Consider the following 72,089-nt stretch of genomic DNA (forward strand, 5'->3'; position numbering starts at 1 on the left):
GTGATCATTTGGAATCTCGTATTTCACACGTTTCTTCTAGTCGTGTATATGTTGCTTGAGACCGAAACTCGTGATTGATATTTCTTCTAACATTTTCTCTATACACGTGATTTTAAGAAAATTTGTGTTTTCATATACACTTACGATTTCGTTAGGTTGTTGATCCAGCAGCTGATGGCTGATCGATGTTGTAGTGTAGTGATTTGTATATGTGAGCTCAAGTGTTGCTTGACCCGTTCAATGTTACAAGTTTTTTTTTGAGACACAAATGTTGTCTAAGGTGATAATATTGAATCTTGTATTTCTGACGTTTCTTCTAGTCATGTATATGTTTTTTAGGACCGAAACTCATGATTTTTATTTCTTGCAACATTTTTTTTAATGTGGTAAAAAATTGTGTTGTCATATTCACTCATCATTTTGTTAAGTTGTTGAGCCAGTAGCTGATGGCTGATCAGTGTTGTAGGGATGTGTTTTGTATATGGGAGCTCAAATGTTCGCTTGTTCCTTTCAATTTTATAAGATTTTGTTATTTGAGACACAAATGTTGCCTAAGAAAAAAATTTTTTGTCTTGTATTTCTCACGTTTCTTCTAGTCGTGTATATGTTGTCTAAGATAAAAACTCGAGATTTTTTTTCTTGTAACTTATTTTCTATTAACGTGATTTGAAGAAACTTTGTGTTTTCATTATACTTATGATTTTGCTAGGTTGTTGAGCTATCAGTTAATGACTGATCACTGTTGTAGGGTTGTGTTTTGTATAGGTGAGCTCAAGTGTTGCTTGTCCCGTTAAATGTAACAAGTTTTTGTTATATAAAACACAAATGTTGTTTAATGTGATAATTTTTAAGCTTGTATTCCTCACGTTTCTTCTAGTCTTGTCTATGTTGTCTAGGACAAAAACTCATGATTTTTATTTTTTGTAATATTTTTTTATAAATGTGGCTTTTAAAAAAAGTTGTGTATATTCACTTAAGATTTTGTTAGGTTGTTGAGCCAGCAGCTGATGGCTGATCATTGTTGTAGAGTTGTTTTTTGTATATGTTAGCTCAAGTGTTGCTTCTCCCGTTGAATGTTACAAGTTTTTGTTTTTTGAAAAACACATGTTGTCTAAGGTGATAATTTTGAATCTTTTATTTCTCACGTTTCTTCTAGTCGTGTATATGTTGTCTGAGACCGAAACTCGTGATTGTTATTTCTTCTAACATTTTTTCATTAAACGTGATTTTAAGAAAATTTGTGTGTTTATATACACTTATGATTTTGTTACGTTGCTGAGCCATCAGCTGATGACTGATCACTGTTGTAGGATTGTGTTTTGTATATGTGAGCTCAAGTGTTGCTTGTCCCTTTAAATGTAACAAGGTTTTGTTATTTGAAACACAAGTGTTGTTTAATGTGATAATTTTTAAGGGTGTATTTCTCACGTTTCTAATAGTCGTGCATATGTTGTCTAAGCCCGAAACTCGTGGTTTTTATTTCTTGCAACATTTTTTTAGAAATGTGGAATAAAAAAACTGGTGTTTTTGTATTCACTTATCATTTTTTAAGTTGTTGAGCCAGTAGCTGATGACTGATCACTGTTGTAGGGCTGTGTTTTGTATATGGGAGCTCAAGTGTTGCTTGTCCCGTTCAATGTTACAAGTTTTTGTTATTTGAAACACAAATTTTGTCTAATATGATAAATTTGAATGTTGTATTTCTCACGTTTTTCTAATCGTGTATATGTTGTTTAAGACAAAAACTTGTGATTTTTCTTTCTTGCAACATTTTTTTAAATATGGTTTTAAAAATTTGTGTTTTTATATTCACTTAAGATTATCTTAGGTTGTTGATCTAGCAGCTGATGGCTGATCACTGTTGTAGGGTTGTGTTTTGTACTTGTGAGCTCAAGTGTTGCTTGTCCTGTTCAAGGTTACAAGTTTTTGTTTTTTGAAAAACACATGTTGTCTAAGGTGATAATTTTGAATGTTTTATTTCTCACGTTTTTTCTAGTCGTGTTTATGTTGTCTGAGACCGAAACTCGTGATTGTTATTTCTTCTAACATTTTTTCATTAACCGTGATTTTAAGAAAATTTGTGTGTTCAATACACTTATGATTTTGTTACGTTGTTGAGTCAGTAGCTGATGGCTGATCACTGTTGTAGGGCTGTGTTTGTATATGGGAGCTCAAGTGTTGCTTGTCCCGTTCAATATTACAAGTTTTGGTTGTTTGAAACACAAATTTTGTCTAATGTGATAAATTTGAATGTTGCATTTGTCACATTTTTCTAATCGTGTATGTGTTGTCTAAGACAAAAACTCGTGATTTTTCTTTCTTGCAACAATTTTTTTAAATATGGTTTTAAAAATTTGTGTTTTTATATTCACTTAAGATTATCTTACGTTGTTGATCTAGCAGCTGATGGCTGATCACTGTTGTAGGGTTGTGTTTTCAATATGGGAGCTCAAATGTTGCTCGTCCCTTTCAATGTTACAAGTTTCTGTTATTTGAAACACAAATGTTGTTTAAGGTGATAATTTTGAATCTTGTATTTCTCACGTTTCTTCTAGTCATGTATATGCTGTCTAAAACAAAAACTCGTGCTTTTTATTTCTTGCAACAATTTTTATGAAGATGGTTTTAAAAATGTTTGTTTTTATATTCACTTATGATTTTGTAAGGTTGTTGAGCAAGCAGCTGATGGCTGATCACTTTTGTAGGGTTTTTTTGTATATGTGAGGTCAAGTGTTGCTTGACCCGTTCAATGTAACAAGTTTTTGTTATTTGAAACACAAATGTTTAATGTGATAATTTTGAGTCTTGTATTTCTCACGTTTCTTCTAGTCATGTATAAGTTGTCTAAGACAAATACTCGTTATTTTTATTTCTTGTAAAATATTTTCTATAAACGTGATTTGAAGAAAATTTGTGTTTTCATTAGGGGTGTGCGGATATCAATTTTTTAATTTCGAAGCGAATTCAAATAATAAAAACAAAGTTCGAATCGAATCGAATATTTTTCGAATATTTTTGGAATACGAATAGTTATTGTTTTTTGTAAAATTAATGTTTTCACCATCTAGAGACACAAAAACTGCAACTTTATTGCACAACAAATCACACAAAGTAAAATTAGAAAATACACAATATCATTGCACTGAACAGGTTAAGGTCTGCACTCACTTAAATGTTAACATGGAGAAAGGTTAACTGCTCGACATGTTCGGGGAGCAGTGACAACCTCCTGCTCGTCACCACTTTACCAGATACTGAAAACAGCCGCTCACTTGAGACACTAGTAGCTGGCATGCTCGAGCCCGTGCACATTGCCGCGCGCTGATACAGTAAAATCTTGATGATACTAATCTCGCGGGACTGCGAAAAATATTCATATCATCCGAAATTCGTATGAACCAACACAGATCAAAAAATTTAGCGCTGAAAAAAGTTTGCGTTTATTTCTTTTCCTACTTTCGCGTGAAGAAATTCGTGATTTTTTCTGCTTTTTTTAACCCACGTGTCGCAAAACATTCATTTCTGGAGCACGTAAAGCTTCGCGCTCGTCTCCTCGCTCGCTGTGCCCAAGCTCGCTACGCGCCGCAACAGCCAAGCGTGAACGGCATGGTGCGTTTTTGCACGTGATTCGCTTGCCTCGGCTCTGCGAGCGCTGTATTTTCACGCCCACATCGACGATTTCGCCCCCGCGGTAGCGCCTACCTCGGTCAGAAAATGACGCACGACGCGCGCGGCAGAATGGAGGAGCCCGACTACTTGCGATGAGATCGAGACAGCCGGCTTGGCTCCGCCGGAGATGGTTAGGCTTAGCACCCCGGCAAATATTTTATGGGCGCTTTCACTAGCGGCGCGGATGATGTTTTATAGTACCGTTTTTGCATGCATTATCAGCTCCTTTACCGCACAAGCAACTTCGTGTCTCCCTTGAGCCGCATTTTAAAGAGCGGTTAGAAGCAGTCGCACGAGCGCCCGCGCCACTGCGCGGCTGGAGCCGACGCCATGTTGACGCCGCCGGCCGCGCCGCGCCCAGCGTGGGGGTGGTTTCGCGTCGGTGTCAGCGCGTTGGGCGTGCGCAGAGCGTTTTCGCGAGCACAAAACAACAGCCCGGCCATTTCTGTAGAAAGAGTGACAAACAGGGGAGCAAGAGCCGTCACTTGCTCGCTCGGCAGTCGGGTGCCTCGCCGGCTCGTTCGTATCTTCCGCCGGGCCGCGCAGGTCCGTTCGTAACAGCCGAAATTTTTCCCATTGCAAACGATGCAATTTAGCCGGGAATTTTCGGAAATTCCTATCATCCCGAAATTCGCACCCACAGAATCGTATAATCGAGAGTCCACTGTAAATAAACACCGATACAGACACGCTCTGAATTTTTTTTTTAGTTTTGGGTGGTTTGAATATTTCGAACAATAAAAGTGTCGTTCGAATCGAATCGAATTCCAAAAAATTCGAATCGAATATTCGAATTTTCGAATATTCACACACCCCTAGTTTTTATATACACCTATGATTTTGTGAGGTTGTTGAGCCAGCAGCTGATGGCTGATCAGTGTTGTAGGGTTGTGTTTTGTATATGTGAGCTCAAGTGTTGCTTGTTCCATTCAATGTCACAAGTTTTTGTTATTTGAAACACAAATATTTAATGTGATAATTTTGAGTCTTGTATTTCTCACGTTTCTTCTAGTCGTGTATATGTTGTCTAAGACGAAAACTCATTATTTTTATTTCTTGTAAAATATTTTCCATAAACGTGATTTTAACAGCCAGCAGCTGAGCCAGCAGCTCATGGCTGATCACTGTTGTACGGTTGTGTTTTATATATGTGAGCTCAGGTGTTGCTTGTCCTGTTAAATGTAACAAGTTTTTGTTATATGAAACACAAATGTTGTTTAATGTAATAATTTTGAAGCTTGTAGTTCTCACGTTTCTTCTAGTCGTGTCTATGTTGTCTAAGACAAAAACTCGTGATTTTTATTTGTTGTAGCATTTTTTATAAATGTGGCTTTAAAAATAAATTGTGTATTTAGGTTGAGATTTTTTAGGTTGTTGAGCCAGCAGCTGATGGCTGATCATTGTTGTAGGGTTGTTTTTTGTATATGTTAGCTCAAGTGTTGCTTCTCCCATTCAATGTTACAAGTTTTTGTTATTTGAAACACAAATTTTGTCTAATGTGATAATTTTGAATCTTGTATTGCTCACGTTTCTTCTAGTCGTGTATATGTTGTCTGAGACCGAAACTCGTGATCGTTATTTCTTCTAAAATTTTTTCTATAAACGTGATTTTAAGAAAATTTGTGTTTTCATATACACCTATGATTTTGTAAGGTTGTTGTACCAGCAGCTGATGGCTGATCACTGTTGTAGGGTTGTGTTTAGTATATGTTATCTCAAGTGTTGCTTGTCCCATTCAATGTCACAAGTTTTTGTTTTTTGAAAAACACATGTTGTCTAAGGTGATAATTTTGAATGTTTTATTTCTCACGTTTTTTCTAGTCGTGTATATGTTGTCTGAGACCGAAACTCGTGATTGTTATTTCTTCTAACATTTTTTCATTAAACGTGATTTTAAGAAAATTTGTGTGTTCAATACACTTATGATTTTGTTACGTTGTTGAGTCAGTAGCTGATGGCTGGTCACTGTTGTAGGGCTGTGTTTTGTATATGGGAGCTCAAGTGTTGCTTGTCCCGTTCAATGTTACAAGTTTTTGTTATTTGAAACACAAATTTTGTTTGATGTGATAAATTTAAATGTTGTATTTCTCACGTTTTTCTAATCGTGTATATGTTGTCTAAGACAAAAACTCATGATTTTTCTTTCTTGCAACATTTTTTTATGGTTTTAAAAATTTGTGTTTTTATATTCACTTAAGGTTATCTTAGGTTGTCGATCTAGCAGCTGATGGCTGATCACTGTTGTAGGGTTGTGTTTTTATATGTGAGCTCAAGTGTTGCTGTTCCTGTTCAATGTTACAAGTTACACTAATGATTTTGGTAGGTTGTTGAGCGAGCAGCTGATGGCTGATCATTGTTGTAGGGTTGTGTATTGTATATGTTAGCTCAAGTGTTGCTTGTCCCGTTCAATGGTACAAGATTTTATATCTGAGACACAAATGTTGTCTAAGTTGATAATTTTGAGTCTTGTATTTCTCACGTTTCTTGTAGTTGTGTATATGTTGATTTTTTTTTCTTGTGAAATCTTTTTATAAATGTGGTTTTTAAAAAAATTGTGTTTTTATATTCCCTTATGATTTTCTTAGGTTGTTGAGCCAGCATCTGATGACTGATCACTGTTGTAGGGTTGTGTATTGTATAGGTGAGCTCAAGTGTTGGTTGTCCCGTTCAATGTTACAAGTATTTGCTATTTGAGACACAAATGTTGTCTAACGCGATAATTTTGAATCTTGTATTTCTCACGTTTCTTCTAGTCGTGTATATGTTAACTGAGACCGAAACTCATGATTTTTGTTTCTTGTAACATTTTTTCTATAAACATCGTTTTAAGAAAATGTGCGTTTTCATATACACTTATGATTTTGTGAGGTTGTTGAGCCAGCAGCTGATGTCTGATCATATTGTAGGGTTGTGTTTTGTATATGTTAGCTCAAGTGTTGCTTGTTCAATTCTATGTTACAAGTTTTTGTATCTGAGACACAAATGTTTTCTAAGGAAATAATTTGGAGTCTTGTATTTCTCAGGTTTATTCTAGTCGTGTATATGTCATCTAAGACAAGAACTCGTGATTGTTATTTCTTATAACATTTTTGCTATAAATGTGGTTTCAAAAAATTTTTTTTATATTCCCTTCTCATTGTGTTAAGTTGTTGAGCCATTAGCTAATGGCTGACCACAGTTGTATGGCTGTGTTTTGTATATGGGAGCTCAAATGTTGTTCGTCCCTTTCAATGTTATAAGATTTTGTTATTTGAGACACATATGTTGTCTAAAGAAATAATTTTGAGTCTTGCATTTCTCACGTTTCTTCTAAAGTCGTGTATATGTTGTCTAGGACAAAAACTCGTTATTTTTATTTCTTGTAAAATATTTTCTATAAACGTGATTTTAAGAAAATTCGTGTTTTCATATGCACTTATGATTTTGTTAGGTTGTTGAGCCAGCAGCTGACGGCTGATCACTGTTGTAGTCTTGTGATTTGTATATGTGAGCTCAAGTGTTGCTTGACCCATTCAATGTTACAAGTTTTTTTATTTGAGACACAAATGTTGTCTAAGGTGGTAATATTGAATCTTGTATTTCTGACGTTTCTTCTATTTATTTATTTATTTATTTATTTTATTTAAATACCTTAAGAGCCCAGAGGGCATTACATAAGGGGGGATACATACAGTCGTGTATATGTTGTTTAAGACCGAAACTCGTGATTTTTATTTCTTGTAACATTTTTTTATAAATGTGGTAAAAAAATTGTGTTGTTATATTCACTTATCATTTTGTTAAGTTGAGCCAGTAGCTGATGGCTGATCAGAGTTGTAGGGATGTGTTTTGTATATGGGAGCTCAAATGTTGCTTGTTCCTTTCAATTTTATAAGATTTTGTTATTTAAGACACAAATGTTGTCTAAGGAAAACATTTTTCGTCTTGTATTTCTCACGTTTCTTCTAGTCATGTATATGTTGTCTAAGACAAAGACTCGAGATTTGTTTTCTTGTAACCTATTTTCTATTAACGTGATTTTAAGAAAATTTCTGTTTTCTTTACACTTATGATTTTGCTATGTTGTTGAGCTAGCAGTTTATGACTGATCACTGTTGTAGGGTTGTGTTTTGTATAGGTGTGCTCAGGTGTTGCTTGTCCCGTTAAATGTAACAAGTTTTTGTTATATGAAACACCAAATGTTGTTTAATGGGATAATTTTTAAACTTGTATTCCTCACGTTTCTTCTAGTCGTGTCTATGTTGTCTAGGACAAAAACTCGTGATTTTTATTTTTTGTAATATTTTTTTATAAATGTGGCTTTTAAAAAAAGTTGTGTATATTCACTTAAGATTTTGTTAGGTTGTTGAGCCAGCAGCTGATGGCTGATCATTGTTGTAGAGTTGTTTTTTGTATATGTTAGCTCAAGTGTTGCTTCTCCCGTTGAATGTTACAAGTTTTTGTTTTTTGAAAAACACATGTTGTCTAAGGTGATAATTTTGAATCTTTTATTTCTCACGTTTCTTCTAGTCGTGTATATGTTGTCTGAGACCGAAACTCATGATTGTTATTTCTCCGAACATTTTTTCATTAAACGTGATTTTAAGAAAATTTGTGTGTTCATATATACTTATGATTTTGTTACGTTGCTGAGCCAGCAGCTGATGACTGATCACTGTTGTAGGGTTGTGTTTTGTATATGTGAGCTCAAGTGTTGCTTGTCCCTTTGAATGTAACAAGGTTTTGTTATTTGAAACACAAGTGTTGTTTAATGTGATAAATTTGAAGCGTGATTTCTCACGTTTCTTCTAGTCGTGCACATGTTGCCTAAGACCGAAACTCGTGGTTTTTAATTCTTGCAACATTTTTTATAAATGTGGATTAAACAAACTTGTGTTTTTGTATTCACTTACCATTTTTTAAGTTGTTGAGCCAGTAGCTGATGGCTGATCACTTTTCTAGGGCTGTGTTTGTATATGGGAGCTCAAGTGTTGCTTGTCCCGTTCAATGTTACAAGTTTTGGTTGTTTGAAACACAAATTTTGTCTAATGTGATAAATTTGAATGTTGCATTTGTCACGTTTTTCTAATCGTGTATGTGTTGTCTAAGACAAAAACTCGTATTTTTCTTGATTGCAACAATTTTTTTAAATATGGTTTTAAAAATTTGTGTTTTTATATTCACTTAAGATTATCTTACGTTGTTGATCTAGCAGCTGATGGCTGATCACTGTTGTAGGGTTGTGTTTTCAATATGGGAGCTCAAATGTTGCTCGTCCCTTTCAATGTTACAAGTTTCTGTTATTTGAAACACAAATGTTGTTTAAGGTGATAATTTTGAATCTTGTATTTCTCACGTTTCTTCTAGTCATGTATATGCTGTCTAAAACAAAAACTCGTGCTTTTTATTTCTTGCAACAATTTTTATGAAGATGGTTTTAAAAATGTTTGTTTTTATATTCACTTATGATTTTGTAAGGTTGTTGAGCAAGCAGCTGATGGCTGATCACTTTTGTAGGGTTTTTTTGTATATGTGAGGTCAAGTGTTGCTTGACCCGTTCAATGTAACAAGTTTTTGTTATTTGAAACACAAATGTTTAATGTGATAATTTTGAGTCTTGTATTTCTCACGTTTCTTCTAGTCATGTATAAGTTGTCTAAGACAAATACTCGGTATTTTAGTTCTTGTAAAATATTTTCTATAAACGTGATTTTAAGAAAATTTGTGTTTTCATATACACCTACGATTTTGTGAGGTTGTTGAGCCAGCAGCTGATGGCTGATCAGTGTTGTAGGGTTGTGTTTTGTATATGTGAGCTCAAGTGTTGCTTGTACCGTTCAATGTCACAAGTTTTTGTTATTTGAAGCACAAATATTTAATGTGATAATTTTGATTCTTGTATTTCTCACGTTTCTTCTAGTCGTGTATATGTTGTCTAAGACAAAAACTCGTGATTTTTTTTGTAAAATTTTTCATAAATGTGGCTTTAAAAATAAATTGTGTATTCATATTCACTTATGATTTTGTTAAGTTGTTGAACCAGCAGCTGATGACTGATCATTGTTGTAGGGTTGTTTTTTGTATATGTTAGCTCAAGTGTTGCTTCTCCCGTTCAATGTTACAAGTTTTTGTTATTTGAAACACAAATTTTGTCTAATGTGATAATTTTGAATCTTGTATTGCTCACGTTTCTTCTAGTCGTTAATATGTTGTCTAAGACCGATACTCGCGATTTTTATTTCTATGAACATTTTTTCTATAAACAAGGTTTTAAGAAAATGTGTTTTCATATACACTTATGGTTTTGGTAGGTTTTTGAGCAAGCAGCTGATGGCTGATCATTGTTGTAATGTGGTGTTTTGTATATGTTAGCTCAAGTGTTGCTTGTCCCGTTCAATATTACAAGTTACACTTATGATTTTGGTAGGTTGTTGAGCCCGCAGCTGATGGCTGATCATTGTTGTAGGGTTGTGTATTGTATATGTTAGCTCAAGTGTTGCTTGTCCGTTTCAATGGTACAAGTTTTTGTATCTGAGACACAAATGTGATCTAAGTTGATAATTTTCAATCTGGTATTTCTCACGTTTCTTCTAGTCGTGTATATGTTAACTAAGACCGAAACTCATGATTTTTGTTTCTTGTAACATTCTTACTATAAACATCGTTTTAAGAAAATGTGTGTTTTCATATACACTTATGTTTTTGTGAGGTTGTTGAACCAGCAGCTGATGGCTGATCACAGTTGTAGGGTTGTGTTCTGTATATGTGAGATCAAGTGTTGCTTCTCCCATTCTATGTTACAAGTTTTTGTCTTTTGAAACACAAATGTTGTCTAACGTGATAATTTTGAATCTCGTATTTCTCACGTTTCTTCTTATCATGTATCTGTTGTTTTAAGACAAAAACTCGTGATTTTTATTTCTTCTAACATTTTTTTATAAATGTGGTTTTAAAAAAGTTGTGTTTTTATATTCACTTATGATTTTGTTAGGTTGTTGAGCCAGCAGCTTATGGGTGATCACTGTTGTAGGGTTGTGTTTTGTATTTGTTAGCACAACTGTTGCTTGTCCTGTTCAATGTTACAAGTTTTTGTATTTCAGACACAAATGTTGTCTAAGGTGATAATTTTGAGTCTTGTATTTCTCACGTTTCTTCTAGTCGTGTATATGTTGCTTGAGACCGAAACTCGTGATTGGTATTTCTTCTAACATTTTCTCTATTCACGTGATTTTAAGAAAATTTGTGTTTTCCTATACACTTACGATTTCGTTAGGTTGTTGATCCAGCAGCTGATGGCTGATCACTGTTGTAAGGTTGTGTTTTGTATATGTGAGCTCAAGTGTTGCTTGACCCGTTCAATGTTACAAGTTTTTGTTATTTGAAACAGAAATGTCGTTTAACGTAATATATTGAACATTGTATTTCTCACCTTTCTTCTAGTCATGTATGTGTTGAAAAAACTCGTGATTTTTAATTCTTGCAACATTTTTTTAAATATGGTTTTAAAAAGTTGTGTTTTTATATTTACTTAAGATTTTGTTAGGTTGTAGATCCAACAGCTGATGGCTGATCACTGTTGAAGTGTTGTGTTTTGTATATGTGAGCTGAAATGTTGCTTGTCCTGTTCAATGTTACAAGATTTTGTTATTTGCGACAAATGTTGTTTAAGGTGATTAATTTTGAATCATGTATTTCTCACGTTTCTCCTAGTCGTTAATATGTTGTCTAAGACCGAAACTCGCGATTTTTATTTCTCGCTACAATTTTAAATACGGTTTTAAAAAAGTTGTGTTTTTATATTCACTTATCATTTTGTTAAGTTAGTAGCTGATGGCTGATCACTGTTGTACGGTTGTGTTTTCTATATGGGAGCTCAAATGTTGCTCGACCCTTTCAATGTTACAAGTTTTTGTTATTTGAAACACAAATGTTGTTTAAGGTGATAATTTTGAATCTTGTATTTCTCACGTTTCTTCTAGTCATGTATATGCCCCGCACGGGGAACCTTGAGCAATCTTGGTGACGGTACTGGCGATACCGCGGACCCCGAGCCGCCAAACATAAACTGGATGCAACTGTGGCGATGTGTTTATAGGTGGAGGGTTAGAAACCACGAACGGTGGCCGTCGGAGCCTTGGTCAAGCTCCGGCCGATGGGCTCCCTGCCTGTCTACCACGCAGGGAGCTCCGGGACCTCTTTAACTACCAGGGTAAGGTCAAAGGAGAAAGTACCCCTGTGTGCCTGCTTTCCAATGTATCATATGGCATTTTCCAAACCCCCCCCCCAAACGTGATCGGCCCCAGAAAAGGGGCCGCTCCGAAGCTTCATTCCCACCCTTCCCAACAATTGCATCCCAAATGCCAGATAACTATCCGCGCTTCTTGATTCTTGAATCTCTTGACAAGCCAAATCTATCTCCTCCCAGTCAGTGTTCCTTGTCCCCAAATTCCTTGAAGGCATCTTGGACAAGTCTTTCCAAGCCAAGAAACTGAGAACCAGCAAAGTTCTGGTAGAGGTAAACACTCACCAGCAAGCCACAAGCTTCCTTACCCAGAATCGCATAGCAGATCTGGACATCAGAATCACACCCCACCGTAGCCTCAATAGCTCTCAGAGTATGATTTCTGAGCCAGATCTGATAAATGAGACGGAAGCTGCTCTGCTCGAACGTCTCAAAGGCGAGGGCGTGATGGCAGTGAGGCGCATCACCATGCGGCGAGATGATAAACAGGTCATGACAAAGCATATTATCTTGACATTTGACCAGTCCACACTCCCCGAATCCATCAAAGTAGGTTTCATTCATTGTTTTGTCCGGCCGTACATCCTGAACCCGCTGCGCTGGTTCAAGTGCCAACGGTTCGGGCATGGCACTACCGCCTGCCGTTGTCAACTAACATGCGCCAAGTGTGCACAACATGATCATGCATCAGAAAACTGCCCATCGCAAACTCTCATCTGTGCTAACTGTCAGGGACCCCACGGGGCCTACTCTAGAACATGCGAGAAATTCAAGCAGGAGAAGGAAATCATGAGAGTGAAAGTCACTGAGAACCTTACCTTCCAGGAGGCGCGAAAGAGGTTCGCCTTTTTCCCCCTTGGGAGGTATGCCGACGCAGCTCGCTGGGGGGCGGAGCGGCGTCTGGTTTCGGCGGGGACCCAGTACCGCGAGTTGGACTTTGTCCCGCCCCTGCTCCCACTGGGTTGCCTTTAGCAGCCCGACCCACCTCCGCACCGCTCGCTCACCCAGCAGCGGCTGTGGTGGCAACCTCTTCCGTCGGACCGGTGCCGCTCCCGTCTCTGCCTCGCCGTCCTCCAGTGCGTTGGAGGGTGCCATGCACACCCCAGGTCCCGCACCGGCTCCCACCGCCACCGCCCGTGCCACTCCTGGTGCCCCCGACACCAGCGGCGGTTGCGGCTCAAACGAAGGGCCCCCGAAGGGGGGCCCAGTCCGGGGGGCCCGGTTCCACGGGCACACCCAGGACATCGGACGACGTGATGGACGTCGTGCCGTTCTTGCCTGCAACGCAGCGCAAGGAGAGGCCTCCGACGTCCAAGCCTACAGAAAAGCCTTCCAAAAAGCCCAATCCAAGAGTCACAGCCCCGAAAGAAGACACATAAACACACCCCAGTAGCTCTCACACTAAATAATGGGAAGAGAAAATATTGTTCAATGGAACTGCAGAGGCCTTCTGAATAATCTTGACGACGTGTATGAGATTCTGCATACCAATCAGCCAAGTGTATGGTGTGTTCAGGAAACACATTTGAATTAGAAACACACAAATTTTTTGAATAGTTACCTGGTATACAGGAAAGATAGAGATGGCTGCACACTCTTCTGGCGGTGTGGCCGTAATCGTCCGGAAATCATTAGCATGCCACCCTGTCACTTTGAACACTGTCCTTGAGCCTGTAGCAATACGCTTATTAATATTTAATAGGTTGATAACGGTATGCTCCATATACATTCCTCCTGATGTTACACTTTTGAGCTCTGACTTCGAGGCGCTGGTTGACCAGCTGCACGAACCATACATTCTAACAGGTGACCTTAATGCTCACAATTCTCTTTGGTGCTCTTCTCGTACGGATGCATAGGATCGCCTGATAGAGAGGTTTGTTACATCCTCTGGAGCATGCCTTTTCAACAATAAACAGCCTACATACCATAACATAGGTCACAACACATACTCACATCTTAACCTGGCTATTGGCTCTGCAATTCTCTTTCCATGTCTTGAGTGGGGTGTGGGCACGGACCCATATGGTAGTGACCATTTCCCCACTTCATTAACGTATATAGGTACAGGCCCGAGCAGTCCATCTTCCCATAAAAGGTTGAATGAAGCAAGAGCTAACACGCAATACATTTACAGAGACATCCAAACTACACCACACATCCATAGGACACCTACACGTTGAATAAGCTTCCCAACTGCTCACGGCGCACATCCTCGACGCCGCCGAAAAGTCCATTCCCCACGCCTCTGGTGCCCCGCGCAACCAGCGGACGCCGTGGTGGAATGAGGACTGTAGGCGGGTGCGAGAGGCCCAGAACAAGGTGTGGGGTATCCTCCGTCGGTACCCCACGTCGGGACACTTCCTCTTGTTCAAACGGGCCAAGGCATTTGGAAAACGTGCGTGCCATGAGGCAAAAAGAGATAGTTGGTGCTCATTCATAACATATATAAACTCATACACAGACACACGCAAGGTATGGACACGCATACGCAAACTCAAAGGACAACGGACACACAGCCTGCCCCTGGTCAGTACAACAGGGGACACAATGGAAGACCAGGCTGACACACTCGCACAACACTTCCAACACGTGTCCAGTTCAGCACACTACACGAACACTTTCCTGAAACATGAAGCCTCTTGTGAAAAGAAGTCCCTACGCGACAACAACAAATCACAGACTTCTTACAACTGCCTGTTTTCACTACATGAGGTGAGGGCTGCTCTGAGCACGCGTAAACCCTCAGCTCCAGGCCCAGACAACATTACATACACAATGATACAACACCTACACGCAGACACACTTGAAGCACTTCTACATCTATATAATAAAATATGGCTTTCGGGGCCCATTCCGCACTCTTGGAGTGAGGCCATTGTGATGGCTCTCTTGAAGGAGGGAAAGGACCCGTTGTACCCCTCAAGTTACCGTCCGATAGCCCTGACGAGCTGCCTGTGCAAGCTCTTCGAGAAGATGATCAATCGCAGGCTCGTGTACTTCCTCGACTACAATGGTCTTCTCGAGAGCGGCCAGGCAGGCTTTAGGGTGGGGCGATCGACGAACGATCAACTGGTTGCACTTTACTCTTACATCAAGGACGCCTTCGTGCATAAGCGGTACTGTTTAACTGTCTTTTTCGATCTCGAGAAGGCCTACGACACCGCTTGGCGTTATAGGATTCTTAGTGACCTCAGGTCATTCGGTGTTTCGGGTAACATGTTAAACTCCCTTGTAAGTTCTTTGTCGGAGAGAACGTTCAGAGTAAGATTTGGTTGTGCACTTTCAAAGGTTCACGTCCAATAAAATCGCATGCCGCAAGGGGGCGTGTCGAGTTGCACTTTAGTGTAAAGCTGAACTCTCTTGGAAAGGCACTCCACCAACAATCTCTTATTCCATGTATGTAGACGACGTGCAAATATCTTTTAAATTATGTAATATGTCAATATGCGAACGTCAAGTCCAGCTCGGCGTCAATAAGCTTGCGGCTGGGCAGACAAGAATGGGTTTAAATTGAATCCTGCAAAAAGCTCCTGCGTTGTGTTCTCCAGGAAGCGCAGGGTTCATCCGGACCCAGACATTACTCTTAATGGCGTGTCGCTTCCTGTGAACAAGGAGCACAAGTTCTTAGGTGTTGTGTTTGACCAGAAACTCACATTCATTCCACACATCAAGAAACTTAAACATAAATGTTTTAAAAAAATGAATATACTTAAGGTTCTCTCACAGCAATCGTATGGTTCCGACATAGAACTCCTACTACAGCTCTATACTGCTGTGGTTGGGTCTCGTTTAGACTATGGCAGTGTGGTATATGGGTCGGCGAGTAAAACAGCGTTGCGAATGCTTGACCCAGTGCTACACTTGGGGCTACGGCTTGCGTCGGGTGCTTTTCGCACAAGCCCTGTCAAGAGTCTGTATGCCGAGTGTAATAACTGGAGCCTTGAGAACCAACGGACGTACATGGACTTTATGCTTTTAAAATTTCATCGCTGAATAACTATCCTTTTTATCCTGTCTTACACGACACATCCACATCTGTGGTTTTTGTAAATCGCCCATCTGTTCCTCTGCCCTTTTCACTTAGAGTGAGAGAGCGAGCCTCGCATCTGAGCGCTTTGTTTTTAGATGTGTACAGGTCATCCTTTTCAGACATTTCACCTCCTTGGAAAGTTCGTCCTGTGTCCTCCGACCTTTCTTTCATGAAACTTTACAAAAATCGGGTACCGCGAGCTGCAATACTGCAGCACTTTCTGTCTCTGCAGTTTAAATACCCACTTGCAGAATTTTACAGTGACGCGTCTAAAAACTCCACTATGGTCTCCTGCGCTGCTCATGGTCCGAATTTCAGTGCAGCCAGAACCATGAGCGTCCACACAACAATTTTTTCAGCAGAAGCATATGGAATTTTACTGATTGTACGACACATACTTGAAAATCAAATTCCAAAGTCTATCATCTACACAGATTTCTTGAGTGTTGTTCGCTTACTGTCATCGCATACACCCCCAAAAAACCGTATAGCTTATCTTATATTTAACACTATCATGTCTGTGTATGCGCAGAAGCATTAGCTGCTCCTCTGCTGGGTCCCAGGACACGCTGGGATCGCTGAAAACGAATTGGCAGACGAGAGGGCAGCTGCTGCTGCACTCAGGAACACTGTCGACATAACAACCGTACCATATACAGACCTCAAGCCACACGTAAGACAACACTTGCGTAGAACGTGGGAAACACACTGGAGTGAACCGACAGATATCAAGTTACACGTTATAAAACCACGCTTGGGACCATACACCACTGACACACGCAACAGACACACAGAAGTCGCCTTGGGTCGGCTGCGGATAGGGCACACCCATGCAACGCACTCGTACCTGCTGACGGGATCTTCTACACCCCAGTGCAGCAGGTGCGAAGAGGCCCTGTCCGTAGTGCACATACTAATCACATGCAAGGCACTTCACACAACACGACACAAACACTTCATAGAACTCTACAGACAACATATTCCCCTACATCCACCGTTTTTCCTAGGTGACGAGGCCATTGTTTCTGTGAAACGTGTGTTTGAGTATTTGTCAGACGTCAAGTTTTTAAACCTCATTTTCTATCATGCATCATGAAATCTGGCCCTATACACCAGCTATGCTCATTGTCATTTTGTGATTTTACTTTTGTTTTTGCTGACTTTACTTAGTGTTTAAGGTTTCACCCCTCATATATGATAATTGTTTTGGTGCTCTTTGCCCCAGTTCGCCTTGCGCCTTAAACATCCAACCATCATCATCATAGTCATGTATATGTTGTCTAAAACGAAAACTCGTGATTTTTATTTTTGCAACAATTTTTTATAAATGTGGTTTTTATATTCTTTTATGATTTTGTTAGGTTGTTGAGCAAGCAGCTGATGGCTGATCACTTTTGTTGTGTTTTTTTTTGTATATGTGAGCTCAAGTGTTGCTTGACCCGTTCAATGTTACGAGTTTTTGTTATTTAAAACACAAATGTTTATTCTGATAATTTTGAAGCTTGTATTTCTCACGTTTCTTCTAGTCGTGTATATGTTGTCTAAGACCGAAACTCGTGATTTTTATTTCTTGGAACACTTTTTTAATAAATGTGGTCTAAAAAAATTGTTTTTATATTCACTTCTCATTTTGTTAAGTTTTTGAGCCAGTAGCTTATGGCTGATTACTGTTGTAGGGTTGTGTTTTGTATATGTGAGCTCAAGTGTTTCTTGTCCCGTTGAATTTCACAAGTTTTAGTTATTTGAAACACCAATGTTGTCTAAGGTGATAATTTTGAATCTTGTATTTCTCACGTTTCTTCTAGTCGTGTATACGTTGTCTAAGACAAAAACTTGTGATTTTTATTTCTTGTAACATATTTTCTCTAAACGTGAATTTGCGTTTTCATATACACTTATGATTTTGTTAGGTTGCTGAGACAGCAGCTGATGACTGATCAGTGCTGTAGGGTTGTGTTTTGTATATGTTAGCTCAAGTGTTGCTTGTCCTGTTCAAGGTCACAAGTTTTTGTGTTTTGAAACACAAATGTTGTCTAAGGTGATAATTTTGAATCTTGTCATTCTCACGTTTCTTCTAGTCATGTATATGTTGTCTAAGACAAAAAATCGGGATTTTTATATATAGTAACATATTTTCTATCAACATGATTTTTAAAGAAATTGTGTTTTCATATACACTTATGATTTTGTTAGGTTGTTGAGCCAGCAGCTGATGGCTGATCACTGTTGTAGGGTTTTGTTTTGTATATGTGAACTCAAGTGTTGCTTGTCCCGTTCAATGTTACAATGTTACAAGTTTTTGTCATTTGAAACACAAATGCTGTTTAACGTGATATTTTTGAATCTTGTATTTCTCACGTTTCTTCTAGTCATGTTTATGTTGTCTAAAACAAAAACTCGTGATTTTTATTTCTTGCAACAATTTTTTTTAAATATGGTTTAAAAAATTTTTGTTTTTATATTCACTTATGATTTTGTTAGGTTGTTGATCCAGCAGCTGATGGATGATCACTGTTGTAGGGTTGTGTTTTGTATATGTGAGCTCAAGTGTTTCTTGTCCCGTTCAAAGTTACAAGTTTTTGTTATTTGAAACACCAATGTTTAGTGTGATAATTTTGAAGATTGTATTTCTCACGTTTCTTCTAGTCCTGTATATGTTGTCAGAGACAAAAAATCGTAATTTTTATTTCTTGTAACATTTTTTCTATAAACGTGTTTTTTTAGAAAGTTTGTGTTTTCATTTACACTTATGATTTTGTGAGGTTGTGTACCCAGCAGCTGATGGCTGATTACTGTTCTGGGTTGGGTTTTGTATACGTGAGATCAAGTGTTACTTGTCCCGTGCAATGTTACAAGTTTTTGGTATTTGAGACACAAATGTTGTCCAAGGAAATAATTTTGGGTCTTATATTTCTCACGTTTCTTCTAGTCGTGTATATGTTGTCTAAAAAAAAACTCGTGATTTTTGTTTCTTGTAGCATTTTTTCTAAAAATGTGATTTTAGGAAAATTTCTTTTCGTATACACTAATGATTTTGTTAGGTTGTTAAGCCAGCAGCTGATGGCTGATAACTGTTGTAGGGTTGTGAATCGTATAAGTGAGCTTAAGTTTTGCTTGTCCCGTTCAATGTTACAAGCTTTTATTATTTGAGAGAAATGTTGTTTAGGGTGATCATTTTGAATCTTGTATTTCTCACGTTTCTCCTAGTCGTGTATATGTTGTGTAAGACCGAAACTCGCGATTTTAATTTATCGCAACATTTTTATAAATATGGTTCTAAAAAAATGGTGTTTTTATATTCCCTTATCATTTTGTTAAGTTGTTGAGCTAGTAGGTGGTGGCTGACACTGTTGTAGGGTTGTGTTTTCTATATGTGAGCTCAAGTGTTGCTTGTCCCATTCAATGTTACGAGTTTTTATTTCAAACAGAAATATTCTCTCAGGTGATAATTTTGAATCTTGTATTTCTAACATTTTTTCTAGTCCTGTATATGTTGTCTAAAACAAACACTTGCGATTTTTATTTTTTGACAAATTATTTATAAATGTGGTTTTTAAAAAAATTGTGTTAATATTCACTTATTTTTTGTTAGGTTGTTGAGCCAGCAGCTGATGTTTGATCACTTTTGTAGCGTTGTGTTCTGTATTTTTGAGCTCAAGTGTTGCTTGTCCCATTCAATGTTACAAGTTTTTTTTTATTTGAGACACAAATGTTATCTAAGGAAATAATTTTGATTCTCGTAATTCTCACGTTTCTTCTAGTCGTGTATATGTTGTCTAAGACAAAAACTCATTATTTTTATTTCTTGTAACATTTTTTCTATAACGTGATTTTAAAAAAACTTTGTGTTTTAATATACACTTATGGTTTTGTTAGGTTGTTGAGCCAGCAGCTGAAGGCTGATCACTGTTGTAGGGTTAAGTTTTGTATATTTGAGCTCAAGTGTTGCTTGTCCCATTCAATGTTACAAGTTTTCGTTTTCTGAAACACAAATGTTGTCTCAGGTGATAATTTTGAATCCTGTATTTCTCTCGCTTCTTCTATAGTTGGTGACAGCTTAACTCTGCAGCGGCTTTTCAAGATCAAAGGGGTTTTGTGTCCATCCGCAACCAATGGCGTCTCGCCGTTTCTGTGACGCCTGCGACGTATGTTTGAAAGGAGAACTACTTCCAATATGGCTGCGCTCGCTAGCCGACCGCTGCTGCGCCGTCGAGCGACAACGAGGTTGCCGAGAACCAAAAGCTCTGTATGCGATTTCTGTTACGAATGTGCTGTAGTGCATCAAGAAGCCGCTTATCCTCATCTGTCTCGTTTGTGTCTTGCCGCGTGGTGGTTTCTACGTACGTACGTGAGGAAATCGTGGTGGCTGTGTTTACGCGGAACGTCGTCACCGAACTCGATCTGAGAACGGCGAAGCGTCGAAGCTGCATCTGTTGCTGGTGTGATTGTGGAAATTGTGTCGGTGTAACGCAACCTGTGTGCAGAAATAATACGATTTTCTTTCGTCTACGGCAGTAGCGGTGACAAGTTGCAAGCGTTTTCGTTTGTTGCTGTGAGTGTAGGCTGCGCCCGATGTTGAGCGCAGGCCTACGTGGTGTCCGTCTGGCCCGACGCAGATTGTCCAAACGTGTGTGGCGTGTTTTTTGGCCGGATATGGCCGCTCGTACAGCTTTACTTATGACGATTGCCAAATCTTACAGTGTAAGGTATCTTTCCTCACTGATTCGCGCATTGATTTAGCTTGCCGGGGTACGAACAGAGCAGCGTTGTGGCGTTTTTTTTCTTTTTTCCCGTGGCGTACAAGTATTAAGGATTATTGCAGAGACTCGCGAAGAAATTAACGTTCGTACACAATATTCCGAGACTGGGTAGCTTTAAGAAAATCGGTATGAGCCTGCCTTCCTGCGAGAGACGGGTGCCTATGGCGTTCTGTTTATACCAATGGGCATATAATCGCACATTCAAAAATATGAACGAGTGCGAGTATTGTTGAGGTAATCAAATGTGGTGGCGTTTCGTTTCTTGATTGTCATTGGTTAGTCGTAATCATCAGTAGCATTTTTAAAACGTATAAGAGGTGTAAATAAACATCGAAACTGTATGATTGCTGGATATTGAACCACGCCGTTGAAGAAAGCCGGAAGTGTGTGGTCGCGCGACATGACCACATATTTTTTTTTATACATTGCCAAAAATACACATGTGCGCAGCTTTTTATTATGCCTGCTAAGCTTATGGTGCGTATGTTCTTATCGCTACACAAAGTGGCATCAGAGAAACTGCTTATGCATGGACTGAGGCTGCATATTTTGTGTGCAGTGTGGAATTTCTCAGAAGTGTCGTGAACTGTTAAAGTTGTTTTGGAATAGCTGAATGCGTTTCGTAGGAATGAACTTACAGTTTATCTTCCCTTTATCTTCATGCAAAGTTTGAGTGATGGGCTTTATGAGTTATAAAAATTTGTCGATTGCAGCTGTGTTTCATAGTGATGGCTGTAGTTTAATTATTGCATTCTGGTGCTTGTGCAGTTTGTTTCACCAAAGGGGTTACATAGTGTATTGGCAGACATTCAGATTTCCAGTGTCTCCGTCATGATAGACTGTTGTTATTATACAGGGTGGAGGTCATGTTCGAGCTTCTTCCCATGCAGCATACTTTAATTAAAATTCAACACCGCTTCCCACTTTTAGATGTTTTTATTGTTCCCGCAACTGTGACAAGAGTTGGAGAGCCTTCAAACAGTGACTCCAGGCGGTTCAGGTTGAAGAGCTGCAGTAATAATTGCTAACACTTGTGTATCAGGGAGAAATGGGGTATATCACCCCTTCAGAATGCTACGTTCATACTTTTCAAGCATGCACTGTTGCTCATAGTTATACAGCTGCAAGAATAATAGCAAACAGCGATGCGGAATATCAAAATGGTTTAACTTCAGGCCTCCAGAGTGTCATGTCTCTGCTTTTTGAGCGCACTGTTGCTTCCGGCTGTTTCAGACGCAGTAAAAATTGGAAAAACTTGCTCAGCAGGTCGCAATGGTTTTACGTCACTTCTTCAATATGGTATGTAACTCCTTTGCAAGGTTGAACTGTTGTTTCTGAATAGAAAGCTATGGTAAGAAGTGAAAACTCTAATAAAATACGTTGGAATAGGTTTATGCCAGGCCTTCAAGCTGTGATATCGCTGCTTTTTATGCACACATTGTAGTTTCTAGCCATGAAGCTGCGGTGAGAGTTCAAGACACTTACATAGTAGGTTAGAATAAATTCATGCCACACTTTCAGGCTATGAAGTCGCTGCTTCTCTGAGGCACACATTGTAGTTTCTGGCCATGAAGTTGTGGTGAGAGTTGAAGATGCTTATGTAATACGTTAGAAGGAATTCATGCCACACCTTCAGGCTGTGAAGTCACTGCTTTTCACGTACACACTGTTGCTCTCGGATTTAAAGCTGCATTAAGCATTGAAAACACTGGTGCAGCAAATCAAAATGGATTCGTCAGGCTTTCAGGGTGCCACTTTGCTGCTGCTGGCTGGAAAGTGTGGTAAGAATAGGAAATGCTTGTGCAGCAGCCCATGACACCTTGACAAGAGGCAGTGAGAATTAAATATTTCTTCTCCCTGTTCCAGTTCGGTGCTCTGATTGGTTGCAGAAGTGGACAAAATTGAAATGCTTGCATGGAGATGTCGGCACAGTTTTAAATAGGTCACTTAGATCTCATTTTTATACTCATATTATTGGGCCTGTTGAGTGTAGTTGTCTAAATAGGTGAAGTAAGAATTGAATTCACTTGTATAGCCGTTCGTTCCAAGTTTCTTATGGGACAGTCAGTGTTCAACGTCACTGTTTGGTGCACATAAGGGATGATTATTGGCTTCGGGAAGATTATCAGAAACAAAAATGCTTCCAAAAAAGCTTGACATGGCTGCAAAGGAACTATATGTTCAACCGAATATTTTCTTTATGTATGCTATTTCAAAAGCCTCATCAGCAATAAAAATATCTTCATGGTAGGCTGCTGCATCAGTGTAAAGCCAATGAAAGATTATTGTAGCACAACTTGGAAAGTATAACTTCGGAAGGATGCATTTGTAGGTCACTATTCATTTTTTCGATAAAAGCTCGCAACAGTAATTTTTTAGGCGGCTGCTAGTGTTTAAGGGTGTTTTTCTATCAATTTTCACCGCCAGTCAGGGTGCTCTGCCTTATCATTCCACTGTAAACTGCGGGGTGGTGATAATACACTAAAAAAACGGCAGCAGCTGTTTTATTACATCGGCGAGAAACACCTCGGAGATCGTCGCCCGGATTGAAAGCATGACACCGTATACTGTCAATCTAACCAACTGACGTAGAGCGTATTGCCACTCGCGTGTCTCGTGGAGTAGAATTGATTAGACTTGTAACGTTTCACATCCCGCAGCTCTCTGCTCGCGCCATACGGTGTTGTCGTCTCGTTTAAGCGGAATAAAATAACGCATGTTTCTTCGCACGTACAGCTGATTTTGCAAGGCAGGACACCTTATGCGGCATCACAACCTCCACTGTTGCGTGCGTCGCCGCGATAGGTGTTTGCAGGGCGTCACTGCGTTCGAAACGGTCGCATAGAACAATACGCGGCCCGTTGATATCGCGGCCGATCTCTGAAAGAAACCGATGAATTTTCGCCGCTGGTTTCCTTTTCACCCTGGGCTTACACAGTCCGTGCACTGCATCCACCCATTGCGGCGACGAACCGCCCCTTTCTTCCACCCTGCATTTACGACGATTGATTTGGCGATGATTTCTGTGGAAGTTATTGTACCGACTACATTTCTTGACAATGAGTGCACACGCAAAGTGAAGAAATAGTCGCACTGCGAGGAGCCCGACCAAATATTACGACGACCATTATGTTGATTATTTTTCTCCAGGCAGACGACGGCTAAGTGACGTGCAACGGTCGAAATTCGAACTATTCAGACCGAAAAATCGTGTGCGCGTTGTTTATATGTTTATTTATGTTATCTAACAGTAAAACAATCACAGATAGCCTTGATTTAAGTGTAAAATGCTCCGGGAATAGTTTCTATCAAGAATAACCTTTGTTTCAGTGAGTAATTTTTTTTTCTCCCGAGCCAGTTTTCAATGGGGACGGTCTTTTCTTTTTCCTGTAAAAATCATTCATTCTTCGGAATGAAACCTATGTCAACAACTTCATAATCAAATGGTTATACTGTCAGCCGCTCATATTAGCAATCATGGGTATAAACAGCTGCAATATAACGAACTATTTTTTCTAACCCCGGAGAGTCAGGTAGCGGCCACACAACGCTTGTGGGTGGAGCTCCTGCTGCACTCTCATTCTGTCATCAACTATAGTCGTGTATATGTTGTCTAAGACCGAAACTCGCGATTTTTATGTCTCGCTACAATTTTAAATATGGTTTAAAAAAAAGTTGTGTTTTTATATTCACTTATCATTTTGTTAAGTTGTTGAGCTAGTAGCTGATGGCTGATCACTGTTGTAGGGTTGTGTGTTCTATATGGGAGCTCAAATGTTGCTCGTCCCTTTCAATGTTACAAGTTTTTGTTATTTCAAACACAAATTTTGTTTAAGGTGATAATTTTGAATCTTGTATTCAAAATTATTCAAACTTTCAAACTTTCAAATGTTTCAAACTTGAAACATTCTTGAAACATTTTTTTATAAATGTGTCTTTAAAAAAATATTGTTTTTATATTAACTTATGATTTTGTTAGGTTGTGTAGCCAGCAGCTGATGGCTGATTACTGTTGTAGGGTTGTGTTTTTTATATGTGAGATCAAGTGTTACTTGTCCCTTTCAATGTTACAAGTTTTTGTTATTTCAGACACAAATGTTGTCTAAGGAAATAATTTTGAGTCTTGACTTTCTCACGTTTCTTCTTGTCGTGTATATGTTGTGTAAGACAAAAACTCGTGATTTTTATTGTAACAATGTTTCTATAAACGTGTTTTTTAGAAAATTTGTTGTTTTCATATACAATTTGTGTTTTTATATAAGAGGTCCCGGAGCTCCCTGCCTGGTGAACAGACAGGGAGCCCATCCGCCGGAGCTTGACCTGGGCTCCGACGGCCACCGTTCGTGGTTTCTAACCCTCCACCTATAAACACATCGCCACGGTTGGATCCAGCTTATGTTTGGGGGCTCGGGGTCCGCGGTATCGCCAGTACCGTCACCAAGATTACTCAAGGTGCCCCGTGCGGGGTTGAGCTACATATACAAAAGACAATCCTACAGCAGTGATCAGCCATCAGCTGCTGGCTCCACAGCCTTACCAAATCATAAGTGTATCTGAAAACACAAATTTTCTTATAATCACGTTTATAGAAAAAATGTTACAAGAGATAAAAATCACGGGTTTCGGTCTTAGACAATATACACACGACTAGAAGAAACGTGAGAAATACGAGATTAAAAATTATCATCTTAGACAACATTTGTGTCTCAAATACCAAAAACTTCTAACATTGAATGGGACAAGCAGCACTTGAGCTCACATAAACAATACAGAACCTTACAACAGTGATCACCCATCAGCTGCTGGCTCAACAACCTAACAAAATTATAGGTGAATATAAAACACATTTTTTTAAACCACATTTATAAAAAAATGTTGCAAGAAATAAACATCACAAGTTCTTGTTTTAGACAACATATACACGATTAGAAGAAACTAGAGAAATAGAAGATTCAAAATTATCACCTTAGAGAACATTTGTGTTTCAAATAAAAACTTGTAACTTTGAATGGGACAAGCAACACTTGAGCTCACATATACAAAACGCAACCCTACAACAGTGATCAGCCATCAGCTGCTGGCTCAACAACCTAACAACCTAAGAATTGTTGGCCGCTAGGGGGCCAAGAGGGACGCGCACACCTCGCGTCAGCTCCGTTCCAAGACAGCCACAAAGTCTTAATTCTGGCCACAAATCCCGCAGTGAATTACCTCATCGAAAGAACTCGATGCCCGGAGCTCGCCGATACTGCTATGAGCTCGGTGAGCACATTTCTCTGATTTTCTGAAGCATTGAAAATTCCCTGCGTCGGAGCTCTCGCAAGATGGTGGCCGACAAAAATACCTGCGTTTTCTGCTCTCGAAAACTCACGAGCAGGCAGCAGTCCCTTCAGTGTTCGCATTGCGGGAAACGAGCCCACTGTAAATGCATTACCTGGCCCGAAGAGGAACTGCAACTTCTTGTGTGCGGCGAAATTCCTTTCACCTGCTATTTGTGCGAAAAACAACGCCCGCCCACCGAAGACGTCGCCTCAGCCGACGGGGCCATTTCGGCTGCCCCGCCCCGGCTCCCCCGCGACGAGGAATCGCGCGCTCCCCAACCGGGCGACCTTGAGAACCGCCTTTGTGGTTTACGCGAGCTCCTGTTGAACGCGCTGCAGGGGATTTCTCTCCTCTCAGACGAGGTGAACTCACTGCGCAAAGAGAACGCCCGCCTGCACAAGGAGACGGTAAAGAACTCCAACATGCAGGCTGCTGCAATCACCTCTCTCCAAGACGACGTGCGTGCGCTGCGCGGAAAGCGAAAGCCACATTATCTCCCCGATCCACCCGCCAAGCAAAACAACGCCGTACCAGCTTCTTCAACCCACGCCCTTCCCCCGCCGGCCACCTGACCCCCACGCATCAACGCAGGGACAACAGCGCTTCAGAAAGCGCCTCGCCCCCTCCCTCTCTGCTTCCGGGCACTACGAATTGGGCCTCCTCGAGTCAAGATCACCAAGGCGATACACGCCGACGTGTTCGTGATGTTGCCGTAGGAGCGAACAATACCTCGGACATCCTGAGTGTTTCCCGGCGACCCCTCAAAAAAGCTTTGTTTGTGTCCCGCTTGCACCCCGACACCTCTGCGGCTGACGTTACGAAGCTGGTTAACTCAGTCGTTACCGACAACAGCGCTGAGTGCACGCAGCTGAAAAGCAAGTATACCTCCTACGCCTGCTTTCACGTTAGCGTCAGTGCCGAATCCTTCGCGGTTGTGAACCAGGCTACTGTCTGGCCCCTCGGGAGTTTGTTCCGGCCTTTTAGAGGGTTGCTCCGCGAGGACCGTGAACCCCGCATTAAGAACACCCACTCCGAATGAGTTTCACAGTGTACTACCGAAATGTTCGCGGGCTACGCACAAAATCTAAGCCCTTTTAAGACAACGTTGCCTTGTGTAATTACGATGCGTACTGCATCACGGAGACCTGGTTACCGCAACACATTATTTCTGCCAACTACTTTACTGCTGAATACACAGTTTTTCGTAATGACCGAGATTATGCAACAACAGGGCAAAAATATGGCGGAGAAGTCCTCATTGCTCCGAAAAAATGTTTCTTCGCGTTTTGACAGCCGGACCTTGAGCTGTACAGTGAATGCATTTGGGTTGAGGTGAAAGTGAAAGGTGCAAAAAATGTTCTCCTTGGCGTGTACTATTTACAACCGGCTCTAGAAAATTCTTTGTTCGCATCAGCTCTACAGCGTTTATCTGAAAAGCTAAAACCAGAAAAATATAATATCCTTCTCTTTGGCGACTTCATTGCCCCCGGTTCTTGGTGGGACCCTGCAGAAATTGTCGGTGGGAATTCGAAAGCAGTTCATTTGTTTAATTTCTTTTTTTCAATGACATCCAGCCAGCTTTTTGCATCACACCCCTGCTGAAAATGTTCTAGACACTGTATTTACGAACTTCACTTCAGTCGTTGTTAAAAATTTCCCCGATCCTGTTGTTGCCGTTGGTGCGTGGCACCCTCTTCTCTGCAGTTACTGCTCACGTATCCGTGGCACGAGAAAGGAGTGGGACCATTCCAAGGCACGACTTTGCTCGAGGCGATTACACGTCTCTTTACCAATCTCTTGACAATGCTGATTGGTCCTCTGTGTACAACGCGCCCTGTGTTGATGCAGCCGTCCGTGAGCTAACCAATATTGTGCGAAACGCAATGGACAAACACATCCCAAAGCAGCGAAATCGCTCCAGTAAGTTTTCCTTCTCGTTCAGTCACGAGATGCGTGACGCGCTTCGAAAAAAACGTGATTTCAACCACTTGTTTAGGGCTCACAATGACCCGTCTTCTCTGGCAAACTTCAAGGAATGGTGGTCCATAGCGAAGAAGTTACTTGCCCAGGACAAAAAGAACTTTAGTGGCTACACCGAAACTTCTCTAACCCACTCCCCTCGTGAGTTCTGGCGGTATATTAAGTTCTGTACACGTCATGCACGCGACCGCATAACCATTAAGGATGGCGGCAAGTTTGTGTCTGACCCAGAAGGCGTATGCGAACTCCTTGCACGTCATTTTTCTTCTACCTACTGGACGTCGTCTGACAGCGGCAACGAACTGCGCTTCCAGTCTCATGGGCCACTATTGCAAATCCCGAACATTACTGAGAGTGATGTCGTGCGCGCTATCCGCGAACTCCCCTAAAAAAAGTCGGCAGGCTGCGACAGCATTCCATGGTTCATTGTGAAAGGCTGTTGCGTCGTCTTTGCACCTCTGCTCTGCCACATCATACGCATGTCACTTCTAGAGCAACATTTTCCGTCAGACTGGAAATTAGGCGCTATCTTCCCTTTGCACAAGTCTGGCAGAGCCACTGTCCCCGGAAACTACGAACCTATTCCTCTATTGCCTTCCTTTTCTAAAGTCTTCGAAAAAGTCATGCATGGTTACCTTCTAGCAGCAATGAGTTCATTAATTCAGCCCAACCAACACGGCTTTATACCCGGTAGGTCAGTAGAATCAAATCTCGCATGTTTCCTAAACGACATCGGCCCCCCAGTGCTCTCTCGTGAACAGATAGATACCGTATATTTCGACTGCAGCAAGGCCTTCGATGCTGTTAATCACGAGCTACTGCTTCGCAAATTGTCCGCATACGGCTTATGCAGTGAGTTCTGTCAGTGGTTCGGCAGTTACTTAAAAGGCAGGTCCAATTGCCTCTGTTATGAAGGCGTCACCTCCCGGCCTTTCGCCATGATATCAGGGGTACCTCAGGGGTCTACAATGGGCCCTCTCCTCTTCAACATTTTCGGTAACGACACCCACTCTGTCATTAGACACTGCTCACTCTCTCAGCATGCCCATGATATGAAGCTGTATCGCGCGGTTTCCTCACCGGATGATCGCGTCTTGCCGCAACATGACATCAATGCAGTTTCGGCATGGTGCGACAGCAACTACTTAAAGCTTAATCTCTCCAAAACTATTGAGATATCTTACACTCATGAAACTGCCCCGCTCACTTTCCCGTACTCTTTGCTCGACTTTTGCCATAAAACGTGCCACTGTAGCGCGCGATTTGGGTGTATTGATGGACGCAAAACTACTCTTCAACTCGCACGTGAACCATCTGACGAACTCCTGTCTCCGAACACTTGGCATGATTTCCCGAGCCCCCAGTGAATTCGCGAACCTATCATGCTTCGCATCCCTTTACCGCGCCCTAATTTTGCCGAAGCTAGACTTTTCAAGCGCAGTCTGGAATTGTTTAAGTCCTTCGTCGTCTCTTACATAGAAAGGATTCAGAAGCGCTTCACCAGAACCGTATTTTATCGATACTCACCAGTGAACAACTATCTGCCCGTTGAGGCTCTCAAGCTCCTGAACCTTGATGAGCTATGTATGAGGCGTTCCAGGCGTGACCTGATTTTTCTTTTCAAGTGCATTCATTCTTAGTTTGACTACCCCTGCCTTGTGAGCTCTGTTCTCCTGCGAATGCAAAGCAGGCCACTGCGGCTGCATGGCTGGTTTCATGTTGACAAAACTCTGAGCTTGGTACCAGCTAACCGATGGCAACATGCCTTTAACTGTCTTTTTTTATCTGCCATTGACATTTCTTGCAACGACATGGTTCTTTTTAAACGCTCTTTGAAAATTTTTTCATCTTGATTGCACATATTCTATAGCGCGGTCGCACATGCACTTCTCCCTCTGTTCTTGTTTGTCGGAGCGAAGAGAATCATCACGATTGTGCTTGTATTTGTCGTTTAGTGTACACGCAATCTCTGTGCTCTTGTTGTTCAGAAAATGTCTCTGTCTCTGATAACTCTCCTTCTTTGTGTATATATACACATATAATTGTACTGTTACTTCCCTTTTCATATTCTGTCTTTTGTATGCCTTATATGTCTGTATTCTATGCATCACCCGAGAAGGCCATTTCGCTGTTGGTGAGCATTTCAAATAAATAAATAAATAAATAAATAAATAAATAAAATAGGTTATTACAAAAACAAAAATTTTTAAAACTATATTTATAAAAAGTATTGCAAGACATCAAAATCACGAGGTTTTGTCTTAGACAACATATATACGACTAGAAGAAACATGAGAAATACAAGATTCAAAATTATCACCTTAAACAAATTTTGTGTTTCAAATAACAAAAACTCGTACATTGAAAAGGACAAGCAACATTTGAGCTCCCATATAGAAAACAGAACCCTACAACAGTGATCAACCATCAGCTGCTAGCTCAACAACTTAACAAAATGATAAGTGAATTAAAAACACATTTTTTAAAACGATATTTATAAAAAAATGTAGCGAGAAATAAAAATCACGAGTTTCGGTCTTAGACAACATATACACGACTAAAGAAACATGAGAAATGCAAGATTCAAAATTATCACCTTAAACAACATTTGTGTTTCAAATAACAAAAACTTGTACATTGAAAGGGGCAAGCAACATTTTAGCTCCCATATAGAAAACAGAATCCTACAACAGTGATCAGCCATCAGCTACTAGCTCAACAACTTAACAAAATGATAAGTGAAAATAAAAACACAATTTCTTTAAAACCAAATATAAAAATATAGCGAGAAATTAAAATTACGAGTTTCGGTCCTAGACAACATATAAACGACTAGGAGAAACGTGAGAAATACAAGATTCAAATAGATCACCTAAACAACATTTGTCTAAAAAAAAACTTGTAACATTGAACGGGACAAGCAACACTTGAGCTCACATCTACAAAACACAACATTACAACAGTGATCAGCCATCAGCTGCTGGCTCAACAATCTAACAAAATCATAAGTGCATATGAAAACACAAATTTTCTAAAAAACACGTTAAAGAAAAAATGTTACAAAAAACATGAGTTGTTTTCTTAGACAACATATACACCATTAGAAGAAACGTGAGAAATACAAGGTTCAAAATTAACTCCTTAGACAACATTTGTGTCTCAAATAATAAAAACTTGTAACATTGAAAGGGACAAGCAACATTTCAGCTTCCCATATACAAAACACGACCCTACAACAGTGATGAGCCATCAGCTACTGGCTCAACAACTTAACAAAATGATAAGTGAAAAAAAAAACGATTTTTTTAAAACCATACTTATAAAAAATGTTGCAAGAAATAAAATTTTGAGTTTCAGTCTTAGACAACATATACGCGACTAGAAGAAACGAGAGAAATACAAGATTCAAAATTATCACCTTAGACAACATTTGTGTTTCAAATAACAAAAACTTGTAAGATTCAACGGGACAAGAAACACTAGAGCTCACATATACAAATCACAACCCTACAACAATGATCACCCATCAGCTGCTGGCTCAACAACCTGACAAAATTATTGGTGAATGTAAAAACACAAATTGTTAAAACCATATTTATAAAAATATTCCAAAACATAAAAATCACGAGTTTTTGTCTTAGACAACATATACACGACTAGAAGAAACATGACAAATACAAGATTCAAAATTATCACCTTAAACAACATTTGAGTTTGAAATAGCAAACACTTGTACATTGAAAGGGACAAGCAACATTTGAGGTCCCATATAGAAAACAGAACTCTACAACAGTGATCAGACATCAGCTACTAGCTCAACAACTTAACAAAATGATAAGTGAATATAAAAACACAATTTTTTTAAAACCATATTTAAAAAAAAATGTTGCGAGAAATAAAAATCACGAGTTTCGGTCGTAAACAACATATACATCCCTTGGAGAAACGTGAGAAATACAAGATTCAAAATGATCACCTTAAACAACATTTGTCTCAAAAAACAAAAACTTGTAACATTGAACGGGACAAGCAACACTTGAGCTCAGATCTACAAAACACAGCCCTGCAACAGTGATCAGCCATAGGCTGCTGGCTGAACAACCTAACAAAATCATAAGTGTATATGAAATAACAATTTTCTAAAAAACACGTGCATAGAAAAAATGTTACAAGTAATAAAAATCACAATTTTTTTGTCTTTGACAACATATACACGACCAGAAGAAACGTAAGAAATACAAGACTCAAAATATTTCCTTAGACAACACTTTTCCTAGACAACAAATCACAAAAACTTGTAACATTGAACGGGACAAGCAACACTTGAGCTCACATATACAAAACACAACCCTACAACAGTAATCAGCCATCAGCTGCTGACTACACAACCTAACAGAATCATAAGTGGATATAAAAACACGTTTTTTTAAAACCAGATTTATAAAAAAATGTTTCAAGAAATAAAGATCACGAGTTTTTGTCTTAGACAACATATACACGGTAAAAAAATGTGAGAAATACAAGATTCAAAACTATCGCCTTAAAAAATATTTGTGTTTCAAATAACAAAAACTTGTAACATTGAATGGGACAAGCAACATTTGAGGTCCCATATAGAAAACGCAACCCTACAACAGTGATAAGCCATCAGATACTAGCTCAACAACCTAATAGGGGACACTGGTACTGAGGACCGAAAATTTGCCAAAAAATATAATTTTCTCAATTAATTTTATTTGCAGTGTACAGGTCCCAAAGAATGTACCTGCAAAATATCATAGCTGTATCATAAGTATTCACAAATCTGTCGCCCTTTCAAGTCGCCTAAATGACCATTTTTGCTTATGTTTGCAAACTTTGTGCCCTGTTTTCTCGGAACCAATTTTTTCCCAAAATGGTCAGCTGTAGGGTACAATATATCCAGATGTACTGGTTCGATTTACATTGTTTTTGCTGATTCTAAAGCTTATGAACTGAAGAGTGCAATAAAACCACAAAAGTACCGAATTTCATTTTGCTGGCACAAGATTTTATGCAGTTATTTTACAAAAGCATTGTAAATTGATGACCTGACATTTACGAATTTTAAACCGTTTGCAGAAACCATGCTAAAAATACTGCAGTGGTGTAGTTGCACTCCTGGTCCTTCTAGAGCACAAATGGATAAAAATATTTTGAGTATTTTATAGGTACAAAATGAAAAAAATTCCCCGAAATGGAGTGACATAACATGTTGCACAACTTTGAACTTACACCCCATAGACGAAAACGGACTGCATGTTTGTGCTCAGGACGTTTAAAGACACTCAATGTGTGAATCTCAAGCACATAGGTTAAAAAATAACAAAAATGTCCTCAATACCAATGTCCCCCCTTAACAAAATGATAAGTGAATATAAAAACACAATTTTTTATAAAACCACATAAAAAAATGTTGCAAGAAATAAAAATCACAAGTTTTTGTTTTATACAACATAAACATGACTAGAAGAAACGTGAGAAATACAACATTCAAAATTATCACATTAAACAACATTTCTGTTTCAAATAACAAAAACTTTTAACATTGAAAGGGACGAGCAACATTTGAGCTCCCATATAGAAAACACAACCCTACAACAGTGATCAGCCATCAGCTACAGGCTCAAAAACTTAGCAAAATGATAAGTGAATAAAAAAACAATTTTTGTAACCATATTCATAAAAAGATGTTGTGAGAAATAAAAAACACGAGTTTCGGTCTTAGACAACATTTACACGACTAGGAGAAACGTGAGAAATACAAGATTCAAAATCATCACCGTAAACAACATTCGTCTCAAATAACAAAAACTTGTAACATTGAACAGAACAAGCAACACTTGAGCTCACATCTACAAAACACAACCCTACAACAGTGATCAGCCATCAGCTGCTGGCTGAACAACCTAACAAAATCCTAAGTTTATACGAAAACACAAATTTTCTTGAAATAACGTTTATAGAAAAAATGTTACACGAAATAAAACGAAAGAGTTTTTCTCTTAGACAACATATACACGACTAGAAGAAACGTGAGAAATACAAGACTCAAAATTATTTCCTTAGACAACATTTCTGTCTCAAATACAAAAACTTGTAACATTGAACGGGAGGAGGAGGAGGAGGAGGAGGAAGTGGTTGTTGGGGGTCGGGGAAGGGGAGATAGAGGCCGGTAACTGTCTGACGCTTCGCTGACACCTCAACCGGCCGAACGGAAGCGAGAGGGGGGACAGTAAAAAGAGTAGAGAAGGAGGGATGGAGGAAGAGAGGGAGAATAATAATTCGGCACGCGACTCTTCCTTGTACCACGCACCCGTCCCTGCAGACAGGGGAAACGCGCGGCACACAGCAACCCGCCCAGAGAACATCACCATGAACCCAGGGGTGCGCCAGGATTAGATCAGAACCCCGGTAAGTGGGTCACGAGATTAGGTCACTGTGAAGGTGAGCAGACGGTTTGTGAGGGCCTCGAGTGGCGCGAGCGCAAGACCATATGGCAGCCGAGAGGGTAACTACGCCTGTGCCGCCGCCGCAACAGTCGCTAGGTCTGAACTGTAACTACTGGAGAAGGGGCTACACGCTGGTTGGCGGTTGTGCTAGGTATGCATTATACATTGGTTAGCAGGTTATGCAGGACTGGATCACAAGGTTGGGGCTGTCGGGGGGAGAGGTGGGAGGGCGAAAAAAGTAATAAAAATAAAAAAAATATAAATAAGGAAAATTAAAAAAGAGAAAAGACCAGTACATCAAAGGAAAATTAATAACAAAAGAGGTTAAGCAGCTGAACCGCAAAACAGGACCGGAATAGGAACGAACACTGCGGTGTTGGATAAAAAAAATAATAGAAAAAAGGTAATGAGAAAAAAAGGAAACGAGAAAAAAAAGGAATACACTATATGCTAAGTAGTAGCTAAATTCTAATAACAACAATAAGGAAAAAGTTAAGTTGATAAAAGGTAGTGGATAAATTTTAAACAGCTGAACAAGATATATAAGGGTTGAGCTAAACAAAGTAGATGAGAGTTGAACAGATAAACATTACAAAGAAAATTTCCCCGCATTTCCCCGAGGGGAAGAATGTGAAAGTGCGAATGCAGGAGTTGAATTTGCGCGGTTCGGTAATGTTCGCGAAAGAGAGATCACACACACACACACAACTACAAAGAAAGATGCATTTATTCACAGACACCTATTTGTGTTGTCGTTGTACTTGATTGCTAGAGCGGATCTCAGCTTTGAAATTTCGTGTCAGTACTCCTTTAAGCGGGTGCATTAGCCCTTCTCACGCCCGATTCCTGGCCAATCCCCCACGTGGGTATGTGCCATGCACAGACACCTATTTGTGTTGTCGTTGTACTTGATTGCTAGAGCGGATCTCAGCTTTGAAATTTCGTGTCAGTACTCCTTTAAGCCGGTGCATTAGCCCTTCTCACGCCCGATTCCTGGCCAATCCCCCACGTGGGTATGTGCCATGTCAGCGGCCAGGCAGCGCGCGCCCATCTCCCCCCGTTGCCAAGAAAGACGAGGAGATTCCTGGCCATTCCCCCACGTGGGTATGTGCCATGTCAGCGGCCAGGCAGCGCGCGCCCATCTCCCCCCGTTGCCAAGGAAGACGAGGAGCGCGCGCACCCGCAGCTGTTGCTATGTGGACGGACGGCGGTCACCGGAATTCAGGGTCGCTTATAAAGTGCATTCGCACTAAAAAAAAACCAGATGGCAACAAGAATTAGACAAGCGCGGATACATGGGGATAGACAGTGAGATAATGACGCAGGTGAAAGGATAACTGGGAGTACGTGAGCCTGCTAGATAGAATCAGGAGGATTATATGGTAAAGGTTACGAGGCAATAAATGGGAGTACACATTGGTTATACTGGTTACGTTAGTTAGTTATAGAGGTGGGTGGACCCGCGGGCCGAGTTGCAAAGAGTTTTGTCATTTGCACAGGTGACTGGGTGCACAGGTGTTCGGCTTTGGGGGAGTTTTTTGCCATCCAGTTTATGACCCAGGCAGGGTGGGGTTGCTGGCTGAGGCACGCAGTCACACACACACACACACACACACACACACACACACACACACACACACACACACACACACACACACACACTCCGCTGGTTCATGGGCGTTGCGGGATGGGGACACAGGTTGAGGTTAGGCGGGATGGAGGTGCAGTAGCAGGCTAGGGCTCACAGACACGTATCCGTGGCGGGATGGTGGCACAGGTTGGGGTTGGGACACATGCTTGCAGCCACACACACTCGCGACACGCCACTGAAAGTTTCTTGAATGGACGCGGAGGGGGGCCGCCAACACGCCAGGAGCAGTTCTGTTTGCGCGCCGGCGGCCGGGTGAGCCGCTCGCTGGGATGCTTCCGGGTTGAGGGGATCGGCGACGAAGAGAGGGATAGGGGGAGGAGGGGAGGAATGAATGAAGGAGTAGTGCGTAAAAGGGGGGAGCTTCGTGGGCGAGGGCCGGCGGACCATTCAGAGCAGCGTGGCAAGGTCGGTTGCGTGCAGGAAGTGCAGCAGCGCGGGGAGTGCCGCGCCCTGTGCGCGGGCAGCCGAGGGAAAGAAGAGCTCGTCCCGCGTTCTGCACGCAATTCCCGGTGCCGCTTAGCGTCTTAGCATCTTCGCTCGCTCTTCGCTGTACCGGCTGCAGCGCAGTAGGGCGTGCTCCGTGTTGCCCAGCTCGCCGCAGTGCTGGCAGTCGGGGGTGTCGGCCTGACCAAAGAAGAAGCGGCGAGCTGTGGAAGAGGCGCAGCGCGTGCGGAGCCGGAGTAGGAGACTGCAGTCGGCGCGGCAGAAGGTACGGCTTGGAATGCGCCCTCGTTTCCCCCCATTGGCGATCCGGTGTCTCGCCTCGTCGCCCCTGGCGGCCCCCTCAAAGAGGGGTGTGTCCGCTGAGTGGGCCGCCTTGGCCTGCGAGTCCGCACACTCGTTTCCCTCGAGCCCCACATGAGCCGGCACCCAATGAAGGGAAATTCGCCTGTCTCCTTGCTGCAATTCGCGCAGCTTTTTTGCGAGTCGCTGAACGAGCGGCCCGTGTTTGCTGGGCTTCTGCAGGCGCTGTAGTGCCGCCCGGCTGTCACAAAGCAGCACGGCTTGTTTGATGTCGGGGCGTCCCGCCAGGGCGTCCGCCGCCAGGTGCAGGCCTACCAGCTCGGATGTTGTTTAGCTAGAGGCGAAGTTCAGTCGGCGCTGCACCGTTAGGTCCAGCTCTGGGACCGCGCAGGCGGCGGCGGCGGATCCTGGGGGGCCAGGCAGCACAGAACCGTCTGTGAAAAGTTCGACCGCGCCTGCAAAGCTCTCGTGCAGCAGGCAGGCGACCTCTTTCTGGAGTGCGCAGGCTGTGGAGGAGCGCTTGCTGCGAATGCCGGAGATTATTGTGTGGATAGGCACACCGACGTCTCGGTGCGGTGGGGGTGGCGGCTCAATGTGGGGCTGGTCTCCGCCGATGAGGTCCTCGTACGTCCGAAGGAGCTGCGACGCCCGCGAGTGCGGTCTCCGGCGGAAGCGTTCGAGGGCGGCGCCGTCTGGAGCAAGCTTCAGCCGCGCAACGAAGTTAAGGCCGTAGCGCAGCGCGAGCGTTTGGAGCGGCCATGCCCCCGCTTCGGCCAGCGTCTCGTCCACTTTAGAGTATCTGGGGAGGCCCAGACAGAGGCGGAGGGATGTACGGTGTAGTAGCTCCAGCTTCTTCCAGGCGGCGGAGGTCAAGCAAGGGGTCAAGCAACAGGACCAGCAACACTTGAGCTAACATATGATGATAGTTGGGTTTTTTTGACGCAAGGCGACTATGGGCAAAGAGCGCCAAAGAAGAAGTTACTGAATTATGATGAGACCGTACATACTAAAACATGTGACTAAAAGTAAAGGTGATGCAAAACAAAAGACAATGGAGATGGCTGGTGTATAGGGCCAGGGTGATTACACATGATATGACAAGAGCTGCAGAAAGTTTACCTCAGCTAAAAAATTAAAAACACGTTGACTAGAAAACATTGGTTCGTCGGCTAAAAAGTATGATGGGTGCAAAGGAATGTATTGTCTGTATAATTCAGGGAAATGTTTGTGTCGTGTTGTGTCAAGTGCCTTGCATGTGATTAGTATGTGGACTACGGATACGCCCTTTCCACACCTGCTACACATGGGTCCCGAAGTTTCAGTGAGCAGGTGGGAGTGCGTCGCATGTGTGTGGCCTATCCGCAGCCTAGCCAGGGCGACTTAAGTGTATCTGTTGTGTGAGTCAGTTATGTAGCGTCCCAGTTGTGGTTTTATTATGTGTACAGTCGAACACGGATATATCGAACACGGGTATATCGAATTATTGTCTATATCGAACTCATAAATTATCCCCTTGAAAATTCTGTGTAAAAGTATAGGAATTCGTACGTTTATATCGAACCGTATTTTTCCCGACATCGGGTATATCGAACGCCGCGGGAGCTGGTATGTGCTCTTCGGCTGTCGCTGCATCCCCGATTGAGGTTGAGGAGGATGTGGAGGAATGCGCGGGCATGGCGAAGGTCGGGTACAGGAGGCGACTCCTCGATAGGCTTTTGATGAACCTCCGCGTGCGCACCGAGCTTAAGGTTGACCTGCTGGGAGCCATACATATGATGACAAGCGCTTGGAACGGCGTGAAGAAGGAGACCGTGGCCAACTGCTTCCGGAAGGCAGGCTTTGTGACGGCCGAACTTTCCGAAGCTTGCGAAGACGGCGACGACGACGACGACTGCATGGGCGACACGTTTCGTGAGTTGTCGTCCCTTTTCCCGGCTGCTGTTCCAGCCGGAGTGTCTGCCGACGACTTCGTGAACGCTGACACCAATGTTCAGGCTGTTTCGAGCCTCGGTGACGACGATATTGTAGCTGCGGTCGCAGGAACCCAGGCCGATAGCTCGAGTGGTGAAGATCGTCCGGACGAGGAGGCGGCTACACGATCGTACTCCGCGGGTGAAGTGGCCGCTGCGTTCAGCTTGATTCGCCGTTGTTGCGGCGACATGGAAGGAACTAGGCTGTCGCACCTGGACGGCCTCGAGAAGATTGAGACCAGCGTCTTTAATTTCATTTCCAGGACGAAGAAGCAGGCCAAGATCAGCGATTTTTTTTCACGGAAATAAAGCGTCCTGTTGCGTCGTGAGTGCGGAATTAGTTGTCATTCTTGAATGCACCCATCGGTAAGTGATCGTTCGCCATAGGTGAGGTCTCAGAGCCCATATTTTTTATATCGAATTTTTCATATATCGAACTATTTCGCGATCCCCTTGGAGTTCGATATATCCGTGTTCGACTGTAGTTTGTTTTCTGTTGACTCCAGTGTAATTGCCATGTGTTACGAAGCTGTCGTCTCATGTGTGTCTTTAGGTCGGTGTAAGGTAATGTTGTAACGTCAACTGTAGTCATGAGAGCAGCATCACCAGCCAATTGGTCGGCGGCCTCATTGCCAGGGATTCCACAATGCCCTGGTACCCAGCATATAGTTATTTCAAGATTTGAGGCATAAGCAGACATTAGTACCTTGAAGAGAGCATTTATGACATAGTTTTTAGATGACCTTCCTAATGACAGTGCCTGTACAACGCTTTGAGAGTCTGTGTACACAATGGACTTGGGAATTTTATGTTTGATGATGTTGTTTGAAACGAGTAAAATGCCATATGCTTCTGCCGTGTAAATACTGTTATGAAAATTCATTGTTTTGCTTACTCTAAAATTTGGTCCGTGCGCTGCACAAGATACCGTAGAACCAGTTTTCGACGCGTCGCTATAGAATTCTGCGCACCTGTACTTGTCCTGCAGGAACAGGAAGTGCTGCAGAATTGCACTTCTGGGTACCCTATTTTTTCTACTAATGTGAATGATAGGTCTCATGATATAGGATGTAGATGCCATGGTGGAATTAAATTATGGATGGTTGTCTTGTGCGTGTCTGAAAGAGGGACCGTGAGTGCAGAAGCCTCCTCCCTAACTCTGAGAGAGAAAGGTAAGGAAACGGATGGCCTGTTTAAAAAGAGTTGCAAGTTAGATGTATTGTTCATGATGGGATTAAAAGGATGGATGGTAAGGGATACAATCTTAGATGCATATAGCAGGTCAACATACTCCCGCTGATGCCCTAGACACCACTTGTCGCACTCGACATAAAGGCTTTCCACAGGGCTAGTGCGGAAAGCGCCGCATAAGAGGCGAAGGCCAAGATGCAGCACTGGGTCGAGCATTCTCAGTGCGGTCTTTGTCGCCGACCCATACACGACACTGCCGTAGTCGAGCCGAGACCCCACCAACGCTGTGTACAGGAGCAGCAGGAGTTGTTTGTCGGCCCCATAAGATTGATGTGAGAGAACCTTAAGAATATTCATGGTTTTTAGGCATTTACATTTGACCTGTTTGATATGAGGGATGAATGTAAGTTTTTCATCGAATAAAATGCCTAAAAATTTCTGCTCCTTGTTCACAGGAATTGGCACATTCGCAAGAGTGATGTGTGGGTCCGGGTGGACCCCACGCTTCCTGGAGAATACAACACAAGAGCTCTTTCCGGGATTAATTTTAAAACCATTCTTTTCTGCCCAGCCGGCAAGCTTCTTGACGCCGAGCTGGAGTTGACGTTCGCAGATGGACATGTTACATGATTTAAAGGATATCTGGACGTCGTCTACATACATGGAATAAGAGATTGTGGGTGGCAATGCCTTTCCAAGAGAGTTCATCTTAACTATGAAGAGCGTGCAGCTCAACACTCCACCTTGCGGCACGCCATTTTCTTGCACATGTACCTTTGACAGTGCAGAACCAACTCTGACGCGAAAGCTTCTCTCCGACAAATAACTAGCAAGAGTGTTAAGCATATTACCACAAACACCGAATGACTTGAGGTCAGTAAGAATTCCATAACGCCAAGTGGTATCATAAGCCTTTTCGAGGTCGAAAAACACAGTTACGCAGTACTGTTTATGCACGAAGGCATCCTTAATATACGATTCAAGAGCTGCGAGTTGATCATTCGTGGATCGCTCCGCCCTGAAGCCTGCCTGGCAGCTCTCGAGAAGGCCGTTGTACTCCAAAAAGTACACGAGCCTCCGGTTTATCATCTTCTCGAGAAGCTTGCACAGGCAGCTGGTCAGGGCAATGGGTCGATAGCTAGCGGGAGAAGAAGGGTCCTTCCCTTCTTTCAAGAATGCTACAACTATGGCATCCCTCCAAAACTTTGGAATGTGCCCCGAAAGCCATATCTTGTTGAACAGGTGAAGAAGTGTTACAAGAGTGTCTGTGTGCAAGTTCTGTATCATTGTATATGTAATGTTGTCTGGGCCTGGAGCTGAGGGTGTACACGTGCTCAGAGCACCCCTCAGCTCATGAAGCGTGAACTCGGAGTTATAAGAGGTGGCTGACCTGTCATTGTCATGTAAAGGCTTCTTTTCGGCCACGAGTTTGTGCTTCATGAAGGTGTTTGTGTAGTGTGCTGAACTGGAAACGTGTTGGAAGTGTTGTGCGAGTGTGTCAGCCTGGTCTTCAAGTGTATCCCCTGTTGTGCTGACCAGAGGCAGGCTGTGTGTTTGTTGTCCTTTGAGTTTACGTATTCTCGTCCATACTTTCCGTGTGTCTGTGTAGGAGTTAATTGATGTTATCAATGTACGCCAACTATCGCGTTTTGCCTCACGGCGCACACGTTTTCCGAACGCCTTGGCCCGTTTCAACAAGAGGAGGTTACTCAACGTGGGGTACCGACGAAGGATACCCCACGCCTTGTTCTGGGCCTCTCGCGCCCGCCTACAGTTCTCATTCCACCACGGTCTCCGCTGGTTGCGCGGGGCACCAGAGGCGTGGGGAATGAACCTTTCGGTGGCGTCGAGGATGTGCGCCGTGAGCAGTTGGGTAGCTTCTTCAACGTGTAGGTGTCCTATGGATGTGTGGTGTAGTTTGGATGTCTCTTTAAATGTATTCCAGTTAGCTCTTGCTTCATTAAAGCTTTTATGGGAAGATAGACTGCTCGGTCCTGTACCTATATGCGTTAATGAAGTGGGGAAATGGTCACTACCATATGGGTCTGTGCCCACGCCCCATTCAAGACATAAAAAGAGAATTGCAGAACCAATAGGCAAGTCAAGATGTGAGTATGTGTTGTGACCTGTGTTATGGTATGTAGGCTGTTTCTTGTTGAAAAGGCATGCTCCAGAGGATGTTAAAACTTCTCTATCAGGTGACCTCGGGCATCCGTGCGAGAAGAGCCCCAAAGAGAGTTATGAGCATTAAGGTCGCCTGTAAGGATGTACGGTTCGGCAGCTGGTCAACCAGCGCCTCGAAGTCAGAGCTCGAAAGTGAGACATCAGGAGGAATGTATATGGAGCATACCGTTATCAACCTATTAAGTATTATTGTTCGAATTGCTACAGCCTCAAGGACAGTGTTCAAGGTGACAGGGTGGCATGCTAAGGATTTGCGGGCAATTATGGCCACACTGCCAGATGAGTGTGTGCAGCCATCCCTGTCTTTCCTGTATACCAGGTAACTATTCAAGAAATTTGTGTGTTTGGAATTAAGATGTGTTTCCTGGACACACATTAACTTCGCTGATTGGCATGCAGAATCTCATGCACGTCGTCAAGATTATTCAGAAGGCCTCTGCAGTTCCATTGAACAATGTTTTCTCTTCCCATTGTGATGTGTTAGAGCTACTGGAGTGTGATTATTTATGTAGGGTCTCTCGGGGCTTGCACTCTTGGAAGGGGTTTTCTGACCTTCTCTACTGACCTGGACGTCGCAGCCCGTTCCTTCCGCTGCGATGAAAGCCGGAAGGGCTCGACGTCCATGTCGTCATCTGATGGCAAGTGGGTGCCCAGCGGACTGGGCCCCCTTGACGTGGTACCCTTTCGGGTGTTCTTTGCCTGCGCTGCCAGTGCCGAAGGCGTGGGCAGCACCACAGGTGGCACAGGCAGTGAGGCGGAGGAGGGGGTCGCTGCGACTGCCTCCGTCTCCATCTCTGTGCCCTTGCGTGTGCTTTGGGCCGGGGGAGAGGAAGCAGTGGATGCAGGGGCATCCCCAACAGACGTTGCCACCACATCCGCTGCTGGGTGAGCGAGCGGTGCGGAGGTGGGTTGGGCTGCCATAGGCAACCCAGGGGGGGGGCGGCAGCGGGACCAGGTCCGACTCGCGGTACTGGGTCCCCGCCGAAACCAAACGCCGCTCCGCCCCCCCGGCGAGCTGCGTCGGCGTACCTGCCCAGAGGGAAGGAGGCGAACCTCTTTCGCGCCTTTGGGAAGGTGATGTTTTCGGTTATCTTAAGGTTAATGATTTTTTTTCAAGATGAAACTTTTCACAAGCGCGAGAGTATGCTGCGTGTGGACCCTGGCAATTCGGGCAGGTGAAGTTGGTGGCAGTGCAGTTGTCAGAGAGATGATCGTGCTGGGCGCATTTGGCACATGTTGTTCTGCCTGGACAGGAGTTGGTACCATGCCCGAACCTCTGGCACTTGAAACAGCGCCTCGAGTTCGGGATGTACGGCCGGACAGAACAACGGATGAAACCTGCGTTGACATGCTCGGGCAGTGTGCAGCGGTCAAAAGTCAGGATCAGATGTTTGGTGGCTATTTCTTTGTTCTCTCTCCTGATGACGATGCGCCTTACTGCTGTCACGCCTTGTTCTTTTAGGCCTTCAAGCAGATCAGTCTCTGTCTCGGTTAGGAGATCTGCCTCAGAGATCACACCTTGACAACTGTTGAGGCTGCAGTGGGGTGTGACCCTGATCTCCAGATCTGCCATGCTGGTTTGTTTCAGGAGGATTGTGGATTGCTGCTTGGTTTTAACTTCAAGTAGCACTTCACCAGTTCTGAGTTTTTTGGCGTCATATGTTTCGCCGATAATACCTTCCAGGTATTTAGGAACAAGAAATACTGATTGAGAGGAAACCGGCTTCGAATTGTCCACAGATTCCATGATCAAAAAACGAGGGTAGTTATCTGGCTTTGGGAGCCAGATAGAAGGCAAAGAAGGAAAAGATACTTCGGTGCGGCCCCTTTTAGGGGGCCGATCACGTCTGGGGGGGGTTTGATTTATCCATATGGCATAGGAAAAAGCAGGGAGACGGGGGTACTTTCTTCCTCGTGATTTTTATTCCTTGCAACAATTTTTTTGTGATTGTGGTTTTAAAAAAAATTGTGTTTTATATTTTTTTATCATTTTGTTAAGTTCCCCGAACAGGGCACCTTGAGTAATCTTGGTGACGGTGTTGGGGACACCGCGGACCCCGAGCCCCCATACTCTTGCTGTAATCTACCGTGGCTACGAGTTGTAAGGTGAAGGGCAGAAACCACAAACGGTGGCCGTAGGAGCCCAAGTGAAGCTCCGGCGGATGGGCTCCCTGTCTGTTTACCAGGCAGGGAGCTCCGGGACCTCTCTCGGCATCAGGGTAAACCGCGCGAAGGAAGTACCCCCGTCCCCTGCTTTTTTTAATATCGCATGGCTTTTTCTTTATCCCCCCAATCCAATGATAGGCCCCCTAAAAGGGGCCGCACCGAAGTACTAGCTAAAGGTAAACCAGAACATTTCCACAAATTTTTTGTCATTCACTCTGCAGAAACCACTCCTGTTGCAAAGAAGTCTGTCATTCTGTTGGCAAAGTGCATTGAGTCAGTTGTTGGTTCAGAGTATGATGCTAAGAAACTCGCATCAGGTGATGTACTGGTCGAAGTAAAAAGGAAAAATCAGAGTGAGAACCTACTGAAAGAGACGACGTTGGCCAACTTGACTGTCACTGTGACACCACACCGGACCCTCAACTCCTCGCAAGGAGTCATATCAGAGAAAGAACTAGAGTCTGAGACGGAAGCAGATCTTCTTGAGGCGCTCCAACCTCAAGATGTAACTGCAGTAAAACGAATCGTATTTCGGAGAGTAAACCAAGAAAATTTGACAAAGCATCTAATCCTAACGTTTTATCGCACAACGCCTCCAGAAAAGGTCAAAGTGGGTTTTCTTAGCTGCAACGTACGACCGTATGTCCAAAATCCGAGGCGCTGCTTTAAGTGCCAACGATACGGCCATGAACCCAATCATGCAGAGGGAAGTTGACATGTGCCAACTGTGCTGAGACAGGTCATTCTTCAGAAGCTTGTGAAAGCACCACTCAGAAGTACCCGAATTGCAGCGGACCGTACGCTCCTTATTCGCGTGCGTGTACACAATTCCAGGCCGAAAATGAAATAATTCACATAAAAGTAAATGAAAACATCACCTATCCAGAAGCGCGCCAAAAGCACAAGCTGCTTTCGGCCACATCGTACGCAGACGCCGCCCGCCGGGGGTTGGGGCGGCGTTTGGTCAGCACGGCAACGCAGTGCAACCTTCTTGCTGACGTGTTGCTCTCCCAACCCCCAGCTGAGCAGCCACCTCCTGTCTCTACAACACCTGTAGAGGCTGCGGGGGCCCCATCTCTTGCCGGGCTGCTTTCGGTAGTACAGTGTAGTCAGGAATCGCCAAGTGTGGTGACTCCAGTGAATGTGGCGAGGGCGTTCGCCGCTGGGAGCTTTGCCGCTCTCACTGTGTCCTCTCTACCGGCCCTAGGGACACCTGAGGGCACGGAGGAGGTGGACACGGTGGGGCCCACAGTAGCGCCCATCCTAGCCCCATCGCCTGCCCCGCCCGCAGTTGCGGCTGGAACGAAAAGCACCCGTAAGGGTGCCAAGTCTAGGGGGCCAGGTCCGCCGGACACCCCGCGAACATCTGATGAGGAAATGGAAGTCGGACCGTTCTTGTCTGCATCGCTCCGCAAGGAACGGGCTGCGGCGTCCAAACCAACAGAAAAGCCAAAGAAACCCGCTCCAAGAATACAAGCCCCGATAGACAAAACATGTACCCACACACACACATTCCAGTAGCTCTTAAAGGTACATAATGGGAACAGAAAATATCTTCCAGTGGAACTGTAGAGGCCTCCTTAGCAATCTTGATGATGTCTAAGAAATATTGCATTCCAGTCAGCCAAGTGTGATGTGTGTAGAAGAAACACATTTAAACTCAAACACACAAATGTCTTGAATAGTTACACGGTAATTAGGAAGGACAGGGCTGGTGGTGGTACATCTTCAGGTGGTGTGGCCATCATTGCCCGAAAATCATTGGCATGCCACCCTATCCAATTACAGACTGTCCTTGAGGCTATTGCCATTAGAACCATAATTTTCAATAGGCTAATAACAGTGTGCTCCATCTACATCCCTCGTGATTTCCAGCTTTCAATCTCCGATTTCGAGGGCCTTGTAGATCAGCTACCAGAAGCTTTCATTCTTATAGGTGACCTCAATGCACACAAATCTCTTTGGGACTCTCACCGCACATATGCCCGCGGTCGCCTAATCGAAAAATTTCTAATATCTTCAGGAGCATGCCTATTTAACAAAAACAAGCCTACATACCATAATATAGCACACAACACAAACACCTCGACTTGGCCATTGGCTCTGCAGTACTCTTTCCACCACTTGAGTGGGATGTTGGCACTAACCCATATAGTAGTGACCACTTCCCTACCTCACTAACATACATAGATAAAGGCCCTAGCAGTTTCCCTTCCCATTGCAAGTTTATAGCAGCAAGAGCAAACTGGAACACATTCACAGAGACATCTCAACTACACTACACAGACATAACACACTTACCTGTAGGGAAGGCAACCCAGCTCATCACGGAGCACATTCTCGCCGCCGCCAAAAATTCAATACCCCAGGCCTCTGGGGCCCCGCGCAACCGGAGAAGGCCCTGGTGGAATGACGACTGCAAGCATGCGCGGGAGGCCAAGAACAAGGTGTGAGGCATCCTCCGTAGACACCCCACAAGTTTTAACCTTATTTCTTTCAAACGAGTGAAGGCATTAGGTAAGCGTGTGCGCCATGAGGCGAAAAGGGAGAGCTGGCGGGCCTTTCTCACATCCATAAAAATTCATACACGGACAGCCACAAGGTATGGACCCGAATACGTAAACTAAAAGGACAACACACACATAGCCTGCCCCTGGTTAGCACGACAGGGGACACTCTGGAAGATCAGGCTAACACACTTGCACAACACTTCCAACACGTGTCTAGTTCTGCGCACTATACAAACACTTTTATGCAACACAAAACATCTGCTGTAAAGAAGCCTATACGTGACAAGAACAAGTCAAAGTCTGCATACAACTGCGAATTTACACTCCATAAGCTGAAGATTGCTCTTGCCACTTGTAAACCTTCTGCTCCAGGTGCAGATAACATTACATACACTATGATTCAACACCTACACGCAGACACCCTTGAGACACTCCTGCACCTATACAACCAAATATGGCTAACGGGGCACTTTCCAAGGCTTTGGAGGGAGGCCGTAGTTGTGGCTTTTCTGAAAGAAGGGAAGGACCCTTCTCTTCCCGCAAGCTATACACCTATTGCCCTGACAAGCTGCCTGTGCAAGCTCTTCGAGAAGATGATTAACCGAAGGCTCATGTACTTTCTTGAGCACAATGGTCTTCTCGAGAGCTGCCAGGCAGGCTTCCGGGCAGGGCGATTCACAAACGATCAATTAGTTGCACAGGAATCTTACATTAAGGATGCCTTTATAAACAAACAGTACTGCATGACCGTATTGTTTGATATCGAGAAAGCTTACGATACGGCATGGCGTTATGGCATTCTTGCAGACCTAAAATCCTATGGTGTAACAGGTAACATGCTGAACACTCTTTCCAGTTACCTGTCTGAACGAACATTTCGTGTCAGAGTCGGTACGGCACTCTCAAACGTTCACGTGCAGGAGAATGGCGTGCCTCAAGGTGGCGTATTGAGCTGCACCTTGTTTATAGTTAAGATGAACTATCTCCGAAAGGCACTGCGGGCAACCATATCCTGCTTGATGTGTGTAGATGACGTTCAAATATCTTTCAAATCATGTAACATATTCATTTGTGAACGTCAGGTCCAGCTTGGGGTAAGCAAACTTTCCCGCTGGGCAGATGAAAATGGATTTAAACTTAATTCTTCTAAAAGTACCTGCGTTGTATTCTCAAAAAGGCAGGTCATTCTGCCCGATCCCGACATAAAACTCTTTGGTGACTCGATTCCAGTAAAAAGAGAACACAAGTTTTTGGGTGTGGTGCTTGACGAGAAGCTCACATTCATCCCTCACATAAAACGACTAAAAACAAAAATGCCTCATAACAATGAATATTGTGAAAGTCTTATCTCACCAATCTTACGGTGCCGACAAACAACTCCTACTTCGACTTTATGCCGCGTTGGTGGGGTCACGGTTGGACTACGGAAGGGTTGTGTATGGGTCAGCCACAAAAACAGCACTTAAAATGCTCGACCCGGTGCTTCACTTGGGGCTTCGCCTGTCTTGTGGGGCATTCCGTACCAGTCCTGTCCACAGTCTTTATGCAGAGTGCGACAGATGGTGCTTGGCGTACCAGCGAACTTATGTTGACCTCCTATATGCCTTCAAAATCTCATCAATGAATAATGATCCCTTTAAACCGGTTTTTAATGATACATCCACAACTAAACTCTTTTTAAACCGCCCATCAATTTCCGTTCCCTTCTCGCAGAGAGTGAGGGACGAGGTGACTATTCATGAGGTCTCCTTCTTAGACACATTCAAATCATCTCACACTGATCTTGTAGCACCATTGCATCTTCGTCCTGTAGCATGTGACTTGTCTTTCGTACAATACAATAAGAAAAGGACACCAAGAAGTGGGATTTTGCAGCATTTCATGCATCTGCAGAATAAATACAGGGCTGCAGAGTTTTTCAGTGATGCATCTAAAACGTTCACTGCAGTGTCTTGTGCCGCGCATGGTCCCAATTTCGAAGTATGTAGAACAATGAATGTTAATACATGTATTTTTACGACAGAGGCATATGGCATATTTCTGGCTGTAAGTCACATAGTTGAACATCATATTCCTACATACGTCATTTATACAGATTCGCTGAGCGTCGTCCGTTCATTATCATCCGGAAAGTCATAAAAAAACCATGTCATTAATCTTGTCTTCAAAACAATTATGGTAGGTTATTCCTAAAACCTTGGTGTGACTGTGTGTTGGGTGCCAGGCCACTCTGGCATTGGCGGTAATGAAGTGGCAGATGAAATGGCCGCCAATGCTGCACTCCAAAACACAGCAGATATGGCAACACTACCTTACACAGACCTCAAGCCACACATTAGACAACAACTCCGTAAAACTTGGCAAGCAGACTGGAGCAAACAGACAGACAACAAACTACGCGTAATAAAACCACACTTTGGAAAATACAGTACCAACTCACACAACAAGCACATGGAAGTTGCCTTAGCTAGGTTACGGATAGGCCATACGCATGTAACGCACTCGCACCTGCTCACGGGATCTCCAATACCCCTGTGTGGCACGTGTGGGGAGGGCCTATCCGTAGTCCACATACTCATACAATGCAAGGCACTTGACACAACACGACACAAACACTTCAGAGAACTCTACATTCAACATTATCCCCTACACCCATCGTTGTTTCTGGGTGACGATGCCATGGTTTCTGTGAAACGCATGTTTAAGTATTTGTCAGATGTTAAGTTTTTAAACCTCATCTCCTATCATGCATAATCACATCTCGCCCTATACACCAGCCATCAACACTATCTTTATTGATCTAACTATGTCCAGTTTACACGTTTTATACCTACCTTTTGTGGGAATCACTTCTTTTCATTAAATAACTTCTCTGACGCTCTTTTCCCTCGTCCGCCTTGCGCCAAAAAACACCAACCATCATCATCATCATCATTTTGTTAAGTTGTTGAGCCAGTAGCTGATGGCTGATCACTGTTGTAGGGTTGTGTTTTGTATATGGGAGCTCGAATGTTGCTTTTCCCTTTCAATGTTATAGGATTTTGTTATTTGAGACAAAAATGTTGTCTAAGAAAATAATTTTGAGTCTTGTATTTCTCACGTTCGTTCTAGTTCTGTATATGTTATCTAAGACAAAAACTCGTGATTTATACTTCTTATAACATTTTTTCTTTAAACGTGATTTTAAAAAAAATTGTGTTTTCATACACACGTATGATTTTGTTAGGTTGTTGAGCCAGTAGCTGATGGCTGATCACTGTTGTAGGGTTGTGTTTTGTATATGTGAGCTCAAGTGTTGCTTGTCCCGTTCAATGTTACACGTTTTTGTTATTTGAAACACAAATGTTGTCTAAGGTGATAGTTTTGAATCTTGTATTTCTCACGTTTCGCCTAGACGTGTATATGTTGTCTAAGACCGAAACTCGTGATTTTTTTCTTGCAACATTTTTTTCGTAATTGTGGTTTAAAAAAAATTGTGTTTTATATTCGCTTATCATTTTGTTAAGTTGTTGGGCCAGTAGCTGACGGCTGATCACTGTTGTAGGGTTGTGTTTTATATATGGGAGCTCAAATGTTGCTTGTCCCTTCCAATGTTATAAGATTTTGTTATTTGAGACACAAATGTTGTGTAAGAAAATAATTTTGAGTCTTGTATTTCTCCCGTTTCTTCTAGTTCTGTAGATCTTGTCTATGACAGAAACTCGTGATTTTTATTTCTTGTAACATTTTTTTATGAACTTGGTTTTAAGAAAATGTGTGTATTCATATTCACTTATAATTTTGTTAAGTTGTTGAGCTAGCAGCTGATTGCTGATCGCTGATGTAGGGTTGTGTTTTGTATATGTAAGCTCAAGTGTTGCTTGTCTCGTTCAATGTTACAAGTTTTTGTTATTTGAGACACAAATGTTGTCTAAGGAGATAATTTTGAGTCTTGTATTCCTCACGTTTCTTCTAGAGGTGTATATGCTGTATAAGATAAAAACTCTGTTATTTTTATTTCTTGTAACATTTTTTCTATAAATATGGTTTTAAGAAAATGTGTGTTTTCATATTCACTTATCATTTTGTTAAGTTGTTGAGCCAGCAGCTGATGGCTGATCACTGCTGTAGGGTTGTGTTTTGTATAGGTGAGCTCAAGTGTTTCTTGTCCTGTTCAATGTTACAAGTTTTTGTTATCTGAGACACAAATGCTGTCTAAGGAGATAATTTTGAATCTTGTATTTCTCATGTTTCTTCAAGTCGCATATATGTTGTCCAAGACAAATACTCCGGATTTTTATTTCGTATAAAACATTGCATAGTCATTGAGCCAATGCATGATTTAAAACGGTTGTAGGCTTTATTTAAATAAAATAATCGTTTTGGTACTTTGCATTGATGTTTCTTGCGTGTATGCATGGCTGCCCTTATAGGGTCATAGGTGTATATGTATAGTATTTTTTTACCCTTTCGACTGTGGGGGGTTTCTGTTTGCTCCAGTTGCAGAACAGTCGACTGTACTTTTTCGTTGCAGATTTTGAGTCTCGGTAATGGCGGTGCACAGTCCTGCATGCTCTATCTCAATAATCTCGTGAGTCCCTTTCTGTAAGTCAGGGCGACTTCGCTGGGGCCATGTAGTAGCCATGCGGGCTCTCTCTAGCCAAACGGAGAGTCTGTGTGACTACTTTTACTAGTCGTAAAGTCGTCATGAAGACTCTCTTCGTTTGAAAATTAGGAGTCGTGGTGTCTTCTCTTACAGAATCCTGCATACCCTTTTTCACACCGTCTAACAGAGTCACAAGACTCCTTTCCAAACAGAGTCAGGAGGACTCATAACGTACTAAACCGAACACTTTTTGTTTACTATTTCAGAGTCACTGTGAATAACCTTCAAAAGTCCTGAAGGCTCACTTTTCACACTTCGTTACGACTAACTTCCTAAGAGTCCCAGGATTCTGTTTGAAAGAGAGTCTGGTGAACCTCCCCTTGAGAGTCCAAAGGTAGTCAATTCTGTAGCAAGCCAATGACTAAAATGAGTCAGTACTGACTACCTTTTTTCTTAGAGTGTACCTATGACCTGCTTTTATTTTTAACGGTGTTCCTCCAATTGTTTTTCTCTAGGTTTGGTTTGAGAAGGTGAATATGTAGATCTTTGTAGAAGCAGGGGAACATATATTCCTTGGTGCACGTTTCCACCCCATGACAACGTCATATGAAGGCGAAATTGCAGCTCCAGTCAAGATGTGGAAATGTCCAGGATAGTGTCATTCCCTCTTCAGTGATGACACGACGGAAGTAATCATGTTCCTTTCCTTTGTGTATGCCTCCTATTTAACTAATGTTCCTGAGCGGCAATGTTGTTTACATATATACTGTTGGTGGTTACCCACAAAATTCCTTCACTCAAGTGGTAATTGGTTCAGTAGTGTGTAAGGTGGTTGGTTGCGCCACAACTAACATGTCGCATGCAGTTTACAAAACTTCGAGAATATATAAGCACTTTTTCTAGTAGTTAAATATAGAACATATGGCGCGTGATCAACCTATGGACTACTAGAGTACGTTGCAGCACTAAAGTACGTTGCAGCACTCTAAACTTTGCTTTTTCGCTATTGCATCAAGGCTGTCGGCCCACCCACATTCATGACATCAAACAACTTCAAATATTTGCATACCAAGTGTGCTCTTCTCAGCGCCTTGGCTGCGACCTACGCACCAGGCCTTGGTTGCGTACTACTTTCAATCTAGAACATCCACCGCGCTTTTGTTTGCGCCAAGAAACCGCAATAATTGGCCATGTACGCATCATATCTCAGAAGGTGCAGGCCCCCTAATTGTTTGTGATGTTTTAAGGGGAGTTGAGAAAACGTTTTGTCGGAAGCCGCCACATGGACCCGGTTTGCAATCATCACTGAGCACCTGAGGAAAAGGGTTGTGATGTTGCACTTGGCAAAGGGACATATTTATTTGTCATCGTGTGAAGAGACATTTTACGTCGTACTTGATATCAGAATTTGATTTGCTGATGACATTGCCTTGCTAAGTAACTCGGGGGACGAATTGCAAAGCATGCTTTCCGCACTGGGCGAACAAAGTAGAACCGTGGGCCTGAAAATTAATATGCAGAAAACTAAAGTGATGATCAATAACCTCGGGACAACACCGCAGTTTGAGATAGGTGGCGAGGCAGTGTAAGTGGTAAGCGAATATATCTACTTAGGCCAAGTTGTGACCCCAGATCCTGACCATGAGGCAGAGATAATTAGAAGGATCAGAATGGGGTGGGGTGCATATGGCAGACATTCTCAGATAATGAATAGCAGCCTACCATTGTCGCTGAAGAAGAAAGTGTGTGACAGCTGCATCTTACCGGTACTCACCTACGGGGCAGAAACTTGGAGGCTCACTAAGAGGGTTCAACTTAAATTGAGAACGACTCAGCGGGCAATGGAGCGGAAAATGATAGGTGTAACATTAAGGGACGAGAAGAGAGCGGAGTGGGTCAGGGAGCAAACTGGTGTTAAAGACATATTATTAGTAGAAATTAAGAAGAAGAAATGGACGTGGGCAGGGCATGTAAAGCGAAGGCAAGATAACAACTGGTCATTAAGGGTAACAGAGTGGATCCCCAGAGAAGGCAAGCGTTGGAGGGGGCACAGAAAGTTAGATGGGCAGATGAGATCAAGAAGTTTGCGCGGATAAATTCGTCACAGTTGCCACAATACCGCGGTAATTGGAGAATAATGGGAGAGCCCTTTGCGCTGCAGTGGGCGTCGATAGGCTGGTGATGATGATGATGATGATGATGATGATGATAGAATAAAGTAGTGAATAACCCCTTCGTTGTTTTGGCTGGGTCTTAAGATATCAGCAGTTATTTTATTCCACCAGAAAGGTGTAGAAGTACTCTGAGCGAACAGTTTTAATACGAAAGGGGCCTTTGGCATTATAAAAACTTGTTCTAGTATGATTAAGCGAAACCACGATTAATTTGCACTCCGAGAAATAACATGCATGCTAGAGCGCTGAAAGGAAACCTCATTTTAGCAGAGCTTCACTAGGATTACATTGAAATCAAAAGTGAGTGAGTGAAAGTATTTTACTAACAGAGGAAAGGCTCAGGGGCCAGAAGGGGAGAGGGGAAAAAGGGGAAGAGAGAGGTGGTCACGAGGTGATGTTCATTTGAAGATTATGGACAGGAATAGTCAGTTAAATGCACAGATAGGGGTGGTAGACCCCAGCTAAACTACTTTTTCGAGGCTACTCGAGAGAGCGAAGCGCCCAAGGGCAGCAAGAAAATCGGGGTCGCTGGGTGTCGGGGGGTATCTTGCATGGATTGGGTAGGGCATTCAACAGGATGGGGTGGAATGATTGGTACGCAGAGCAGTGCCAAATAAGGTAGATCATATTTGCTATTGTAGTTGTGTTGCAATATGGGCCGACGGGCGGAGGATCGCCCGTCGGATGATGCCATTTTCGTGTGATGTGGGGAGTAAATGCAGCGTTCTCGTGAAATTTATCAATAAAATTATGCCCATCTTCCCGCGAGGGAACCCTGATGTGATGCGACGCGTCGGTGGGTTCAATTGGCCGTAACGTTACCTTGAGCCTTTGCGCTGATGCTGGTATTGGATTGTATCAGCCCACTCGCTGAATGAATGAATGAATGAATGAATAAAGCTTTATTGCGAAACTACCAGCCGGGTTAGGTACCCTCAGTTCAGGGCACCTCTAACAAATTTCTTTACGAAATCTGCAAGGCGGCGTTGGTCGTTTAAGGCTGGTGATTGGAGTGCTGCTCTCCCTCCGGGGAACAGGCTGCATCCTTCGAAGATGTAGTCCTGGTTGAGGGCCTTGAAGCACTTTGGGCAGCTGGGGGTTGGCGTTCCGTTGTAGAGGGCCACTCTGGCTTGGGTTAAGAGGGTACCCATTTGCGCTTGCCTAAAAAGTGCTTGTTCGTGTTTCGATAGTTGTGGGTGTGGGCGAACGTACGAGTTAGGGTGATGGCGGAGGTCTTGAAGAGTAATGGGTTTTGGGGGGCGTAGGTTCCTGGGGTTGGCTGCGGCTGCAGGGAGCCCGGAGAGCAGTGTCACGGGCGAGCTGGTTGACTCCTTTATTGCCCTGCAGCTTGGCATGACTAGGCACCCAGTAAATTCTTACGTCTCCTTTGATGTTTTGAAAGAGGCTGTGTGCGCTAAGTGGAATGTTATTGAGTAGTATGCGGGTGCAAGCTTCTTGTGAGTCAGTATAGATGTTAAGGGGACTGTGTGGGGATGCATGGTGGACAATGGCTTTTCCGATAGCGTAGGTTTCTGCTTCTGTGCTATTAAGGCAGGGGCATACGTCGGAGGAGGAGAAGCGATCCTCGCACGTACTTACTGCCCAGTCCCAGATGTTCTTAGTAGGGTGGCATGCCACGTCCGTGAAAACATGTTTTTCATCAAGGGCTCTAGTGATCTTTTTCGAAAAATATTTGGCTTGGATTTGTCGTCTTTCGTCGTTTTTGCGAGCCGCCATGTGCCTAGGTATTGGTGCTACAGTGATGCGGGCATGGTCTTCGCGGGGAATGGCTAGGTTTGCCGTGATTGCCTGATGAGCGGAAAAACCCAAAGAACTTAATAATTTCCTGCCTGGTTGGGTGTTCCGAAGCCGTCCCAGGCGGCACAGAAAATGTGCCCGAAGACCGGCCCGTCTATGGCCGCTTTCTGGCATGTCCGGCCAGCATCCAGGTTCTGGCAGCCACTGATCATGCGTTGAACGGCCAACATTCGGCAACCAGCGCTTCGGTATTTTTCCGTCCGCCCGTGTCCGGACGCACAACGGCAGCTAACCGGCTGCCAGATATTCAGTTCTCTTACGGCTGCCGATGTTGAGAAAGAGGACGGCCGAAGTACGGCCTTAGGGAATCCGTTTTTTCTTCGGGAAGCGGTAATCGGCCAAAGCACGGCAAGCGACCGGCCACAGAATATGCGTATTCTTGCGGCAGTTGGTGTTCGAAAGGAGACCGGCCGGAGCGCGGATGCCGTGCATTCGTTGTTTCAACGGTGAACCGCGCGTCCGGCGGTAGAATATCCGGCAACCAGTGTTATGAAGGATACCGGCCGACGTACGGCCCCAGAATATACGTTTTTCATTCGGTTAGCTGTCCTTGGCCGAATTACGGCAAGCGAATGGCCACAGAATATTTGGCAACCGGTGTTCAAGCGGAGACCGGCCTACGTAAGGTATCTGGTTATATGTCATTTTTTCGGCAAACGCCATACAGCCGAACAACGGCATGCGCCTGGGCGCCGAGAATTCATGCACAGACAAAGGAGACCGACCGGTTTTTTCCTGGGGGGAAAAAAGCCGTTAGTAAGCCGAACGACGGGGATGCGTTTTTCATCCGCTCCGTGTTTCTACGTTTTAAATGAACGAAAAGCGTTTGTCAAACAGTAATGAGTGTTCTCGGTGAACGGGCAAGGTGCAAGGACTCACTGGACGTTAGCAGGGAACCTTTTAGGCCAGCGAAATGTCATTTATTGGCACAAGAAGACTGTGCCACACCGACGGGTGAGCTAAGCCTCGCCAGTCATCGCCGCTACCACGCCTCTGGCGCCGGCTTCGTCGACGCATCAGCTCGAGGCTATTCGCCCCCTCAAGAAATGGAGAGCATTGGAGACATCGTCCCGGCAGAGATGTCTGATCCGAGATGGAGATGGTTCACCAAAATAACTGGCCTTCAAGGGCGTCGAGCAAGCGGCCACCACGCAGGAGGTAAACCGCCACCATGTCAAGGACTCCCCACCAAAGAAAGGCAAGTGCGAGCAAAAGCGCAAGTTATTCTGCTTACACTTAAACTGCGACAAGAAATATTGCACTATGTTGTTGGTAATAAACGTAGAAGAGACTCGCTCGTGCATTGGTATGATCAACTTCATGCCCTGCACTATGTTACTTGATGGGAAGTTGACGACTGCCTATTTAGAAAAAAAAATTACTTTAAATTTGCGATAACAACAGAGCCTTGTCACTGACGAAGCCTAGCTGTTAATTTAGTTCCGATGTTTGAAGGTGAGCTCAGCTACTCTTGGGATATGACTCATTTGAATAAACATAATCGCCAGCATCCTAGGAAACATGGATTTTGTCAGGATTTTCTTGCTCAACGCAGATTGTTGAGTTCACGTACGATTTGGCTCTTGCAATAGATAAGCTTAAAGTGGTCGACTGTATATTCTTGGACTGCGAAAAAGCAAATGATGGTGTCACAAACTCGAGCGTACGACGTCTAAAAGTGCGTTATAAATTTTTCATTTCATTTGTACAGCGCCTAATTCTTCTTGCAGTCGTTCGATTCATTCAGTTCGGTTCCATTCGCCCCGAGACAATATGGAGCTTTCTCGAACGAAGAGACGGTAACACGATCACTCGCCGGCTCGCCGGCGAGAAAACAACAAAAATAAAACCTTCGCCGCTCCGGTTTCGTCGAAGCTTCCAGTACTTTCGAGGAGGTGCGCGTGGCCTTGCCAGTGCTAAAGAGCGTCGATGATTCTAGAAGGGAGAAGAGTGAAGTTATTCGCTGACGGCGGCGGGCGCGTTGTGTGTTGTGCTCTCCATCTCCGCGCCGGCACGGTTATAAAAAGAGAAGCCGCGCCTAAGCAAACCAGCTACGTTTGGCAGTCGTGATGTGACAACGGCACCTGTCAGTTTGTGCATCACACCATCGGCGACCCGCACTCTGGAGGACTCCAACGTACTCCCGGGCCTCGAATCACCGTGATCGTCCCGGACGGCCTGGCCAACAACGAAGCCGCGCTTCCCAGGTAGCCGAATCGCCTCCGACAGCGGTGCATCGTCCGGCCCGGTCGGTGATTATGCTGGGACTCTGTCTCTCATAAGCATCGAACTGTTCATTTTCTTTTTTTTTAACTACTCCGATTCGTAATCTTCATTTGTTAACGCTCCTGTTTGTATCATTTTGTCTAATTGGACTGTTTCTTGTATTTGAATTCCATTTAAGTTGCCTGTAATTATCGATCCGTTACCTCGGGCTTGTGTTTGTAACTTGCCTGTATAAATATAAGTCTTTGTGCTGCTTTTCGTTCAGGGCTCTTGCTCATTCTTGCCGCTCTGGTCGGCGAAAGCCGCACATCAGACGGCCACCCCCTTTGTCACCTGTGCCCTGTGGATTCGGTGGGGTTTGTTGGCTCTCTGGAGTCGACTCCACATATCTTCCGACAGTGCACCCTAATTTAAGAAACCGGGTGACAGATGGTGTTCCATATCACCTTCTGCGTAGTACATTTCATCCTATGAACTGAATGAATCGGTTTTTGCATTGTTATTACTATTGGCCCCATAGCTTTGTTCAAAAGTACTGTGTAGTTTACCGGACTATAGCGAATGAACGTGATTCCGTATACCTGCAGCTTTATTCGAATTTAATAATATCCTGGTGTGCTGATTCAGAAAAGTTTTTGGGTGTTAAACAGTGTGTTAACGGCACCTTTACAAGAAAACCTTCATTCCAATTGAATAAGTATATCGTAAATTATGCTGCTGTGACAACGGCCGAGGAATATAAATACCTAGGAGTTTATTTAGGGAGTGGTTCCACACCATAAAAGTTACGGCTGCATATGTTTTTGGCTTTTCTCAGTGAACCTCCATCTAACTGAAAAGAACAACCGTATTTCACTCATGTGCGCTCAATCCTGGAGTACGCATGTGTTTTCGTGGATCTCTACACCAAAGAGCTGGTTGATACGCTCGAAAACATACAGAATTTGTCAGTGCGATTCGTATTAGGTAATTGGCACGCTCAATTTAGCATGTGAGAAAGTAAAAGTAAACTGAAATGGCAGGACGTGGAAGATCACAGACGAAACCACAGGTTGAACTTTTTTCGTAATATCTATCATTCGAAAACTGGAGTAGAAGGGGAGAAGTATGACCGAGCGTTATTCTACATATCGCAAAGTGGGACCGCTAGCTTAAAGCAAATTATTAACTTTCCTGTAAAGGTGACGCCTTGCGCGATTCATTTTATTTTACATCAATACTGCAGTGTAATTATCTTCCACGTATGATTGCATTAACTGTTTATATTGACGATTTTCAGCGCGCTTTGTAGAATTTTGTATCATATTTATTGCTTAGTGTTATGTATCTCCCTTCTGTAATGCATGCAAAGGCAAGCAGGCATCAAATAAATAAATAACTAAATAAATAAATAAATGAAATAATGAATAAATAAATGAATAAAAATAAGTAAATAAATAAATACATAAATAAATATATAAATAAAAATAAAAAATAAATAAATAAACTTCCAGAGGCGCAAGTCTGCCTCCGATAGGTTGAGAACCCTACGCATTCAACCTTGACCAATAAAATATTTATTGCCCTATATGTTGCAGTATACAAGGTTACCTATATGCATGCTACCATTGCTATGTTATTGGTTTGAAACAAATTACGTAACTCTAATTTTACGCCTTTCCTTGCGTGAACACAGAGGGATACAACTGCAGCCGCCTGAAGAAGGGCGTCATTCGCAACGCGTCTAGCATTTTTTGGAACGTAGTATGACATTAGAAGAAAATTAAGTTCTTTTGTACTATTAAGTGGTCTGGACATAACTCATGAAAACAACATTAAAATAGATTGAAAATGAATGTACCTGTTCGCTCCTTCTTAGGATCAGCCCTGCGCAAGATCATCAGAAAAGTTGATCGAGTAGAAAATGTCTTTGCAAGAAAAATGGGCAAAAAATGGACATACTTTTTTGTGAAGGAGTTATATTAAATGCTCCTGAGTGTTTTGTTGAGAACCAAAACGCTTCGTAAAGGCATTCACACCGGTTTTATATACATCAAAACTGGTCAAGCAACTGTTATAAAATAGTTTATGTAGTCATAGCATGAAAGTGTTCCGGAATATTGCCCTAAAAGAAATTGGCTAAAAGCGGCGCAATTTATGTCTCTGAAATACAACCCACTAAAGTATGCGCCCTCCGCCTCCCCCCCCCCCCCTCCACCTCCTCTTTCCCCGTTTATTACAGGTAAGCCGCCCCACAGAGGATATCAGGACCTGGACAATACATCTATTCAAGCTCTACAAAGAACTGAATATTTTCTGTGTTCGGCAGTAAAAGAGGCACAGCAATTAAAGGAACGACAATTTGTGAGCACTGTTTAATAAACGAATTTTGCTGTCAACTGAGGCTGGTAATTAAGCAAGGCTGCGCTGAAAGCTTGACGGCTGGTGGTTTCGCGCGAGCTCACTTTGATGTGGCTGCATTGGACCCAAAATGCTGGGTTTGTGCTGCTTCTGCACTGCGCGAATGAGTCATCTGCTTGCGCGAGATGCAGTGACCGGCCTCAGTACAGTTAACGTACTGTGGCTGAACTCCAATGCCCGTAGCACGGCCGTATTTCCGGCAGCTTTAGTCCGGCTGGATTCCGACGACCGTATCTCGGCTGTCCTCCGGCAGCCGTACTTCGGCCGTACACGGGTGGCTTTGGAATGGCCGGAGCCCTACGGCTGGAATCTGGCCGTATGGCCGTAAGCCGGTCGACTGGCCCACGGACACTGGCCGTTGGACAGCCATGGGAGTACGGCCGTATACGGCCAAAAGGCCCACATTTGGACATGGGCCGAACATGGCTGCCGGAAAACGGCCGGACAGAAAATCACCGGCCAAAGTACACCGGCCTGTTTTAGGCCGAACAGTCCTCTGCTGCCTGGGGTATTAGTTGATTGTGCCGATGGGCCGCGATGATTTCCTTGCACGTAACATAGAGCCCCCTGTTCTCTATGTGGGTGTTCGCCGTATAGATAGGAACACCTAAAGCAAATTTAGTCGTCTTTCGAATGAGAGCGTTAATCCTCTTGTGATGTTGATTTGTGAGAGTGCAGTATGGTAGCGCGTTTCTAATTCGGGAGATAATTAGAGCATCCTGTAGTTTTAGTAGATCAGCTTCCTTCAGGACGTGGTTTCGATTTGCAATTCTTCTGCAGACACTGAGTAATTGCGCTCCTTGTCTGAATATATGCGCTACCGCAGAGTCTGCTTTGCCATTGCTTTGGATGTGTAGTCCCAGTATGTTAATCTCATTGCTGGTTTGGATGGGTTGGTTGTCTAAGTGCAGTTGAATACTTGGAGGATTCCAACGTGGGTGGTGAACTGGAAGGAGTTGGGACTTTTCAGGGCTGCGTTGAAGACCGATTTCTTTGGCGGCTGAGCTGATGGCGAGAAGGGCTGTTTGTAGAGTGTCTTGAATGTGTCCTGGGGAGCCTTTCGAGGTCCAAATCGTAATGTCGTCTGCATATATGAGGTGTTGGAGGTCGGGTATATTCTTCAACGCCCTGTGTATTCTTAGCGTGGCCAACGTGAACAGTGTCGGGGAGATCACTGCTCCTTGGGGAATTCCTCGTTGTGGGGGTGGGATAGTAGGCTTTTGGTGGTCTCCTACCCGTAGGGTAAGTTTGCGTTCCCTGAGGAAGTCCCGGATGTAGTTATACATCTTTGGCCCACATTTTGTAGCCTCCAATTGGCGTAGAATTGCATCGTGTGCTATGTTATCGAAGGCTTTCTGTAGGTCCACTGCCACGATGGCTTTGAGTTGCGCCGAGCTGGGATCCTTTGTGACGTCTTCGTATAGGGCCAGCAGGGAGCCCTGGGTCGACAGTTTGGGCCGAAAGCCAGGGACCGTCGCTTCCATCACGTCTTCATTGGAAGAATCAAGTCAAGCACGGAGTTGTCAAGCAAAGTCACGCGGAGTCGAACGAGAGCGAGTGCTGACTGAACCACCGCAGCACGCTACCCGTGTTTCTTATTCCCAGGAACTGTGATCTCGTTTCAAATTGGCGCCCGCGTGCGAGGCCCAGCACGTGGAAAAATAGCGGGAATCTCGGCGTGATCGCACGCGGAGGAGACAGACGAAGACGAGAAAGAACAAGGAAGATTCTCGGTCGCCATATTAAGGCTTGTTTTGCCCTGTACGAATTGTAAATACAGTTTGCTTTTCTTGCGTTGCGTTCGCCTTTGAGATTCTTCAACAACCCGCTTTACATTCCTACATTTACATTTACTCTCCTCCGCTTTACAGCGGAGGAGAGTCGCGCATGCGCGCATTTGCGCACCGGAGCAGACGCGAGCGGAGCGAAGCGCGCGCGCTGCTGCTGTTGTTATCCTAATGCGAAGGAGTGAGAGTGTTGCACACAGCTGTCGGAGAGAGAACAGGGGAGAGTTGCACATGCGCAGGTGGTGTGCGTCGCGCATGCACGCACTTGCGCGCGCCGGAGCAGTTAATGCAGCGTTACGCAGCGAAGCGCGCACAACAAGCGCGCCAGCTGTGGTATGCTAATGAGCCGGAGTGAGAGTGTTGCACACAGCTGTGGGAGAGAAGAACGGAGGAGGGATGCGGACGGACTCCGCGACGACGACGCAGAAGGAACATGCCTCAGAGCAAGAGATGCGTCGCATCTAAAAACTTCGTCCGGACGAGTTAGTGATGAGTCGTTATGCAGAAAACCTGCAGGAGTGACAGCGGCAAAATGGTTGTGCCTAACCTACGAGCGTGATCCAGCTTTTGCCTGAAGGAGAGCGGGAGAGCAGGGCTGTCAACCAGTGGAGGAGTTACTTGAAGACTCTCCTGCGCTGCATCATGGGCAGCCTGGTGGCCGGAACCCTAAGTCAAGTGTCCCGGTATCCACGGAACACGTACACAGGTACCATTTCCAGCAAGCACACTAATAATATGTTGCATCTGATGAACCATGGTGTGATCAGAGAACGGTTTCCGTAGCTCACGTAGCGTCATTTGGGAGTCAGTCAAGAACCAAATGCGGGGTGGTAATGAGGCAGACGTCTCGTAAGCCAAGTGGTCCAAAGCTGCGAGGATGGCATGTATACCTCAGCGTCCACTATAGAAGCAGTGGATGCTTGTCGAGTGCGAGCGCCGTCAACGCTAGGTAAATCTGGATATCACCAAGGCAGTCCCATGCAGCGAGCAGATACGCTCGTGTCTGGGTAATGTCTTTTTTCTGAGGGAGTTTAGCAGCCAGAGTGCCAGAAACAGCTTGATGGCGAACTCTCGATCGGGATCTTGGGGCGCCTATGAATTGCCGATTGTCAACCTCTTAGGGGCGTACCCATGGAGGACGAGGAGGCTGCGGTAGGGCTGGGGGAGCGCCATTTGCAAGTAGCAGGCTGTAAAAGCCACCCCCCGCCACTTCATGGAGGTGTTGAGTTTTCCCGAGGAGCGGTTCTAGTCGGGGTACCGGTCTGATTGATTCAGGGCTTTCATGCGGGTATAGCACGGAAGTGCGAAGAACAGCTCGATGGTGCGAAGAACAGCTCGATAAAGAACGTGAAGGTGTTTCATGTGTATTTTGTTGAGCTTATAGACAGGAGCACCATACGTAATTCAACGCATCGCCATTGCTAGAGTAAGGGTAATCCAGAATGACTGGCATGCTCCGCCGTACTTGTTTGACATAAGCGAAATAAGACTAAGCATGGGTTTTCAGTTGCACTTAAGCTGGCTGAAACACTTAGCGCTTTTGTTGCTGGCCAACGGGACACCTGAAATACGAATTTGCCTGCTTTTAAAGGATACCGGCGTGTCACCGAGGTAGACGACCCTGCTTATATCAGGTGGGAGCTGATAGCAACAATGAACACGCAGAAATTTTGTCTTTTCAGGTTGCAAGCTCAAGGCCCAAACGTCGGGAGGTTATCATTTAGGCTCTTAGCGGCACCTTGAAGTTCATCCAACATGTCATCCGGGTCGGAAAAGTCAGCGGCTTCTACCCAAACCGCGAGGTCATCAGCGTATGTACAAACCGAGCGGCCGAGTCCCGTTCGAGCGTACGAGCAACGCGGGCCATGGCTAGTTTGAAAAGCACGGGCCACAGGATAGAGCCATGGGGCACGCCGCTATCCATTTACAAGGTCCTGGGGCTGCATCCTGGATACGTAATGCAAAACGAATAATATGGTTCTCAAGAAACTTACGTACCCAATTTTGTACCCTCTGACTAGGGAATGCATTAGCTAGCTCCTCTAGAATAGCATCCTGACTAACCCGATCTAATGCTTTGCGCGTCAATCGAAAGGACGTAGTCAGGGCCCGGGAGGTGCGATTAAAGACTTCTGGTAGCAGCCAAAGACAGTCATGGGTACTCAGATTTTGACGAAAGCCCGTCTGCGCCGGATGGAACCATCGAGAGACATACTCGAGATGATGGTGAGGGCGATTATGAATGAGCCGTTCTATGAGCTTAGAATGCACCGGGGTTAAAGAGATCTGTCGGAGATTAGATATATGTGTCGAATATTTGTTCGGTTTTGGTATCGGATGAATGAGCGCAAGTTTGAGTTGTTCTGGATTTTCGCCCGTGGCCCAGTAGTCAAAAACAAAGCCCAAGAGTGTGGCAATGGTGGAGTCAACTAGATTTCGGAGGTGTTGCTACGTGATGCCATCATGTTCCGGGACCGAACGTTGTTTGCCGTTTAAGAGCACAGCCTGAAGTTCGGCCGATGCCGATGGAGGGAGGCGTGAGGGAAGAAAGTCATGATGAGCTGATGCTCGACCATTGTTGGTGAATCTTTGATGGTGAGAGATGAAAACAGAGAAGATTTCTGTTTTCTTTGATTAGAATAGGTCCGATAAAGGCCCCACAATTTAAATAGCCCTCTTTCCTGCCGTACCTTGTCGTAGAGGCTGTACCAGTTTTGAGTTGATAGTACTCGCTGGTATTCCCGGATTAGCTTTTACTGGCGCCGTTGCTTTACACGGTCTAAATGGCGTTTTTTGTTGTTGGCATAACGGGCAGTGAGACTATGCGCCCGTTTCTATCGATTGGCCATGTGAGCATCGAGGGATGGTGTTGAGGAGTAGCATTCAATAGCTTCAAGTGCACTAACCCGAGCCGTTTGAATGGTATTGACGAGCGTCGAGAGGGTGATCGGACGTGCGAGAACAATCTGTGCACGGAAAGCCCCCCCCCCCCCCCACCCAGTTCGTGCCACTGCGAAAGCGTTTAGCGTGTAATGTAATCGGTATGGGGAAACGATTGCTACCCCAAGTTGTGGATTAGGTGACCCATTAGCCCAACGATGCCGCGAATTGCAATGGTGAGATCAGGGGACTTGTTTCTTTGGGAAGGATGGAGGCCAATGCGGGTAACCAGAATACCCTCGTTAATACGTTGAAGCCCACAATTGTCAATTATAATTTCCAACCGATTTCCCCGGCCATTCGTAGAAGTGTAACCCCTAGTGGTGCTGCGGGCGTTGAAGTCGCCACCTATAAGCAGAAGATTTCGAGGAACCTGATGCCCCAGGGGTTGCAGCCAATTATACCGAAAATACTTTTGAGAACTACTAACTGAACGATAGTACACCGAAGTCGCAATCAGATCTTTACTTTCCGGGAGGCGAATGTGCACAATAACGACCTCGTGATCCTTATAAAACTGCCCACGAACACTGTCCCGGCGGCATCCAAGATCTGAACGAACCAGTAAAGCTGCGTGTTAAACTACCAGTGGCTGGGACGGTAGGCGCTTTTTGCTAACGTGAGTAATAATGGTTCTGTGAAGGTACTGTATCCCCGAAGATACTATCCCCGAAGGTACTGTATCCCCGAGCGTGGGTTTCTCGAAGGAAAATAACAAATGGTAAAATTTTGGCGACACCAGCAGCGAGAATAGGCCCTGCTTGAAAATAGCTGCGGCAGTTACACTGTATAGCTCTTGGTGATTTCTTTATTCTGCGGTCGTATCACGTACTGTTACCTTTCTTGGTAGTTGCTTGTACTCATCCGCTGGTATACCTGGCAGATATTTAGTAATTTACTTGATCCTGGATGCAGTTTGCGTGGCGTAATGTTCAGTAAGCACATGGAGTTTCTTTACGTCCGTGAAACGGTGGCTGTGTTCCTGCTGGAGGTCGGCTCGAATAAATTTTGAGAAATTGCATGAATTCTTGTGCTTCAGAAAGTGGTCTGGAGGAGGGGGTGCGTTTGCGACCTATGGTACGGCTGCGCCATGACGAGGCTGCAGTAGCCGAACGACCCCAAAGGGCCAATTTTTTTGGAGGATCTGCTGTTGCAGTGGCCAAGGCGTTCGACCCCTGCCGCACGGCGGCGAGTTCCATTTTGTGCTGTCGGTTCTCCTCGCGAAACTGTTTCACCTCTGTACGCAGGTCGTCGAGCTGATTCAGAATGTCTTCATTGACAAGGTCGTTTGTGTTGGGCGGCGTCAAGCCTTCCATTGCCTGGAAAGAAAGCGGTGCTGCCTCATCTCTGCTGGGGCCGGTGCGTCCAACAACGCGGTCTGCCTACGGAATGCCTTCTTGGACACGCGAAGGAGTCCGCGGAGGGGAGCTTTTCGAGTGGGACATTTTGGGTCGACATCCACATTGCCCTCTTTCTTACATGCGGCGCAAAATAGGGTGCCCTCGCAAGGCAGTGTCTCGTGCTGTACACGGCCGCATTTTTTGCACTCAGGTTTTCGTGGGCAGGGTTTAGACATCTGGCCAACCGTGTTCCAGCTAAAGCGCAGCATCCGCTTGGATTGATACGGAGCCACTTTGATGATTTCCATGTAGTACCTAACGACTCGCGGGGGTGTGGGGCAGTCAAAAGTCAAAACGGCACAATTAGTTTTGCCAATACACTGAACTGCTAGTACTTCTGCTTTTCGCAGGGTATCCATTGCAACATGTCTGCGTTGGTGTCGTTCGACTCAACTGTTATGACGCCACGTGATGTGTTAGTGCGATTTCGTTTGGGTTTGAGCTCAATTGGTACAGTAACCTGCCAGCCTGCGTGTAGGAACTGGACACAGTTAGCTGGAAATAAACGTGCAGCATGTTCCTTTTCGTAAAAAGTAATTTGAATAGAGTTTCCAGCAAGATCTTACCTATGCGTGGAACGTTCTGCCAATTCTATGGTAGGGGCCGTGCCTCCGATGAGAGCAGCTAGGGCGTTGTTTGGTATATCGCGAACCGAGATTTTTGAGAGTGGCCAAAGCAAGAGCAGTTCCCGAGGTCTACTCACCCTGTCCAAACGGGTGATGACACTTTGCTTGGCCGGGTGGCGACGGGTTCACGCTGGTATCTATAGGCCGCCTTAGTCCGTGCCGGCGGTATCGTGTTCCATTTCCTGAGGGTCCTCGTTGTGGAAGGTTTGACTGGTAGGCGTCCGGGGTTCACTTGTTGAGGGTTCCGTCAGTACACGTTGAACTGTAGCGGACGTCGAGTGTCCGTTTGAAGCCTGTGGCACCAATATGTACACTGCAGCAACCGCCGGGGAGAGCGGGCGCCATTTGCGCCGACTCCATCATGGGCACGCCGGGCAGGAGAAGGGCAGCGTTCGATCGGCTCACCGAGCGCGCCAAGATGCGCTAACCCGCACAGAGGAACGCCAGGAGCTATACAGCCTCCGATCTCTTCAACCAACTAGCCTCTCTTTATCTCCCGCCCCCTCCTACTCCTAGCTATATGGACTACTCAGGTGAACCTAATTCTGATCTGGACCGCCCTTTCACTCTGCGGGAGGTCGAGGCGGCCATGGTTGGAAATGCTAAGCGTTCTGCTCCTGGAGAAGACGCCATCACATACACGGCTCTCCGCAACCTCCCCGACAATGCGAAAGAGTTCCTCCTCCAGATTTTTAATCAAGCTTGGGACAGAGGCAGCCTACCTAGCTCCTGGACGTCTTCCCTTATTACCATGATTCCAAAACCTGGAAAACCTCCTTCCATCGCTAACCTTCGGCCTATATCCTTAACGTCATGCGTTGGTAAGACCCTTGAGCGTATGGCTCTGACTCGCCTCCCTGAATTTCTCGAAAAGAGGGACTTCTTCCCTCATACTCTCATCGGATTCCGTCGCCGTGTCGGTGCTCAGGATATGTTTTTGCTTCTCCAGCACACCTTTCTCTCTTCCACCCCCACCCAAACCCACGCTCTGGTGACCGTCGATGTCCGTAAAGCTTTTGACGGCGTGTGCCATGACCATATCCTGGCACAGCTGGCCACAATGTCCTGCGGCTCCCGCATGTACTCCTATCTCCGCTCCTTCCTCTCTCACCGAGTGGCTCGATTTCAAGTCGACTCTCATTTGTCCGACCCCCACCACATCACTCGAGGCACTCGTCAGGGTGCTGTTCTTTCCCCCACCCTTTTCAATATTGCTATGACTCCTCTGGCTTCCCAACTATCTGAAATCCCTGATCTTCATCAGATTTTTTACGCCGACGACATCACCCTATGGTGTTCATCTGGCTCTCCGGGCCATGTGCAGAGCACCCTGCAACGTGGCTTGGATCTCATCGACTCTTTTCTCACCGCTGTTGGTCTTTCCCCTGCTCCAGAAAAGTCCGAGCTTCTCCTTCTCAACCGTTCCTCTTACCAGCGTGCCCACAATTCCCTCATCTCTCTCCATATTTCTGGTTCTCACATTCCTGTTGTCACCAAATGCAAGGTTCTTGGTTTTTTTTACATGCAGCCAAGAACATACAAGCCCTACACAGCGCCGTCACGACCTGCCACTCGGTCACCCACCTTCTACGTCGTGTGGTCACTCGACGGGCGGGTCTTCACGAAGCTAATGCCTGCAGGGTTGCTCACGCCCTCGCGCTCAACAAGTTCTTATACTTTATCCCTTACATCTCCTTCACCAACACTCAACTCAATACCCTTGAGACCGCCTTGGTGGGACTCTACAAAGCAGCACTGAACCTCCCTATCACCACTTCTACAGATAAGCTTTTTGCCACGGGCCTCTTTCATTCCCTTCGCTCTCTCCTCAATCTCCATCGAGATTCCCAGATTTCTCGGCTCTCCCTTACCCGTCAAGGTCAATGGTTACTGGTTCAGGAGGGTATATCTCCGATTCCCGTCTGCCCCATTACCCCTCCTGACGCAATTTCGGCGCCCAACCTTCGTATTCTCCCTCTCCCGTCAAACATTTCCCCTGTCCTTCATGCAGGTCGTCGTCATGCGGCCGCGCAGCATCATTCTCCTCTTTTCGCGACCCAGGGAATTGCTTACACAGATGCCTCCTTTGTGGCGCCTCGAGGCTCGTGCGGTTACATTCTGTACCACCCTCACCTTGCTGAAGCAGAAACCCACACTAGCAGCCCATAACTTCACCCTCCGGAAGCAATGTCTCTTGAGGTTCTCGCCATTGCCCATGCCCTTCAGTCCTTTGCTTCTCTCCCCCCCGTCCCCGAATACACAGTCTTTTCTGACTCTCACGCCGCTATTATACAGATACAAAATCGCTCACTACCTTCTATCCTTCAACAGGAGGTCGAACGAGCGGTCTCCGCTCTACAGCCATCCATCGTTTTCTTCCGTTGGGTCCCTGGACATTCCGGGATTGACGGCAATGAGTTGGCGCATCAACTCGCCCGTGAAACGCTTCACCGGGCACCGTTGATCCCCTGGCCCGGGCCCTCGGAGGACGGTGCGAGCCTCTCCCTTCGCCGTACCATCAAGGAGGTCTACCTTCAGCTCCGTCTTGACAAACGCCTCTACCCGCCTCCTCACCCATCACTCACCGTAACGGAGGCTCGACTCCTCCAGCACATCCAAATGAACGCCCTGATCACTCCCTCCCGCCTTTTCCTCTATCGCTATAGGTCTGACCCCTCTTGTCCCAACTGCCCCACTGCCTACGCTGATCTACCTCATTGCCTCTTCTACTGCCCGGTGGCTCAGCTATCTGACTCCTATCCCTCTCCATCCCTTTCCATCACCACCTGGACCGACTGGCTCGGCTCTGAAGGAGAAGATGAACAGCGCGGACTGGTCGCCCAGGCGGTGGACATGCTCGACCTGTAACTTTGGCCGAATAAAGGTCTTTTCTCTTTCTCTCTCCCCGCGTGCACACAGCAGTCGCTCGCTCGAACGCTGGGTCCACAGCGGCGCCAGTAGGCTTAGCGGCAGCGATGCGCAAAAACCGTCAAAATGTCCAGTTTCTTATCCAGGTTGGTCGAAAAGAGGCACCAACACGTTGCCAGTAACTTGAGGAATCGTCGATCACATGTAAAGAACAGTCATTTTGGTAAAACGACGGTAAGGTGAAGAGGCAGCCGAAGCGAATCACGTTTGCTTGCGTTCGAAGCGGAATTTCAAATGAAAAGGAATTGCTGCGTTAGACACACTGCATGAACTAAATTCTGTGTTTCTACATTTAACACAAATGATACCGCAACAGCAACGTATCTACTTGTGGTAATGGCCTCCAACGGGAGTGCACCTAAAAGAAGCGCATGTGGAAATTGGAAATAGAAAGGTTTAACAAGAAGAGCAATTGATGTTTTGTATGATGTTGCGAGCTGCTCATTTCAGTAAGAATTGGTATACCACACAAGCGACCTGCTGATATTGCTGAAGCAGTAAAGTTGGCTCAAATACTGAAAACTCCTTTCTCGGCTATAGTTCCGGCAGAGAAATATGATCACCGGCTCGGATTTAAGAAAAATCTAAGTGATCGCAAAATTGCAGGTATTTTCTGTAGATTTCACTTTATATAAAACTTGCATAATGCAGATATAGGTATTTATTGCCAAGATCACAAATGTGGAATTGTTGTATCGCTGTTAGCCATAGAAAATAGTGGGATCTTCGTTATTCGCACGTAAATTATTACGGCCCTTGGAGAAGTTAGGGAAAGGCGGAAAAATAAATGTGAAAGTGTGTCTCCCTTTTCTGATTTTGGTCTTGCGTAGTCCCGAGTCCCAGGCGCTTTCACCGCGAGATGGGGTTTCTCATTCTTCTGGGCTATCCTCCTACTGCTGGTCCTCTAACGCCCGTGAACCTAGGACAAAAAATGTCACAGTGAGCAAAAAATTTGTAGGGCAGAATAAAATAACCGACACTGCTCTTAGCCGAAAATCAGCCAATATAAATTCTTCGTAGCAACCAATTGCACTTTTAAAGGAAAATATTTATGCGAATTTTTTTTAACTGAAATTTCAAGTTTCAATTTTGCTACGATCTGTGGTAAACTCGTCTCTCCAGCCATTATCAAACTAAGTCTCCACAATGCAGGGACACCCACTTAGGATAAGTGTGAGAGGTTACAGATGACGAAAGAAATTCCAAGGTACTGGTTTCTGGTTAGCAGCTGAGGGACATTGACCTTCACTTGCATTAACTACATTTGTAGCAGCGTTAGAATATAACCATTCCTTGCTATACATAAGTACAGTGCACGCTTTAATATATCGCATGGTGTCTTATATAGACAGACTTGACACTGACGAGAGAACTTGAGGCATATTTGATTTGAATGTTTGCAATATGGTGGCCGTAACAAGGTTGAAATATCGCCGAATGACCTGACCCGCTACGCAGAGACCACCGCTTTTCCGAGGGGGACTGCACAAGAAGTTGCGAAGTTCTTTATGAACCAAGTTGTGCTGCGACCCGTGAGGTCGTAATCACAGACCGCGAAACGGCCTTTACTGTGAAGCTTATGCAAGGAATATTACGCTACAGCATCACGAATTACCGAAGAACCATGGTGCACCACCACCAAAAGAACGCACTAACGGAACATCTGAACCAAACGATTGCGGATATTGATTGATTGATTGATTGATTGTAGGGTTTAACGCGCCGACGCAACGCAGGCGATGAGGCGCGCCGTAGTGGAGGGCTCCGGATTAATTTTGACCACCTGGGGATCTTTAACGTGCGCCGAAATCTCGTACACACGGGCGTTTTTGCTTTTCGCCTCCATCAGAAAAGCGGCCGCCGCGGCCGGGAATCGAACCCGCGACCTCGTGCTCAGCAGCACAACGCCTTAGCCACTGAGGCACCGCGGCGGGTGATTGCGGATATGCTGCCCTTGTACGCTGACATTGAAAAATTAGTAGTGGCTTAGCACTGCTATGCCAGCATATAGGTAGCGTGAGCTAAGGTTCAGCAATCAAGTCCAATCCACTCCAGTCCAGTCCAGTCCCATTCAGTCTAATCTAGTCCAGTCCAGTCTAGTCCTGTCCAGTCACTGCTCCTTGCGCATGATCAGCACGGCTCTTCACGAGCCACGCGAAACGGCTGTCAAGCGGCTCCGGTGCAGCGTCAGACTAGGCTACTGTGCAATTGAGGCGCACACCTGGGCACGCGCCGGCGCCAGTGCATCTGCCGCGGCTATGACGCAACACAATCCAACACAATCCACTTCAATATAATCCAATCTAAATCCAATATAATCTAATCCAAATCCAA

Source organism: Haemaphysalis longicornis, unplaced genomic scaffold (genome assembly GCF_048455015.1).
Source record: "Haemaphysalis longicornis isolate Haplotype H1 unplaced genomic scaffold, Haemaphysalis longicornis Haplotype H1 scaffold_7, whole genome shotgun sequence".
In the NCBI taxonomy this organism is placed as follows: domain Eukaryota; kingdom Metazoa; phylum Arthropoda; class Arachnida; order Ixodida; family Ixodidae; genus Haemaphysalis; species Haemaphysalis longicornis.